The sequence below is a fragment of the Myotis nattereri genome (genome assembly GCF_964212035.1).
Source record: "Myotis nattereri genome assembly, chromosome: 10".
NCBI lineage: Eukaryota > Metazoa > Chordata > Mammalia > Chiroptera > Vespertilionidae > Myotis > Myotis nattereri.
This window is the reverse complement of record NC_138085.1, coordinates 39,705,438-39,772,496: the sequence shown is the minus strand read 5'-3', so window position 1 is coordinate 39,772,496 and position 67,059 is coordinate 39,705,438. Positions and strand designations below refer to the sequence as shown.

At 42.1% G+C, this 67,059-nt stretch overlaps 2 protein-coding genes across 3 annotated transcripts; both read left to right on the top strand.

The window, feature by feature from the left end:
• Positions 1–6,333: 6,333 nt before the first annotated feature.
• Positions 6,334–18,791, top strand: LOC308526432 (uncharacterized protein C2orf78-like; the record flags this gene model as incomplete). Its single annotated transcript, XM_081101542.1, has 5 exons — positions 6,334–6,424; positions 11,842–11,970; positions 15,039–15,800; positions 16,645–18,159; positions 18,397–18,791. The coding sequence occupies 5 exons, from the start codon at positions 6,334–6,336 to the stop codon at positions 18,789–18,791; spliced, it is 2,892 nt and encodes a 963-aa protein (XP_080957668.1).
• Positions 18,792–25,381: 6,590 nt separating this feature from the next.
• Positions 25,382–54,913, top strand: STAMBP (STAM binding protein). 2 transcript variants are annotated; one of them, XM_081101619.1, is made up of 10 exons: positions 25,382–25,437; positions 27,283–27,500; positions 37,471–37,546; positions 37,816–37,911; positions 39,553–39,916; positions 42,342–42,466; positions 43,366–43,503; positions 50,088–50,200; positions 51,008–51,107; positions 53,302–54,913. In XM_081101619.1, exons 2-10 carry the CDS (start codon positions 27,295–27,297, stop codon positions 53,356–53,358), a joined length of 1,275 nt encoding a protein of 424 aa, XP_080957745.1. In that variant the 5' UTR covers positions 25,382–25,437; positions 27,283–27,294; the 3' UTR covers positions 53,359–54,913. The 2 variants fall into 2 exon arrangements, with proteins under 2 accessions (XP_080957745.1, XP_080957744.1); XM_081101618.1 differs by having other exon boundaries at positions 25,382–25,914.
• The last annotated feature ends 12,146 nt before the right edge of the window (positions 54,914–67,059 follow it).

Below are 67,059 nucleotides of genomic sequence, written 5' to 3'. Positions count from 1 at the left end.
AACAGGTGCGCCTGTGCACTGGTTTGCCACTGGAACAGCCGTAGGATGCAGGAGTCAGTTCAAAGGGTTCGCAGCCGGAGGAACTGAGGGTTTGGGAGGGCGGGGGCCAGGAAAGAGAATGAAGAAGGGCAAGGAGACGGTAATCATTACCATGGGTAATTTGTTAATTTGCATTAAAAATTAATTTTGAGATATAATTTACATACTTTATATAAAATTCAGTTTTAAACTGTAAATTCAGTGACTTTTAGTACATTCACAAGCTTGTGCAACCATCACTATTATCGAACCCAAAACACATTCATCAGCCCAAAAAGAAACCCTCCTATCCATTAGCAGTCACTCCTTGTTTCCTCCTCCCTCCAGGCCCTGGCAACCACTAATCTGCTTTCTACCTGGAGAGATGTCTTTTCTTGAGATTTCTTGTATGTCAAGTAACACAATATATGACCTTTGTGTCTGGCTTCTTTCATTTAGCACGTTGTCGAAGTCCATCTTGTAGCATGAGTCAGCACTTCATTCCTTTTCATGACTATATAACATTCTATGGAATGGCTCTACCACATTTGTTTATCCATTCAACACTTGATGGACATCTGAGTTGTTTCCACTAGCATCTTACATTTATTGAGAGTTTATTCAGTGCCAGGCAGCACCAGGCTAACTTATTCACCCCATTTCACAAAAAAAAAGATAGGTTTGAAGAGTATCAAGTATTTGCCCAAGATAAAGAGCTAGCAATTGGGAGAGCTGTGGTTGGACTCAAGCATTCACACTTCAGAGGTAGATTCATATCGTTATTACTTTAGAAAGGTATAAAGGGTACTCAGAAAATCCACCCTTTTCCTGAAGTTCCCCATTCACTAATTTCCCTCCCCCCTTAAAGACATTACTTTGCCATGCTGTGAATCCTTCTAGAGGAATTATTTACACTCCAACATATATGAATAATTTATTGATGAGTCTGTCCCACTAATCTGAAATGTCACTTTTATGGTATAATAAATCTTCATATGTCTTTGTATTACTCTTCAGTACTGTCCTGCTTTACTGAGGCTTATTTTTATATTAGTCGTTTCTCTAGTTCCTTTTATCTTCTTTTTGATTTTTATTTTTTATTTTTTTAATATATTTTATTGATTTTTTACAGAGAGGAAGGGAGAGAGATAGAGTTAGAAATATTGATGAGAGAGAAACATCGATCAGCTGCCTCCTGCACACTCCCTACTGGGTATGTGCCCGCAACCGAGGTACATGCCCTTGACCAGAATCGAACCTGGGACCCTTCAGTCCGCAGGCTGATGCTCTATCCACTAAGCCAAACCGGTTTCGGCTTCTTTTTGATTTTTAAAAATGTTACTCTTTTCTCATGTTTCCTTTAAGGCATTATCCATTTTGATCATACACTCTTATTTTTATTTCTGAAAAAATTTTTTTTAAAAAAATATATATTTTATTGATTTTTTTACAGAGAGGAAGGGAGAGGGATAGAGAGATAGAAACATCGATGAGAGAGAAACATCGATCAGCTGCCTCCTGCACACTCCCCACTGGGGGTGTGCCTGCAACCAAGGTACATGCCCTTGACCGGAATCGAACCTGGGACCCTTGAGCAAACTACGGCCCGCGGGCCGGATCTGGCCCATTTGAAATGAATAAAACTAAAAAAAAAAAAAAGACCGTACCCTTTTATGTAATGATGTTTACTTTGAATTTATATTAGTTCACACAAACACTCTATCCATGCTTTTGTTCCGGCCCTCCGGTCCAGTTTAAGAACCCATTGTGGCCCTCGAGTCAAAAAGTTTGCCCACCGCTGGTCTATCCACTGAGCCAAACCGGTCAGGGCCTGAAAATTTTTTATTGTTGATTCTGTTGAGTTCTATCATTTTACCTAGTGCTGATTTATGTAGTTCTTTCATCTTTCCTTACAACAGTAAAATATGTATAACACACAATTTACCATTTTAACCATACAATTCAGTCACAGTAAGTACATTCATTATATTGTGCAACCATCACTACCATCTAAAATTAATATAATGATGTCAAATGTCGGAGCAGGACTTCATAAAGATGGAGGGAGCAGGCCAGTTTTTGAATCTCCCCAAAGTATTTACTGACGTTGGGACTGGAAAAAGCCCCTTCCAGTCTCAGCTGCTGTTCTCAGCTTGGCCCGCAGTGCTCTCAGGTGACGACTGCTGGCACTGTGAAGGCCTCCTGTGCTCACGCCCATCAGATGCTTCCTCCTGTCGGACACTCCCTCTGGTGCGATGCTGGGACCAGGCAGGTCTGTGCCCGGTGGTGGTTGTCTGCTCCACCTTCTTACTTTGGGGCTTCTACTTTCCTGGTAAATGCTACCCATGGGCGTTTAGTTTGGATTTATCTAATGCCATGAGAGGGTTTGGGGAAATTAAAAAGCAATGCCACTGCCTCTATCTTCCTTAAAATCTGCTCATCCTTTGACATGATTATTTTAAATCTGACAGCCCTGAAATTATCAGTCCCCCAAAGCAGAGCTGCAGAGCCCATCTGCCCTACCCTCGTAGGACTCTGGGTCAGACAAGGCTTTCTGAGTCTCTTCTGTCTAAGGTGGCACCTCATGCTTGTGTTTGCTCGGATCATGGTTTGAATAAGAAGGCAAAACACAGCTACCTGAAAAGCTCATGGGTAGAGGGACATTTGGCCACCATGAGAGGGGAATGAACCTGTGGGCAGGGGGAGAGTCTGTAGGCAGCCACTGGTCAGGAATGTGTACCTTTTCATTCCCTCTCTCCTTCTTTTATCTTCTTTTTTAGACATGTACAAAACTGCATCTCCCATCTGCCCTCCTCCCCAGCCAAACATATACACAAACAAAACAAACAACTGATCCATGCAGTTTTCTTCATCTCAATTCATGGTAATGCCATTTCCCAAGTTGCTCAGTCCGGAAATCTTTGAAATCATATGACTCCTCTCTTACACTCTCCATCATTCATCCAGATCATCAGCAAATTCCATCTGCCTTACCTTCACATTGTATCAAGGGCTTGTCCACTTCTGACCATTTTCCTCCACTTCCACTCTAGTCCAAGTCTCCATCATTTCCTGCCTGGATTACTGGGACAACTTCCGAACTTGGAGTTTCCCAATCATTGTAGATTCACAGAGCCCATGGTGTCTCACCTCTATGCAAAAATAAAAACAAAATAAAATAGTCCCATTTGTTAAGTGCCAACATTTAATGAGTATTTATGCCTGTAGTAGGCTGGGACATGGCCAGCCAAAGACAGCAGGTGCTCATCCCTGACACCTGTAAGTATTACTGTTTTACTTAGAAAAAGTGTCTCTGTGAATGAAGGGTCTTCAGGTGGGTGAGCTGGGCCATAAATGCAATCTATGCGCCCACATCAAATGGAGGCAAAAGGAGATCTGATGCAGACACAAGAGGGGAAGGTGATGTGACCATGGAGGCAAGAGGGCTCCAGGAAAGATTCCACACAAAAATAGAATCAAATGTGTGCATCCTAGCCACATTAACAGAAATGTTCAATGGTGTTAGAGATGTGGAGGAAGAATTGGTGATTAAGTCCATAGGGAAAGAGACAGACAAATGAGACCAGAATGAGGGGGACAAAAGTAGTATAAGAAAGGAAACATAATCATGTACGCTATGGCTCAGAGCTATGTATTTATCTCATACATAACTTGAACTTAGAATTTCTGATTTAACGAAAAGCTGGGGAACAACTATACTAAAAGGATGAGGTAACAGAAGTATGTGTGTCGTGGGTGTGAAAAAGCTAAATCCTCATCTTCCACTGTAAGAAGTCAATAGCATTAATGTATACAATATACACTACTTAATTATAAATTCTATTATTTTTTCCTTGTACAATAGAGCATTACAATGATTTTTTTTCTTTAAAACTAAGTATGGAAGTAGGTTGTACTTACCTATGAATTTCATTTCAGGGCAGTAAAAGGCAAAATACAAAGTATGTGATATAAAAAGAGAAAATGGAGTGAGATGGGATAGAGAATCACTGTTCTACATGGTGAATTCAAATTTCTAAAAGAATACTGAATTAACTTTTGCTTACCTTTTTTAAAGGAAGTTTGAAAGCAATGTTGGAGTCCCAGGCATCCTCTGTCCAACAGGGAGATAGTCTTGCCACCTGTTAATACATTTGTGTTAGCCAAATTCTCTCAGCCTTTCTCCCAGCACACACTGAGGACTCCTCAGTCCCCTCTTCTCTTTGCTCTGCTGCTCCACTCAGTCACCCCCACCGAGTTACCGGTACTTCCCCTTTGCTGTTTCCCCGTCTTGAAAACACGTACAAGGCAACAAACAGTGCAAAGGTCTCAACAAAGGAGGAATGCCTAACACCAGAGATGGCCAGGACTTCTATATCCCCGATCAAACCTAGCCTGGTCCTGAATACTAAGGTGGCAGAAATACATAGATGTTAACTGAAATAGTTGAAACTCAATTCTTTCACTTCACAGTTCATTTTTAGTCCTCACACAACTGATGCCATCATTATTGGATCGGCTGGGAACGTCCAGTTCATATGGTAAAAGATAACCCCATAGAACGGTGACACTGAGCTGTGCTTAATGAGGCTAGGAGTCACAGTGAGAAGTAATATTTGAGCTGACTTCTGTCGGATGAGTTAGAATGAACTAAGGTTGATTTGGTCTGTCTGAAGCATTGGAAGTGAGGGCAGAAGTTGTACAAGTTGAGGCTGGAGAATCAGGTTGGGTTCTAGATAGTACAGCGTACAGAGTCTTAAAGGCCGAGGTAAAGAGTTTTTTACTCTTTAAAATATATATATATATATATATATATATATATATATATATATTTAAATATATTTTATTGATTTTTTACAGAGAGGAAGGGAGAGAGATAGTCAGAAACATCGATGAGAGAGAAACATCGATCAGCTGCCTCCTGCACATCCCCCACTGGAGATGTGCCCGAAACCCAGGTACATGCCCTTGACTGGAATCGAACCTGGGACCTTTCAGTCCGCAGGCTGATGCTCTCTCCACTGAGCTAAACCGGTTTGGGCAAAATATATATTTTTTTTATTGATTTTAGAGAGGGAGGGAAAAACATCAATGATTAGAGAGAATCACCAATCGGTTGCTCCCATATCCCACACCTGGGATAGAGCCCACACCCCGGCACATGGCCTGACCTCCAGGTTCATAGGCAGACACTCAACCATGAGCCACGCCAGCTGAGAGGCTCAGTGATTGATGTTTTGAGGGATATTTATGAGCTATGGTCCAATTTGCCCACTAAAAAGATCTGTTATGGGAAGAATGGACTGGAAGGAAACAAGAGATGGATATACATGCACTAGGAAGGACCTAACTGCAATCTGTCTGGCAAGTTCTGTGTAAGATGCTGGAAGAGAAGCTGGAAGTCAAAAAGCTTCCGGGAGACAAAACCAAGAGGCCGTAAAGAGGCAGGAGGTGGAGGAAGGAAGGTCTGGAGGAATAAAGAAGGGTTCACTGGCCCTCAGCCTATGAACCAGGTCACGGTTGGGGGCGAGCAGGAAGCAGCAGATCAGTGATTCTCATCATTCATGTTTCTATTCCTCTCTTCCTTTCCCTTCCTCTCTGAAATCAATAAAAATATTTTTTAAAAGGAAATAAGCAATAAGCAAAGGATCCACATTAATAATTTGAACTTAGAGAAAAAGATCACTCAAATGAGCCGTTAGGAAGCAACAGTGTGGCCTTTTTCGGTTAAAACAATACAAACCAACTTTTTCCATGAAAAGTTCAGCGGTACTGGTGGGTTTCTTCCCCAATTTTCGTAGTTATTACATTTTAAAATGCCACAACTTCCGGAGTTAAGGGGGACTCTATTTTGGTAATTAATGGGTGTCCCCAAAACTGACAGTCCCATCTTTAAAAGCAGTCCCTCTGCATTTTACCCGAAGGGCAATGGCCAGGCCTCGCTTTTATATATTTTTGCCTTTTTAATTTATTTTTATTGAGCGTATTACAGATGACCTCACCACCACCCCTCTCTCGGCAGGACCTGGCTTTCTCAAGGATGGAAAAGTCAGAAATGCAGACGGTCCCCTGCAGCTCCTGTGGGTGGGGCAGCGACAGGATCAGGGCCTCCGGCAAAGGGCGGACCGTCCGAGCGCGCGGCCAGGCTGATGGCAGAGACCGGAGACACGAAGCCCAGGCCAGGGGCTGGGGGCTGGAAGGGCCACGCCCAGGGGCCAAGCCACCTTACCTTTCGGGGATGTGGCTCCCGCCCTTCTTCTTGGCCGACGAACGTCCAGAGGAGGCGCGTCCCCGGCCCCAGCGGCTGTGGGCACGATGCCATTGGCTCATGTGGACCCCGAGAGACCGCCCGCCCGAAGCCAAGAGCGCCCAAGTCGCCAGCCCAACTTCGTGGAGCCAAAACAAGGTCCTCCACCGGAAGCTCCTACACAGACACTGCGCACGCACCGCCCACCAGGCTCCTGGCTAACGCGCACGCGCCCCCCACCAGGCTCCTGGCTAACGCGCACGCGCCGCCGCCCGTGGCGATGACGTCACGCGCAGACTGAATGAGAGGCGGGATCAGTAAACAGGACTCTAGTAGGGGCTGTGGCGCCCTCCTTAGCCGGCGGCCGGTAGCACAGGTCCATGAGTTCATGTACAGACCCTGCCCAGTTCAATGCTGCAGCCCATGCAGTGAAAAGTTAAGTCGCCCCCGCCCAGTTAGTTCCCAGCGCGGCCCTTCCACACGTTTTCCAAGCGCTTACATTCACACTTATTGTCTAGTCTAGTGTATATAAATATTTATTAGTTCAAATATAGATACCCTCTATTTTAGATAAACACAGCATACTACATCTATTCTACAATCTAACTATCAAATTTTTATAATTTCCCCAAAAATATATGTGTACATCTATTTTTTTTAAGGTTGCATAGTATTCTACTGATTGTAAGTTTGTACCATTATTTATATAACTGATGAACTTTTAGTTGTTTGCAGCTTTTTTAATCCTCCATTACAGGCAGGCTGCAATGTAAACATCCTTAAACATATATACAACTATGTCTAAATTCCTAGAAGTAGAATTTCTGGAATGAAGGATATGCAAACTTAAAGATTTGATAGATACTTCTTAATTACCCTTCAAAGATACTGTGTTAACCTACACTCCCACTCACCATGAAACTCTTAAGGAGTATCAATCCTGTGCCAGGAAGTATGTATTTACATTTTTAAAACTGACCCCCAGAAAAGAATAACTGAGAGAGCCCTAGCTGGTTTGGCTCAGTGGACAGAGCATTGTTCTGCCAACTGAAGGGTGTCGGGTTCGATTCCAGTCAAGGGCATGTACCTAGGTTGCAGGCTCAATTCCCCGCCCTGGTTGAGGCGCGTGCAGGAGACAACCAATCCATGTGTCTCTCTCACATTGATGGTTCTCCCTCTGTCTCTCCCCCTCCCTTTCATTCTCTCTAAAATTTTATGGAAAAATATCCTCTGGTGAGGATTAACCAAAATACAAGCATAGAGAATTGTATCTGTTTCAAAACCTCTCAGTTCTTCTAGAAGTGAAACAACAAGTAACAGCATGTCCTAGAGTAGGTCTGGAGGCAGAATAAAATGCCAATGTTCAGATTAAACTATAGATAATTATAATAGCAAATGTTTTGGGTGTTTTAATTTTTAGTTTCTAAAAGTACCTTATATACACTGTTACTAATCTTTACAACCATTTGAGATCTGGGTAAACTGAGGATCAGAGAGGTCAGTTATTGAGTAAAGGAATGAATGAATGAATGTGTAAAAAGATCATTAGTTTTAGCATTTCTGGGACAATCGTATTCTAACAAAGTTTACATGCACTAGCATTTATAATTCTGAAAATTTCCACATAATTAAAAATAGCTTAATATTAGTAAATTGCTATTTGAAAAAATATGTAAATTAGCACAGCTCAGTTTGCACAATTTGCACAATTAGTCACATTCAAATTAAGTGTCAAAACCAAAATATTATTTTGGAATTTATGAAAAATATATTTAATAAGCATGTAGTGGCCAAAAAGTATTGGTGGTACAAATAGCTACAGACTTGAAAATATACAAAATGTGACATGAATCTATCAGAAACTGGAAAAACAATATTGATCATATATTTACAATTTGCTACAAGACACAAGCTTGAGATAGGAATATGGCACAGATTTGGTTATAGTTGACACAAGAAACTCCAGACCAAGGCACCATAGGGTTTCCAGAAAGTATGAGACCTAGCAAAGAGTAGGCCTTTGGATGGGAGTGGATCCAACATGAGGTGAAAGAATGCATTAATAGGTATGTCCTACACTGGAATGGGAAATATAGGAGCAAAGGATATTTGGAGTGCTAAACAGCTAAGTGGTTGACACTATAAAATCTAGCATGTAGAGGTTTGAGGGATTCCAGTCTTTAATTAAATTAAAAGTGTGAGTAACAAAGCATCCAGGGGTAGATGGGCTGGGTATATTTCAACAAAGCAAGTCTTAGTTATCCCAATGGGTACAAAATGCAGGAATTGGGTATATGGGAGAAGACAATACCTTAACTGCAAAAAAGAAGACTTTAGGTCAGGGTAGAGGTTGATGCTAAGTTTCAGAGTGTTGAACTAAACTTCTATAAGTTCCTTCTCCTACATTTAAGATTTCTTTTTAGAGTTAAATGATGCTGAGCCCCTAAGGCAAAGTTAAATGGCAGGAACTATGGAGAGAAAATAGTTATAGAGGCTGGGAACCAGGAAAGGCCTAATTAAGGTTTGTCTAGGTAGAATTGAAAGGTGGAACTGAGTATTTTAACATGTAAACATTTGACTGCTACCAGAATTTATCTTACTGCACTTCCTCCAATCTTACACCCATCCTAATCTGCAGTGGATACGGATTCTTTTGCTTACCAGGAGAAAACAGAAATTTTTTTTTTTAAAAAAAGACTGGTCTGCCCTAGCCGGTTTGACTCATAGATAGAGCGTTGGCCTGCAAACCAAAGGGTCTCAGTTCAATTCTGGTCAAGGGCATGTATCTCGGTTGCAGGCTCGATCCCGGGCCCTGGTTGGGGCTCATGTGGAAGGCAACCAATTGATGTGTCTCTCTCACATCGATGTTCCTTTCTGTCTCTACCTCTCCCTTCCACTCTCTCTCTAAAAATCAATGGAAAAATACCCTCTGGTGAGGATTAATAAAAAACAAACAAACAAACAAAAAGACTGGTCTGGCTTGCAGATAGATATTTAGCATATACTGTTAGCCTCACATTACATATTCGTATCATGGAAGTTGGCAATCTGAGGTCTGAAACTTAGGGGAAAAAATGTTGAAAAAAATTTATAAGGCTCTGGCCAGCATAGCTCAGTGGTTAGAGCATTGACTCACAAACCACAGGGTTGCAGGTTTGATTCCTTGTCTGGGCCATGTACCTCAGTTGCAGGTTCAATCCCCTGGTCAGTGCAATTATACAAAGCAACCAATTGATGTGTCTCTTTCACATGGACTCTCTCTCCCTTGCCTCCTCCCTCTCTCTAAAAACAATCAATGGAAACACTATCCTTGGGTGAGGAATAACAACATTTTTAAAATAAGTTTAAATCATATGTCTACACCGCAACACCCTTCACTGAATTTCTTCTCAGATAAGTATCATCCTATCATCCCCCATCTTTGAAAACACTCATCTCATAAAAGAAAAAGTACTCCTATAAATGAAATATGTCTCTTTGTAGATTCCATCTATGAGCTATATCGTCTCTTGGCTCTTGCCATCACACACTTCCTACTCATTGGCATAAAAAAGCCCCCAGGTAGGTTGATCTAGGCACCCCTAAAAGCTTACCATCAAGAAAAATTACTAGATTCTAGATTTCCTTCCCCAAACCAGCTTACGCCATAGAGAGTGAGGCAAAAGTAGGTTTACACTTGTGACTACACGAAATAGAGATTACTCTTGTATTATTCACTAATTCTTGTATTATTTCATACGAACAACGGTACACTTACTTTTGCCCCGCCCTGTATAAGTCATTAGCAATTAGCCCTAACTCAGAGTCACAGGAGTGGTTAGTGGGAAAAGCACTAACTACGGGCAGAGAACAAGGAAAACCCAGGCCAACTCGGGCGAAGCGCACACCTCTGTTCCTTACGCTCAGGGCCGCGGTATAACTCGCCGCAATGCCCTCTGCACACACTCCTTGTGGACAAAACCAGAGCGTGACACAGAGCGTAACAACAATCCCTATTTTACAAATATAACCAATGAATGATAGAAGTGACAAAAACAAAAATATATTTAGGATTATTCTCTCTAGTGCACAGAACTCTTGCTCTGTATACTTTCACATTGACTGTTCCCTATTCCTCATGCAGGTCCTGTCTTTATTCTCCTCTTCATTTCTGCCTGGCCTTGCACCCAAGCATGGCAGACAGAGAATCCTAGAGGCCCAAAATTCTACAGCGGCTGTTTGCAAGGGGGAGGAGACTACAGTAACTGCCACACTGGATACACTTTATGTGAGAAGGAAAGGGGAAATATCGTGAATGCCTCTCATGTATACAAATGCAGGATGGCAGGAAGCCTACGTAGCCCAAGGAACCAGAGGGAGCAGATTATGGGCAGAAGAACTGCAACCAAAGGCTAGAAGAGGAAAGGTTTGCAGTCAGCTGACTCCTAGCTCTTTGGTATCTGCCTCTAATGGGCAGAGTCCATTTTGGGATGCATCACACACTGAAAAGACCACCCCTGCTGCTGCTGGAAGTTGACAGAAATTAACATCCGTAAGTGTAAGAGTGCAAGAACAAAGCTTGTCTAGAAACACTGCCTACAATGAAGAAGAAGAAAGGGAGAGAAGAGAGAAGCAAGTCCATCTGGCCTGTCCCAGCCCCGCCCAAGGAAGGTAGGATTCAAGAAGAAACTAAAAGAGAAGAGCCTTGGACCACATCATTCTCCACAACATGCACTCAACAAACTTCATTTTACTCTTTAACCAGGTCGCAAAAGAGCTTCCTCCCCCGCCACCCCCCTACCCCCCCAGTCCCAAATCCTCACCTGAGGATATTCTTTTCCATTGATTCTGAGAGAGTGAAAGGGAAGGGAGGGGGATGGAGATAGAGAAATACCGATTTCAGAGAGACACACTAACTGATTGCCTCCTTCATCTGCCCCCACTGAGGGGCAAGGAGCGAATCTGCAACTGAGGTATGTGCCCTTGACTGGCAATACAAGCCATGACCCTTCGGTCTGAGGGCTGATGCTCTAACCACTGAGACAAACCAGCCAGGGGGCAAAAGAGCTCTTTAACTCCTCCCTTTGCTCCCCAAAGTTGCAGTAAATTCACTAGTTACTAGTAGATGGACAGATACAATTTCTGCACAATTGCAATGGTGCAACCTAGATAACCCTTTCTGTTCCCTCTTAGGATAGTAAATATATATATAGTGATAAATACATGTCATACACCATAATATAGAGAATAAAAGTACTAGTTAATTATATTAATGGATGTCTTTAAGAAATACTGAGATTATTTCCCTAACACACGAACCTGGGGAAAGTGAGACTATCCCATCTGTCTTGTCAATGAGCACATCTACCCCGGAGCCCAGCCATTTAGGGGTTGGTTTAGCTCCCCTACTGCTCCTTCCATCTAATCTCATCTTCTTGTTGTGGATCTGACCTCCCTATTGGCCCTCGCATCCCTTTAAACTGCCTGCTTTGTGACATCATTCTCCCACCAAACCTACCACCACCTGGCAGAATCTTGGGGTTTCCATGGAGTTGTCAGTAAATACATTTGGATCATCGCAACTGACCAATGACCAGTATCCAGTGACAGTGTGACCAGTAACCTTCGTACTGGAAACAAGCGCTCGTTCGCTTCACCCACTCAGACATCCTCATCCCTTGCATCTACAATTAATAAAATTTCCTCTTCTTCTCTGACCATGTCAGGTAAGGAAAGAAAGTTTTAAAAAGTTTCTCATTAGATATTTTTGCCCCTAAAGTTAGCAGTAGACTCAAAATAGCATAAAGAAGGGAAGTATTGATCTAGAAATCCAGAGACCTAATTTCACTTTTGATTTTGATACTGACTAGCTATGTGACTTGGGACAAGTCATTGACTCACAAAATCTGTTCATCCCTAATCTGTTACATTAGGATTTCAGATCGGTTGTTCTCTCTATTCCCTTTCTTTTCTAATGTTGAGTTTTAAAGACACCCATATAGAAAATAAAGACTTCTGGAATGCGTTTCAATAGAAACACAGAGAATATATATATATATATATATAATGTCTCTAGTATAAGGATCTCTCACCACTAATGTTTCAACTTTAGTATTTTCAGTTTAGTGCAGTTCAAAAAGTAATATTCACCTATTTTTGGAGTTTTCTATCCAAGCTAGGTGAAAGGGGAAAATAGGGAGAGAAGATGAAGAGTACTAGGCTATAGTGAGGCAAGTATTCAAATGTAAGAAAGTTTAGGATTGTTTTCATCAGGAAAGGCCCACAGGAACCAAGCGGGGGGGGGGGGGGCACATAAGCATGAAGGAGGGGAAACTATAAGAATGAAGCAGGAGGGCATGGAAGAGCTCTCAAGAGCAAAAAGGGGTAGTTTTGCAATGGAATGCCGAAGGCAACCAAGGATTTTAAATTAAAGCAGAGCGCGTAGGGTGAAATCTGCTCAGAGGAGGGCAAAATAAAGTTCATTTTAGTCAGTGCTTACATTAATAGACTAGGAAGGAAAGTAAGGCTGGAATAGGGTATCAGTAGGCAAAGCAGCAGCTTATCAGCAAAGTCACATTCCGTTGTCTGTGTTTTTCTATTGCCTCTCTGAACACACAGATGACAGTTTTGAGTATCAACGTTTAAAAACATGTGTTTTAGAAATTATGGTTCCTGTAAGCAAGAAATTAATAAAGGTGGTTATCTAGGGGGCTGGAGGAAAACATAATTTTCACTGTTTCACTTCATTCTGATATTTAAACTATGTAGATGTTTTTTGTCACTTAAAAAAAAAATTAAGATTAAAAATTGATATGTCCTAACCTGAACCAGAAAGACTAATTCCTTTGTGTGATAAGTATGTTCCCCACGGAGAAACAGCCACCATCTCCCTGAGACCTTAGCTACCTAAGAAGAAAAAGAAAAGGTCAAACCCCACATCTCTAACTTCACATTTATCTACAACCAATCTTGTGGGGGTCTCTTGACAATTCCTACAGTAAATTTTTATTTAATTAAAGTCTAGTGATGATGGCTTTTAAGACTTTCCTGGACGTTGAAGATGATTAAATTCTAGGTTTTAAGATAAACATATAAATTTAAGGATACTCTTTTCAGTGTATTTTGCTGTTTGTCATGTGGTTGTATTAATTGAAATATAGATTTCTACTGGACTTACTATCTGTTACTTGCTGGGTAATATTCAGAAAAAAACATGAATAATCACATTAATGGAATTCTTTTTGCTCTGATTTATAACAATTTTTACAGAAATATCGTCTACATATATTGGGGCTACTTATACATCCACATTTATGGCTTGTTATGCAGTTTTTACTGATATATCTTCTCCACATGGCTAGAAATTTTTTCAAAATCATCTTGTATTGTGGGCTGTTCTTTGGTTAATAGTATTCACTAAAACAGCATAGGCAATATTCACTTTTATAACGTGCGTATAAAATAGAACATCATTTATTAGCAAATATTTATGGTTTGATTTTTGCTACGTGCCCCAATTTTCATGAATGTTTATATATATTTAGTTCTGTGATATATATTGTTCATGATTTTTCTCTTTGTCTTTCCGTAACTTAAATTTTCTTCCATATAAATCATATCCTATATAAGGCTAATATGCAAATCAACAGAACAGCGAAAGGACCCTTGGTATGACGCACACTGACCACCAGGGGGCAGACGCTCAACACAGGAGCTGCTCCCTGGTGGTCAGTGCACTCCCACAGGGGAAATGCTGCTCAGCCAGGAGTCCTGAGCCAAGTGCAGTGGTGGGAGCCTCTCCCGCCTTCACGGCAGCACTAAGTTTGGCCGGCTGATGGCTTAAGCCATCAGTTGGACATCCCCCAAGGGCTCCTGGACTACAAGAGGGCACAGGCCAGGCTGAGGGGCCTCCCGACTGCACAAATTTTGTGTACTGGGCCTCTAGTGTAATATAACACTCATGTATAAATTATTATTGTTACTCTTACTATAATGACTTTATGGATGAGTAACTCAAAACCTGGACAGTTTCAATAATGTTTTTCTTTCAAAAAGCACTTCTTGAGAAACTCACTCCCCCATGGCCATTTTGAGGTAGGATCAGAAACCAGGCTTGAAGAGGGTAAGAATGACACTTCAAATTTACCAACTGCACTGAGCTACATGTGAGTTCCAGGGAATAGCATGTGAACTTGCAGGCAACATGAGGCACGGAAGATTACAGCGGCAATAGCTGTACTGTTTTCCATGGGGAAAACCCCTCATTTATACTAGAAGCCCCATTGCTCCCAGTTTGTGGCAGTGTAATGCTCAGAGCAGAGCTCTGGCAATGGAGTCAGGATACCTAGGTTATGTAACACAGTAATAATACTAGCACAATGAGAGAACTTGAACAAGTCTACCTGGCCTCTCTGAGCTTCAGTTTCCACACTCATAAAATGAGAATGTTAGAACTCAGGGTCTCTGAAGAATCCTGGTTCTAAAATGCTTCGATTCTAGGAAAGAGCACACAAATCAATACTAGTAGAGGCTCCAGGGAAAGATGGGGCGGAGAGTGGTTGCCTCTACCATGGAGAATGTATGAACCACTTGGTTCTCTTGCACATTTTTGCCCACACTGGAAGCACAGGCAGTTAATACAGAAGAGTAGCAAACTGTTCCAGGACTCACAACCAGCATAAGCTGTTTGATTTTGGACACCTCAGTGAGTACTGGTATTAATCTTAAGATGATGCTATTCTTCAAACATAGTGAATTCCTTTGATTTTTTCACCACCCTCTTTGTTCCCAACAGAGAATTTCCAAAATCCACCTTTACTTGGAACTTCAAAGTCTCTGCAGCTCTCTTTTCCTGTGGGGAGCACTGCAGCCTCCCTCACAGGACGAGTCTGCAGTCTTCCCAGAGCCTCTGCTCCAGCCGTCACATCAGCATGGCTCCTACCATCAGTCTCTGGCACCTCTTTCCAACCTCTCATGGGTAGTGCCTACCTTTACCAACATTCTAGCACAACCATGTTGTCTGGAGTTCCTGGCCAGAGCCAGATCGCCACTCCAGCTGCTTCCAATCCTGGTATTTTTGAGTGGGCGCTCACAGGAGGCACTGAACAGAAGTCCTCATCCATCGGAGACTTCACGGTGACTGTCATTGACCAGGACACGGCTGTTTCTTCCATGTCGATGGCATCCCAGTACAATAAAACCTCAGAGGCCACTAACATGGTCCCTCTGTATCCATCACTTTCTGCCAGTCTTGTTCACGGGGCATCATCTCAGATTCCAAATCAGGGACAGAGCTTGTCACTTCCCTACCAGGAAGGAAGTCAGCTCTATTACTACAATCAAGGCACACTGGGGCCTCTGCTCTCTGCAGATCGTGGCCCCTACCTGCAATCCTATGGCTCTGTGTCTTACACAGAGAGCAGGGCCTCTGCCCCTCAACCAGAAATGGTCATGGTACTAAAGGAGGTCCAGCCCACACATATGATACCACCGGCCTCCACCTCTGCAATCTACTACTCGGTGCCTGCTCAGCCCATCACAGAGACACGTTTTCAAGGTGAGTTCAGACTGCAAGAAGGAAGAGCAACGGGATCCCCATTAATAACTCGGGTCAATCTGCACCTGGGAAGTGGTGCGTCCACAGACAGGTAGACTTTAAGTCCTGTGACTTTGTAACTGCCACCCTCAGTCAGTGCTCCCCATTTTCAGACTCTGTGGGAACACCTCATAGAGATGGGAAGGTGGACACTGGATTGGCCATGTATGAGAACTGAAGAGCATACAAAGGGGTCCCACACTATTCCCTCCCTTACCTACTAGTCCCCCTCTACTACAACAGTTTCATGGACTCTCTTGATTTATTGCTTCAGTGTCTTTAGAAAGGATTTCAGAACTCTTACTGCGATAGTGGTAGTTTAACTTTCCCTCACTTCTTAATTCATGCCAGGTTTTAAGACCTTGTGTTCCATGATCTTGTCCAAAGCAAGCAGGCTAGAAATCTGCCCTTGCTTATTTATTTCATCAGGAAGAGCTCCATTCCCTCCCCTACTCCATTGTGTGAAGTCTTATTTCCTCAGGAAAGGGGAGAGAACTAAAAGGATTCCATATGTACAATGCTAGCTTTGTAAAACATTTTAAATCACTTACTTTTTATTTGATTTATCACAACCCTGTCAAATACATAGAATACCATGAAACAATAACATCAATGATCCCCAGTGAGAACTAGAACAGTTGTCTCCTTTCTCATAGCACAGGGAGCTGTCCATGATCCTTAGGAAGAGCTGGTAGGAATGCCTTTCCCATTGTTGGAAGGAGCATGGTTGCTGCATTGGTGGTGACAGGGGAGCACCCATGGGTGGTGCCCAGGGACTGACTGGCTTCTCTTGATTCGTTTGTAGTGATGGAGACTCCCCTGGGGATGAAGACTTCCCTCGGATTGCAACCTCTAAGCCAAACATTGTGTCTACCACAAACCCCAGAAATCCCCAAGTCTTCTGGTGGCAGCAATATCCAGATGCTTGACAGCAACCCACCACCTGAGCTTGGGGACATTTCAATGGCAGCTCCAGTCCAGAGTCCTAGTATTTACCTGGCACTGCCTCCAGCTCCAAGCCAGGAACAGAAAGAGAATAGGAATTTGGAGGATATGAAAAGCATCCTTTCAAAGCCTCTGGATGCTTACCAGATCCCAACAGAAAACCAAGATCCTCCACTGCTCCCTTTAGAAATCTCCGCCATTCCCCAGCTCCTGGCCTGCTCTGATCCCTTTGGCCAGGAGGAGCAGCCTGGTTGTGAAAACGCTGGTCTGGGAAAGAACAGCCTGAGCCTTAAGGACCAAGGGACACTTGAAAATGGGACTGAATCCAATGATGGCTTTGCAGACATCGCTACACTGGTGGAGGATATTCACCTTCCAGTGGTCCTAAATTCCTTGGATGAACTTGATCAATCCCAAGGTCCCAAGGTGATCCAAACCAAAGATACCAGAGCCATCAATTTGAACAAGGTGCAGAAAACAAGTATCATTAATGCTCCCTCTGATCAAGCCAGGAAGAATAAACATAAAGCCTCTGAGCTGATCAATTGTGGTCCCATAGTCAAAATCCATCCTGAGAGCCCAGATGGCATGTTCGTGGGAGAATTGGCTGCTTCAAATGCTGCAGCCAGTGACAGGGCTCCTGAAAACAGGGCCAAGAATTCTAACAAACCTCAGAAAGCTGCCCCCAGCAGGACCAGCAAAACCAAGAGCCATGGGCAAGAAAGGGCCAAAAGAACCAGAGAAAACAACCCCAAGAAAACTGAAGAGCGTAAGCAGTCAGGGAACAAAGTCAAGGCAGAGCAGAAGCCAAATATTCCGAAGATGAAACGGAAGAAATACCTCCCTGAGCTGCCCCAAGAGACCTTCAAAAAGCCCCGAAGCTCCCTGGGTATGCATATGCTGGAGTCTGTGCAGGTTTTTCATGCCCTGGGGAAGAAGAGTGATAAGAAAACTGAACTCTCTTCCTCCCGGGCCCTGGGACACTCAAGCAACCCCAAAGGCCCCCAGCCATCCCTAGCTATCAGACAATGGCTGGATAAGCCTCGTGAGGGCAAACGTCCTGAGAAAGCTCCAGTCAAACGTCAGAAACCAGATGGCAGTGCTGACAAGGAGTGTTCATCTCCATCTGAATACGAGCTGCCACCTCCTGGGAAGGTCAAGTTGGTACCTTTGATTTTTCCAACTTTGGACAAGCCCCAAGCTCGACCTGTTCCTCGCAGGCCACTGTCCCTGGCATCACGCCGGCCTGCTGGGGCTAACCGTGCCCAGCCTGGTTCTAAGTCAGCTCAACCTACTGCGGTCAATTCATCCCAGCCAACGTCTGCATCTATGATGGGTCCTGCCACACCAGCTCTGCCAATTTCAACCAATCCTGATCAGCCTGGCTCTAACTCAGCTCAACATGCTGCAGTCAATTCATCCCAGCCAACCCCAGCATCTATGAGAGGTCCTGCCAGACCAGCTCAGCCAGTTTTGATGAACCCAGTCCAACCAGATTTGACCAACCCTGTTGAGCCTGGTCCTAATTCAGCTCAACTTACTGCAGTGAATTCATCCCATCCAACTCCTGCATCTTTGCCAGGTCCTGCTAAACCTATTTCAACCAATTCAGTCCGACCAGGTTGGACCAACCCTACCCAGCCTAGTGTCCCTCAGTGTGATGCTGCTAGACCTGTGCCCTGCAAAACATCAACTTGCACTTCTTTCCAGAGGGAGCCGGTTCGCACTATGGTGAACAAGCCCTGGACCCCACCCAAACCTCAAAACCAATGGCTTCTCCACGATTTTGCCTATCAGCGAATTCCATGGAGGAAACCTGATACTTCTGGGCCAGTAATGTCAACGCCCATCACAAAGGAGCAGAGGCCAGAGAGGGAGGCTATGAAGAGGAAAGCTCAACTTGAGCGGGAGAATGCTGCCAAATTCACCTCGCTGGGCAAAGTGCAGTATTTTATTGAGAGAGAGAAAGAAATGGAAATTTCTCGATACTATGGCTATGCAAAATAAGAGGTGCTAGGAGTGATGGTGCCTCGCTGGATACCTACTGTTTTCCCATAGATAGATAGATGTAAATTTCTCTATTCCGGTATATTTTAAATCTTAACAAAATTGAATAAATAAATGTAGTGGAATTGATAGATAAGTAATAAAGAAGCCTTTTGAGTTTTGAGATGCTGTTAACTGTGGTTTCCTTTGGTGGGGGTGTGGAGCAAAAGCTGCACGAGAACAAAAGACTTGGTAGTTGGATGGGCAAATGAGGGACAAGGCGTAAGAACTGAGGAAAGAGAAAGAACTGTGTCTATGGCCATAAAGGCTGAAAGGGGAGAGACGGATTTATGAAAAGGAGCAGGAGGTGGGGGGATGGTAGAAGTGAGATGCAGGGTCTGGGGTTAGGGTTAAAAAGATAAAATCTGAACAGAGTTGAAAATGGTGGATGAGTCTAGATTGATCAGGAGAAATAGAAAGTCTCTCGTGGAGGCCGGTCTTAGGTCTCATGCCCACCAGATAAGTATTTTAGAAAACACATAGTTGGTACATTTTCCAAAGGTCTGGGTTGCCTTACCATGTCTGATTGTAGTTGGGGAAGGTGAGGACAAATCAAGGGAATCTACCAGATGAGTGGCAAGGGGGCAGCTGATAACAGGGGCCCAGGCTAGTGAACTGCTGTAGAAGAGGGCTCACCCTACTGGGTAAATCGCGGTTTACTCAATACTAATGCACCAGGCCCACTAATGCACTATTTATTATATTTAATTTAGTCTTCATTTCTAAATTTTTTCTTTTATTTTTAATTCTGTCCTGAGTTCTATCATCTCACCTAGTTCTGATTTATGGTATTCTTTCACCTGTTTTTATTATAGTAAAACATACATAACACATAATTTATCATTTTAACGGTTTTTAAGTATACGATTCAGTCACATTAAGCACATTCATGATATTGTGCAACCATCACTACCATCTAAAATTACAATAATTATGTCCAAAGATGGAGCAGGACTTCAGAGAGGTGGAAGGAGCAGGACAGTTTTTGAATCTCCCCAAACCCTTTCATGGAAATAGATAAACCCAAACCAAACACCCATGGGTAGCTTTTACCAGCATTTACTATTTCTAGAACTTTCCATCATTCCAAACAGAAATGCTGTCCCCTTTAAATAATATCTTCACAGTCCCTCCCCCCCTCCCACCATGTTCTTTCATCTTTTACACTGTTTTTCCACGTCTTTTAGCTCATTTTGAAATAGCAGGTTATTGTTTTTTGTTTGTTTGTTTTTAAACATATTTTCATTTATTTCTGAGAGGGAGAGAGAGATAGAAACATCGATGATGAGAGAGAATCATTGATAGGCTGCCTCCTGCACGCCCCCTACTGGGGATTGAGCCTGCAACCTGGGCATGTGCCCTTGACCAGAGTTCAATCCAGGATCCTTCAGTCTGCAGGCTGACGCTCTATCCACTGAGCCAAACAGGCTGGGGATAGCAGGTTATAGTTTTGATATGTTTTGTGGGTCTGTCTTTTCTGACTTGTTTCATTGGTGAAGAAGATGCTATTCTGCTCCTTATTCTTCCTTTTCTCATATTATCTTTGTATGGGATTTGATCTCAATTATTTTGAGTTTTATTTTTAGGGGCAATCAGTTTTAACACCTTTACAAGAGGAGGTGAGGTTGAAGAAATCTTTTCTAACTTCCCAGAACTTTTGTGTATTTATTTTAATGTAGTATTGGATCATGGGACTTGCTTTCTGAGGTTTCCTGGCTCTGTTTCCCCTCCTCAACTTTCTCAAGGCACTTTCCCTTTGTGTCTGTGGTTCCTTCCAGCTGTGTCCCTTCTGTGTGGAAAGGAGCTCTAGTGCTCAGTGTCCAGGTATAGAGGCCTAGACTGCTCCAGTCCTTATACTTTGTCCATGGCCCCTTGTATTTACTGACGTTGGGACTGGAAAAACCCAGTCTCAGCTGCTGTTCTCAGCTTGGCCCGCAGTGCTCTCAGGTGACGACTGCTGGCACTGTGAAGGCCTCCTGTGCTCACGCCCACCAGATGCTTCCTCCTGTTGGACACTCCCTCTGGTCCGATGCTGGGACCAGGCAGGTCTGTGCCCGGTGGTGGTTGTCTGCTCCACCCTCTTACTTTGGGGCTTCTACTTTCCTGGTAAATGCTACCCATGGGCGTTTAGTTTGGATTTATCTAATGCCATCAGAGGGTTTGGGGAAATTAAAAAGCAATGCCACTGCCTCTATCTTCCTTAAAATCTGCTCATCCTTTGACATGATTATTTTAAATCTGACAGCCCTGATATTATCAGTCCCCCAAAGCAGAGCTGCAGAGCCCATCTGCCCTACCCTCGTAGGAGTGGGTCAGACAAGGCTTTCTGAGTCTCCTCTATCTAACATGGAGCTTCATGTCTGTATTTGCTCAGACTGTTTTGAATAAGAAGGCAAAACACAGCTACCTGAAAGGCTCATGGGTAGAGGGACATTTGGCCACCATGAGAGGTGGAATAAGCATGCATGCAACTCATTTTCCCAACTTGACTTTTTTTTTTTCTTTTTTGTGATGTGAGATACCAGTCTGCAAACAAACTATAGGTGGAGCTCCAAACCTCAGATTCATCTTCATGTTGTTGGTTTTACTGTAGCCTTTTTCTCAAGGAACAACTTCTTCATCAGGTAATTCCAACTCCAACAGAAAAGGAACATAATTTGCAGGCAGTAGTAAACCACAAGTGTAAAAGTTCCCAATACACTTGCTGTATTTTCCTGATTTTAAAAAGCTTATCCCACATCTTTTTCGTCCCAAGTATTTACTGTTCAAATTATATTTGTCATTTTATATCCCCAAAGGGTTTACAGCAAAAGTTTTAACAACACAAAGTTTTTAGTACACATTCCATTTGTGCTTTCAGAGCACCCCGATTCCCTAGTAATATTCAAGGTGGGCTGTATTAGTGTCTCAATGCATTGAGCTCACCTAGTATCCCCTGGAAAACCTTAAATGTCTTAAAAAAATTTTCCCCCCTCTGGTGGCTCTAAGTATTCATCGATAAGTGCCTTAAAAAAAACAAACAGGTATTGAGTTTTTCTTTTTCATTATTGTAGGCCCATCACTTGACATAGGTCCATGAACAAAATCAATAAATATTTGATTAATTAATGAAGGCATCTAGCCTTGGAGGCTTTCTGCCTCTAGAATTAACCACCTTGTGGAGAAGACTTGGTCCCAAGAGCATCAGGATCACTGTTTTTTATTGTTCGTCTCAGTTATCACCATAATTGGCTACCTATGCCTGTAATTCATTTTGGAGAAGTGAAATGACATTTAGTTCAACAACATTTGAACATCCAACCATCTTTATTGAGTGTCATCTGGGGTTGCAAGCTGTTCCAGGCACTGGAAATAGAGATGAGCAAGTCATAAAGAACTCCTGTCTTCCTGTAGATTATATTCTGGTAGGGAATGAGAAACAATAAATAATCCAGACCATAGCAGACAGTGGTAAGGGCTATAAAATGAATTAAAATAAGACCAAGTGATAGTGGGTGACTGCGTGGTCAGAAAAGTTCTCTTTGAGGAGATGACATGTACACTGAGACACGAATGACAAGATGGAGCCAGCCACGTGAAGATCAGGGTAAGAGCACCCAGGAAGAGAAAACAGCGGTGCAAAGGTCTTGACGGGAAGAGCAGATGTTTAGACAGTGTGGGGAGAGAGTAGTAAGCAAGGAGAAGAGTGGTAGATGGGGTCAGAGAGATAAAGGGAACTGAGTCACTTGTAAGAAGGGTAAGGAGTTTAGATTTTTAATTTGAAGTGCCATGGAAATAATTGGAGGGTTTTACACCCAGGAGCAATCGTATCCGATTTTTGTTTTAAAAATAACATTAACTGCTATTGTGAAAATACATTGCAGTAGGTAAGAATGGGTGTCATTACTGTACTAATGAGATGTCCCCTCTAAGTATGGCACTTATCACAGGAGTAGCAAGTAGGCAAATGACATCTGCCTGGAGTCTCCCTTGTTTTTGCTCCCCCAGAAAGCTCCTCTAGGCCTGTTTTCTATATTATGATGCTATATATAAAATTTTTGCCTTCCGGGAGTCCCTTCATGTTTCAGAGGAATGAGCAGGTAGGAATAAGCATGCAAGAGTGCAGGAGTCTGTGATATTAAAGTATGCAAGAGGTCCTATGAAGACGGTTCAGGGAATATGTTCATGGCCATAAAGGAAGCACCTCACTTCCTAGCCTGACCTTGGCCCACAAGGGGAGACACTGAAGCCATTTGTTGACAGAATACCTTCCATGCTTAGCCTTCAGTCTTTGGGGCAGGAGCAAGTAGAATAGTCTCATTTATGTCAAGAACCAACAGAATTTTTGTATCCTTAGTTTCCTGGTCACATGTACAAAACTGTCCAGTTTTCAACTTTCCCGGTTAATCAGGAAGTGAGGAATTTCAGATGTGTATCTTGCCTGGGGTGTTCTTGCTTGTTGTGTCTGGTCCCTATAAAACCAAGAGTGCTGACCACTTGCCCCAGATGCCAAAAACTCTGGTCCATATTTACAAATCCCTTCTCCGAAAGGGCCAGGTACTGCTTCCCATATTTCTATATCCTCTTACCCATTATTTTAAAAACTGCCATCACCTAGTCATATTTACTTTCTAATGTCAGGGACAGCATGTGTGTGGTGGTTGCTCTGTTTGTGATTATGCACATCCCTCCCTTATGTGCTTCCTAGTCATGGTTTCTTAAAGCCTTCTCATCATAGTTTGTAAAATCTATTAACTTGTTAAGTTAAACATCACAAAAAAAGAGCTATTTTTTGGAGAATGTGCTCAACGGGAGCAGATGGCCCTGCCCTACTCCCTATTAGCTCTGCTTCTGTCTGTACTACCACAATAGCAGTATGCACCTGCTGGATTTTTTCGCTGCTGTACCCCTAACACCTAGAACAGAAACTGGTACATAGTAGATGCTCAAGAAATATATACTGAGTGAGAGGGTGAACAGATTGGTTTCTGTCCTATGTTGTCTTCTGCCAGGATCCCGCCTGCATTGTATGCCCTCCCTCTGACCAGCACTCCGAAGGCATCAATTCCTTTAGGCTCAACCCACTATGTTTACATTCTGAGGGGAAAGAGGCAGTATACTAGTAGAAATAAGAGTTTTGAAGACACAGAAGAGTTCCCTTTACAACTGCCTCCCAAGAGTTATCTGCAGAAGATCCAGGAGAATCAACAGTGGATCCTAGCCCTGGCATGCATATTTATGCTTGTAAGGGGGAAAGACTCTGCTAAGTGCTTTCAGCCATTAGTCTGAAAAGCCAATGACCACACAGAATCACTTCAGAGAAATCCACGAGAAACATACACAAAAGGGAGTGAGAAAAAGGAGAGATCTGGACGCTGGCCTGGTGGAAGAGGGAACACCTGTGCAAGACCTTTCAGCGAGACTTTGAAAGACAGGTCTTGTAATCACTAGCATCACTAACAAACTGCAGGGAGGCTCCCCAGAGAGGAGGCAGGTACATTGGAGGGGAGTAAAGCATCCCGAGAGAGTTAAACCTTTAAACCAAAGCATGAAGCTTCAGAGGTGACATACAAAGTCGCCTGAGACAGACCGACTAGCTGGCTTGCAGGACCCCTTTGGGAAGAGACTGTGCATGTATGCACACACCGCACAGCGCACACAGAATATGCCACTGTGTGTATTTGGTGGAAGCAGCCATACTGCGCTGGGCACAGGGGCAGAAACGACCTCGCACAGACATTTATGTCCTCATTGCTTTCGACAGGGACCCTTAGAGGTTAAACACTCACGTTCAATAAACTTTATTGGTGCTCTCACGTTAAAAATGAGTCTCATGTTCTCTTCTAGGCAATAAAAGCAATTGCCTAATACCTCCAACCATCCATTTTGTGTAGAAAGTAACGCAAACAAGCTGAAAACTTCCGTTCATTTCCCCTGATTTAGAAACCCTGGTTAGTTTGGCCAGGTACTCTAGATCAGCAATGCTTCCTTGAATGCGGGAATTGTTTGTGATTTGTGTGAGTGTGACAGAAACCCCGACCAAAAATCAAAATCATCCTAAAAACAGAAGTTATCTTTTTTTTTTTTTTTTTGCAGGGCCCACATTTCACATTTCATTGCACTTTTTCCACAATCACTGAGTCCTGCTGGGCTGTGCCCAGGGCTCCAGAGCCAGGACCTGGAAGGTGAGGCTGCGCAGCAAGCCATTCCCGTGGAGGGGCTGCCCCAGGGACCCCGTGAGGGTGACCTTGTGGCCATGGGTGGGAGACCCGTCGAGGACTGAACCCCACACCCAGCGCCCACGTAGGTGGCCCTCAGGTCTTCCCACCGCCTCCCGGATGCTGAACCCAAACAGGGCAGAAGTTATCTTGGTCATCGGTTCCTTTAACTACTTAGTCCCCCTTCTTCACTGTGGATTTCCTTTACCAAGATGGCCGCCGTCGAGCGCTCTCCTCATTGGTCGGATTTTCTGCAGGTGGCCCCGCCCATCAGCTCGCCCCCTACCCCACCCCACCCCACCCCCCGGTCCTAAATTCCTGGGAATGAAATGAAACAAGCCAGCGAGAGTGGGCGGGGCGGGAGCCGGAAGTGACGTTTGCGGAAGTCCGAGTGCGGTCCCCAGGGACAGGTGGGGAAGGGTCCGGGTGCCCCGGCTCTGAGCTGGTCTGACTCAAGGGGAGCAGCCGCCGTGAGTGTGGGGCCTGGAGCCGTCGCCTCCCCCGGGCCCACTGCCCGGCCCGCGCGCGAGGCCCCGGCCGGCTCCCTCCCCCCAGCCAGGCCCGGCGTGGCGCGGCTGCTCGCACTCCAAAGACCCGAAGCCCTGGGATGATTTTGTCCCGGGTTGGCAACTTGGGCTTGAGTGGCTTCAAGGAGGAGGCCTGAGGCAGTTGTCAGGCGGTCCCTGTCCACCCCTCTCCGCTCACTCCTGCGGCTGCTTTTCTCCTCCTCCTGTCTTTCCTCCTCAGCCCTTTTCCACACCTTCCCCCATTTTCCCGCGGATGCTGAGCTCCGCTCCGGAGAGTGGCTCGGCCCTGCAGTTCCCGGCCCCACTCGCTGGCCTCCAGAGGAGGCTGCGTTCGCGACTCCGAACATCCTCTCGCGAGAGGTACTGAGGCGTGACAAGCATCCTCTGCGTCCGCTAGCTTGAGGGGTCCTGGGCTGAGGGTGCTCAGGAGGCAAGTTGGGGACCTTTCAGATCTGCTGGCGGCGTCTGAGCCCCTGAGAAGGCCTGTGGGAGATGGGACGCCTTGCATCCCTGGTCGTCCCCACAGCTCTCGTAGGATTAGCGAGGGTGGGTTAGAAAGGAGGCTGAATGGAGGGAATGTGACCTAGAGAGAGAACTGGCCAGGAGAGCACGAGCTCCGAGGAGCAGGGGTGGGAGTGGGAAAGGAAACTGGAATGTGAGGATTTCTGGGCAGATGAGGATCCCGACTGAAGCCAGTGGTCTCCTTTGGGAAGGGCTAAGTTTGAGATTGAAAAGACAAAATGGGGCCAGTTGGCACAGGGCCTTGAATTCCAAAAAGGCATTCTGCTATAGCTTGTAGTATATCCAGCAGCTGGCTAGGATGGGCTGTAATTCAGTGTGTATCAAGTACCCCGGGTCTTTTGGGAGATGATGTAGAGTGACCTCCGGTTGGAAGCTGGGATCTGATTCTCACAGCGGCGGCATCTAGAAAGATTGTAGAGTTAACCGCAGTTTGAGACCCAGGGCGGGAAAACGCCCAGGTGTTTTTGCGTCCAAGTTAACCTCGTGCCCTTTTGTTATTCAAAGAGTGCTTAGCCTTTGAAGACAGATTTGAATAAATTCTTTTCAAGACCGAAATTCCTTTCCCTGAATATGAGGAATGATGTAGATTGACTGGAATAGTGGTTTGGTGAGCAAAGTTAGGATTGTGAGCATTCATCCCCAGACCAGTTTCCCTAACGAACCTTGTGCTCAAATATGGAAAAGCACACCACAGGGACATGCCAGTTATTCTCAGGCCCAATAAAAACAATCAGACTTGAAGTGGGTTAGCATCATGGAAGTTCCCTAAGTGTACTCTGCCAGGTACCAGGGTAGATGGGAGTAGGGAGCTGGGAGGAGAAATGATGCCAAGAACATAAGATGCTGCCCCTCCCTTTAGGGTGCTGAGGACAGAGCCACTCAGTGACCGAGTCATTCGTGTGAAGGGTAGAGCTGAATCCCCTATGGCCCGTTACAGTTACGCTCCTTGTACCACCTAATGATGGCCCAGGGCCTGGGATGTTGAGTCTGCCCATCTTCTCATCATTGTGATAGAGGCTTCCTTGAGGGTCTCAACCTCCTTGTGGGAATGAGACCTTATTTGGTATGAGCCATAGCATATGGTGTTTTTCTCTGAATGTCTTCATAAGGTAGAGGTTTGTGGAATTGACACACTGTGTGCTGGGTTGTGCTGGGATGATATGGGCCATGCTGTTGATGCCACCCTTTTTCTCCTTCCTGTCTCAGAGCTTCTTGGTAATGATGTGTGACCATGGAGATAGGAGCCTCGCTCCCGAAGACCGGGTGAGGGCTCTCTCCCAGATGGGTAGCTCCGTGGAGATAAATGAAGACATCCCACCCCGTCGGTACTTCCGCTCTGGAGTCGAGATGATCCGAATGGCATCCATTTACTCCGAGGAAGGCAACATTGAACATGCCTACATTCTCTACAACAAGTATATGACGTAAGACACCTCCAGTTTCTTTTTCCGGTGACTGATGCCTCGCTCATCCTGTTTTTGTGCTCATTTATTTGTTCAGAATTGCTAAAACTAGAGAACTTTATATCATCATTAGCATTAATCATTTCTGCTGGTAGTTCGTACATATTGGCTGTCCTTGACATTCAGAGACATGAGTACTTAAAGTGTTATTATCATGACTCAGTAATTTCATGAGTAAGAGACTAATTCTTTGGCCTGTGCCCACATGGCCCAGCTGTTAGTCAAGACAGTTGGTGGTTAAACTGTACCTGTTTTGTATTGATGAATGTTTTTCCTCTCTCTATTAATCATAGGATTAATGTTGAGGTTTTGCAGAGTCAGAATTCCTCACCTCTATTTATTTTGTAGCAAATTGAGTGATTCAGGAAAAAGTTTTTTTCTTACCTTTTTTTTTTTTAACTTACATGATGCAAATCATCAAATAAGTATTGACTACCTACAGTTGTGTGGCTCCCTTTAGTTGCTTAGCATCTTAAGTAGGGTAGGTAGCATAAATAAAAGAAATTCTGTGCAACTAACAAGGAATAACTCCTAAATTCCCAGTCATAATGATGTGTCATTTAGGAAGGGAGTAAAGTTAAAGGGTCTCATATAATTCCTAGTCTTCTTTGATAATACCAGGGCCTTTGGTAATACCAGTGTATTTGTACGGCTCTTACTAGTTCACAGAGTATTTAACCTGCATTACTTCATTTGACCTTCACAGTTCTGTGTGCATTTAGTAATGTACATTCTCCTCCCCTTCTACAAGTGAGGAAACAAGCTCAGGGTTTAGGGATATGCTTTGTTCCACAGTTTGGAGAGACAAAACTCAGTGTAGGTTCTGTGCCTTTTGTTTTTCCTTTAGGCAATGTTGTTTTGGTTTTTGTTTGTTTTGCTAATCCTCACCTGAGGATGCTTTCTGAAGGGCCCTGTGAGTTCTGTTTCCTGACATAGGAAGTGCTTTGAGGGCAAGGACCATATTCATTCAACAAATCTATATTGTGTATACCTACTATATACTTGGCACTGTGCTGGTACCTGGATACTTAGTAGATAAGATGGCCCCTACCTCTATGGGTGTACCTTTTTAGTTATGGGAGAAGACAATAAAGAGGTAAGCAGCCCTGTCCGGTTTGGCTCAATGGATAGAGCATCGGCCTGTGGACTGAAGGGTCCCAGGTTTGATTCCAGTCAAGGGCATGTACCTTGGTTGCGGGCACATCCCCAGTAGGGGGTGTGCAGGAGGCAGCTGGTCGATGTTTCTCTCTCATCGATGTTTCTAACTCTCTATCACTCTCCCATCCTCTCTGTAAAAATTCAATAAAAATATATATTTTTTTAAAAAAGAGGTAAGCAAATAACTAGATAGTCACAAAATGAGGAAAATGCTATGAAAGCAACAGAGAGCGTGCTGTGACCGAGAATAAGCAATATCTAATTAAATAGGGTAGTCAGGGTAAAGTCTGTCTGAGAAGATGAGATTTAAACTGAGACTTGAAGGATACAATAGAGCTGGTCATGGTGTTTGGAGGGTAGCAAGAGAGGAAGAAAGATGGCTCCAGATGAGGTCAGAGAGGCAGGCAGGACCAGATCTTGTAGAACCTTATAGGTTTGTGTTTTATCTTGAGAGCAATAGAAAGCCATTGAAATGTTTTAAGTGAGGTTGTGACCTAATCTTATTTTTTTTTAATTTTTATTTTATTTTAAAAATATAAATTTTGGCTGCTGTGTGGTGAATGGTGGAGTATGAGAGAACACAGGGTGATTAGTCAGGAAACAGCCATTCAGAAGTGGGGCTAGTGGTTTGAAGGGGCATGGATTTGGTACACTGGAGGTAGAGTTCATGGGACTTACTTATAGTTTGAGAAAGACGATGATGTGAAGATTGACCTCGGCTTTCTTCCTTTTGTAATTTAGGATGTGGTGGTCTATTTACTGAAATGGGAAGAATGGTGTTGAAAAGAGTTCAGGACTGGGTTTTCTTTCTTTTCTTTTTTTTAAATATGTTTTTATTGATTTTAGAGAGAGAGGAAGGGAGAGGGATATGTAGAGAGAAACATATCGGCTGACCCCCACTGGGGATAGAGCCCGCAACCGGGCATGCACCCTGACTGGAAATCTATCCAGTGACCTCTTGGTTCCTGGGTCGGCACTCAACCACTGAGTCACAACCATCCAGGCCTGGGCTTTCTTTGACATGTTAAGATGTTAAATTTGAGATGCCTGTGAGATATCCAAGTAGAGATGTCCAGTAGGAAGTTGAATATACCAATCTGAACTCAGAGAAGTCTAAGTTGGGAATACAAATGCAAGAGTCCTCAGCACGCAATGGTTCTGAAGCCATGAGAACCACTGAGACCTTCTAGCACAGATGTTGTTAATCTGGGGCCAGGAACTCCACAGGGATTCATAGCTAGAACTTGGTGTCCATGAACTTGGTTGGGAAAAACTTTTCTTATTTTTACTAACCTCTAACTGAAATTTAGCATTTCCCTCAATTTTGAATATAGGCCTCAAATGACAGTAGTATTAATAATATAGGCATACCTCGAAGATATTGTGGGTTCAGTTCCAGACCACTACAATAAAGCAAATCGTGCAATAAAGTGAGTCACATCTATTTTTTTATTTTCCAGTGCATATAAAAGTTCTGTTTATACTATACTCTGGTCTATTAAGTGTGCAGTAGCCTTATGCCTAAAAAAACACAGTGTACATACCTTAATTTAAAAATACTTTATTGCTAAAATTGCTAGCCATCATCAGAGCCTTCGGCCAGTTATAATCTTTTTGCTGGTGGAGGGTCTTGCCTCTGTGAAGCACACTAAAATAAGATATGCCTGTATGTGTAATTTTGTCACCAATAGAAATCAAGATATTTTCATATCATATTATAATTTTTACTGATATCTCAAGGTAGCATTTACACTTATTACTACCTCATAATTATAGTACAGTTATTAAATCTGTGACAAGATCCTGTTTTTAATGCAGTAATAATACATTAATAAATGCATTAAAAAAGCACATTAGTAAAAAAGCACACATCAGAATTTTTCATATTTTGAAAATGATTTTTCAGTAGAATTGGCTTCTTTTGTAATTCTTTGTATTTATTTTTTTAATTAGTTATATTTTTAAAAAGGTTCTGAGGAGGAATCTGTAGGTTTCATCAGATGCCAGAAGGGTCCGTAGCACATAAAAGGATCAAGAATCCTTGATAATGAGACTATAGAATGAGAAAAGGAGCCCAGGACTGAGCCCTGAAGTTGGTTAGTGGAAGGAGGGCCAGCAAGGGGGACTTTGAAGGAAAGTTCGAGAGTCAGGAAGAAGTCCACGCAAGAGTGGGACCGTGAGTCAAAAGAGGTCAGTGTTTGCAGAGAGGAGCCAGCTGGATCAGATGGGTGAGGATTTGGATTTGGTAATATCATGGTGATTTTGATAAGCAATTTCATAGCAGGATTAAAGAAATACTTGATTAGAGTGGGTTGAATGGTGAATGGGCAGTAAGAAAGTGAGTATACTGTCATCAGGGTTTTTGTAAAGAACCACATAGTAAATATTTTTGGCTTTGCAGGCCATTTGATCTGTGCCACAACCTCTGTTTTGTAGTGTGAAAACAGCCATAGACAGTACATGAATGAAAGGGTATGGCTGTGTTTCAATGAAACTTTATGTATAAAAACAGATGGTAATCTGGACTTGACCCACTAACACAGTTTGCCTAGACCTGGCATAGACAACTCTTTGTAGAAGTTTGGATAAGAAGTAAAGTGGAAAAATGAGGAAGTAATTGAAGGGGGATAAGGATTGTATAAAAATGTGGTGTGTGTTTTAAGATGGGAGATTCTAGAGCAGTAGTTCTCAGCCTTGGCTGCACGTTAGAATCACCTGGGAATCTTTTTAAAATCCTGATTTCTGGGCCTCATTCCCTGGAAATTCTGTTTCTTTGTTATTAATGTTGTGGCCCCATCCCATAACAAAGGATAAGGCCCAGAAATCAGGATTTTAAAAAGATTCCCAGGTGATTCTAATGTGCAGTCAAGGTTGAGAACCACTGTTCTAGAGCATCTTTTTTGCTATGGAAAAGATCCTATGGAGAATGAGAGGCTGCTGTTACAGAAAAGAGAGCATTTAATTGTAGCAATAAACTACTAAATAGGCAAGTGGGTGGTAAGATTAAAAGGACAGAGATTCTTGCCCGGCCAGCATGGCCCCATGGTTGAGCGTCGACCTATGAACAAGAAGGTCACAATTCAATTCCCAGTCTGGGCACATGTCCTGGTTGTGGGCTTGATCCCCAGTGTGGGGCATGCAGGAGGCAGCCGATCAATGATTCTCTCTCATCATTGATGTTTCTATCTCTCTTTCACTCTCCCTTCCTCTCTGAAATCAATACAAAAATATACTAGTATATTTTAAAATGAGTAAAAGGGGTTCTTAAGAAATTGATATTTTCTGACTTGATGTTACTTTGAGTGGCATGAATACTAGTATTAGTGTTAACAGCGAGACTGATATGGGGAGTCTGTCCCTGTATATGGTTCCCCTTACTAGTATATGATGAATTGGGACCATTTAATATGATGAACTAGGCTTGGAGGAGAGTTGAATGAGAGAGAGGTGGCTTGTAGCAGCTCATGTACTTAAATTTGTTCGATTTGGGGTTTAATTTGGGATTTTGTTGGGTGGGCTTGACCTGGATCAATAAATGTAGCTTTATTTTTCTTACAGATATCATTAAGACCCTAATTCTGATTCTTGAAACATCAGGCCCTAAGAGTAGGAAAAATGTTCTAGCTCTATTCTCATTCTATTTTTCTACTGCGTTTTACTTGGTCTGTTTCTATCAGTAACAATGGCTCATTTTGGCAATTATTACAACTGAGGAGACAGGAGGGAGGGGGCAGACATTCACGTCACCACTCCTCTGCCACCCCCACTATTGAGAGTCATTGTTCTTGTTCTAGACCTTTTGTGGATCCTTTAATTCGGGAGTTTAAAAGGTATGTTTGTTCTTTTCCTTGGAGCAGTTCAGGCATCTGAGTGATCTCAAGCACATTCCCCGCCTCAGAGGTTTTCCCTGCTGTAGGAATGCTTTGCCTTTTGCAGACCCTGGGGTAGAAGAAAGATCTTCAGCATATTAAAGCAGCACATATTTTCATGATGAGCACAGACAGTAATCCAGGCAGTGGATTCTTTCACAGCTTTTTATGGTCATTGACTAGACTACATAGAAGGGAGTTGCAGAGCAATTCCTGCCTGCTCTCTGAGCCTCCTGAAACACAAACCCACTTTCTTTTTTTTTTTTTTTTTTAGATATATTTTATTGATTTTTTACAGAGAGGAAGGGAGAGAGATAGAGAGTTAGAAACATCGATGAGAGAGAAACATCGATCAGCTGCCTCCTGCACATCTCCCACTGGGGATGTGCCCGCAACCCAGGTACATGCCCTTGACCGGAATCGAACTGGGACCTTTCAGTCCGCAGGTCGACGCTCTATCCACTGAGCCAAACCGGTTTTGGCAAACCCACTTTCTGAAAATGGTCTGTCACCTGTTCTGAAAATGGTTACTACTGGAATTGGGGTTTATAAACCAAAGAGGTCTTCATCTCTGATTATGCTCACCTTGCTGATTAACTTTTTAAGATTGGAAGAAATGAAATGAGAGTCCTTAGTACATTCATGTTATATAATTTCTGCTTGACTTTTTGAATTAATTATTTTTATACAAAATTAATATTTGTTCATGGCTAAAACTATTTTTTTCAAAACATACAGCAAGGGAATATTAAAGTGAAAAGTCTCATCTACCAGAGGTAACTACTGTTATATACAAGAAAATGTTTATGCCCGTGCAAGCACATGGGCTCACATGTGTATCCTTGTTTCTTAAAGCATGAATGAAATCATACAGTGTATTTTGTTCTACATCTTGCTTTCTGAACGGTCCTATCTATCTTTCCATATCAGGACATTCTCATTCATCTCACTTTGCCTCAGGGCTATTTCTTCTGCCAGAGCTCTTCATGGCTCATTCTCTTCCAGTTTTTACCTAAATGCCACCTTGCCAGTGATGCCCTTAGCTGGCCAATCTAAACCTTAATCCCTATTCACCCCCCTCCCCCCATTACCCATTTCCCTTCTCTAGCAATGACTTTTCCTTGCACTGCTTATCCACTTTTTGTTTGTTTGTTCTCCCACTGTAATATATGCTCTTTGGGGAGGATTAGTGACTGTGTCGTTCACTGTCAAATCCCTAGCCTTTACAGTAATGCCTGACCCCACAGCCGATGCTCTGTAACTATTTGTTGGATCAATGGATGGGTGATTATGTTATTTATCACATTTGGGTACACCATAATTTATTAAATAATCCCATCGATGGACATTTAGGTTTCTAGTTTTCCCTGCTTTTATGAACAATGCTATATAAAATAGTCTTATACATATACCTTTGTACTGTTGTGTAGGATATATTCCTAGAAGTGGAATTGTGAGTTTAAAGGATAAACACATTTTGAATTTTTAATAGTTGTATCCCACACTCTCCCTTCCCTAAGAAAAAAATAGTATCAAATTATAGTCCTGCTAAGAGTGTATAAGGACACTCATTTTCCTGTACCCTTGCCTGCACTGGTTGTAATTAACCTTTAAGACTTTGCCAAGCTGAAAGATGAAAATGATATCTTAATTTCAATTTCTTTCATGATAAAGTTGAATACAATACCATATATTTATTCACCGTTTGTGTTTACTTTTCTCTTTATCTCTTTTCCCCGAATTGTTCTATTAGGTGGTTTTCCTTGTGTTTTTGCCAATGATTCTCTCTTTGTTTTGGTATATATCCTCTTTCTAGGCTGTAACCAGATCTAACCCCAGGGAACAGTATACATCTGGGCCACAGCTCTTCTATGCTTTGAACGTTTCTAGCCGTGGTGCTAATATCTTCATCTCTTCTTCTTGTTCATATCTTTTATTTGTTTATTTATTAGTAAAAACAGTCATATGAGCACATAGTAGATGTTAGCTATATGTTAGGCACTGTGCTCAGCTCTTTATTTTTGTTATTTCTTTAAGCATCACAGCAATCCTATCAGGTGGTACTGTTTTTCTCTACTTCTAATATATATATATATATGTACATATATATATATATATACACACACACACACACACACATATGTATATGTGTATATATATGTGTGTGTGTATATATACATATATGTATATGTATATATATGTATATATATACATATACATATATATTTAGAGAGAGAGAGAGAGAGAGAGAGAGAGAGAGAGAGAGAGAGACTGAGGGATGGTGAGATTAGGTAATTTGTCTGAGGTCACAGTAAATAGCCACACCAGGAATGAACCTGGGCAGGATAGCTCCAGAGCCTGTCCTCCGAACCACTAAACTCTCTTTCCTCTAGTATGGGAAAGGGGTTATGTTGCCCAGTTTTTTTAAAATATATTTTTTATTGATTTTTTACAGAGAGGAAGAGAGAGGGATAGAGAGTTAGAAACATCGATGAGAGAGAAACATCAATCAGCTGCCTCCTACACACCCCCTACTGGGGATGTGCCTGCAACCAAGGTACATGCCCTTGACCGGAATTGAACCTGGGACCCTTGAGTCCGCAGGCTGACGCTCTATCCACTGAGCCACACCAGTCAGGGTCCAGTTTTTGTTTTTAAGAGTCCCTTCTGCCCATATGTCCCCATTCAGAAAATGGACAACAGTTGAAACAAGAGAAAGGTTTTCATGTATAGGTCGGAAACTTTTATCCTTACTTATAAACTAGATTCTATTACTCCCACTCTTGTCTTGTCCACCCTATTTCCCCTGCCCCCTACTTTGATTTGTGTCTGTGTGTGTGTGTGTGTGTGTGTGTGTGTGTGTATATATATATATACACACACCATATATATGTTATGTATAAGTCATGTATATACTTCCTATATTTCTTTAGATTTTCATAAGTAAAATATATATAAGTATATATAAATAGGTATAGATATACATATATATAATTGTCCCCTTTCTTACAAGGAAGCATACTATATACACTTTTTATTTACCCTTTGATTTTTTTCATTCAGCTCATCCAGAAGTTTAAGTCCATTCTATTAATCAGATCTTTATTGAGTGCCTCTTTATACAAGGCACTGTATTGGTGTTGGAGTAATACACAAAGAGGCATGAGAAAGAAATCTCTTGGCCTCCGGGACTTTACAGTCTCTTCCTTCAGGTTGAGAGCATAAGCGAACAGAAAGTGAGGTGTTTATATGACACAGTACATCCTTGGCTGATTTAGCTTCAATACAAAGCACATTCAGCCTGCTGAGGTGGTGAACATGAACCTGGGCTTTAGGGTCTCGGTGAGAGAGTTACCGAATTGGAAGTCTCTTGAACTTAAGAACTGTGTCTTATTCATCTTACTATCCTTTGAGGACTTTATGATTGAATAAATCTACTTGTTTTAGATTTCAAGGCAGCTGTTTTATATCTTTTTCATGAACCCACAGGGAAGATTTTAAAAATCATTTTGATTTGAGAATTTATCGCAGCATGAAAGGTCTTGGATTGAGAGGAGGAGGGCTCTATAGAGGGTTTGTTTTAATGGTGAGGAGCGTAGGGGTTGTCGTCTTTTCCCCCTACTGAGGGTTCCTCCTCTGTTTTTCTCCTGTCCATGGGCAGAAAATGGAAGACTCAGTTAATCCCAACTATAGCAGAGCATAACTGTGAGCAAGCTACCCTCAACATATTTGTTTTGGGTCTTGCCTTGTATTTATTATGACTTAATTCTATTAAAAGATCCCGTTGGCCCTGGCTGGTGTTCTAAGTGGTTAGAGCATCGGCCTTTGCACTGAAGGGTTGTGGGTTCAATTTTTGGTCAAGGCCACGTACCTGGGTTGCAGGTTTGACTCCAGCCCTGGTTGGGCATGTGTAGGAGGCAGCCAATCCAAAATGTCTCTCTCACATAAATGTTTCTCTCTTTCTCTCCCTCTCTCTCTCTCTCTCAAAAAAAAAAAAAAAAATGGAAAAAATATTCTTGGGTAAGGAGTAACAAAAAAATGTTTAGAAACACCCCTTTGTTCAGAACCCCTCCAACAGGAACCATGTGGAGGCAGTGTGGTGTAGCAGTTAAAAGAGTAGATTCTAGAGCTGACACTGAAATTCTGAATTCGCCACTTTGGGCTCTGATAAGATACGAGATTTCCATTTTTTTTTCAGTGTCTCCAAGTAGACATCCTAAATGTTAGAGGTCTGTGAATTGAGTCCATTTATTTTTCCCACTGAGCTTCACAGCCAAGGACAAGAACTGAAAGAGAAAATGTAGCACTTACGTTTTTCTGAGCACTTTTCATCAGAGATCATAGTGTATGTCATACATATAACATGAACATGTTATATACAGGTATTGTCTAAGCTTCTCAGTGTTTATATGGTGCAAGGAATATTCCTTGAAGGAGCATGAATCCCAAAGGAAAACAAGCCAAAGTTAAAGGTCACATGGGGCTACGAGTAGAAATAGAACATGGGTTTTCCTTTAGCTTCCTGCCCTTGGCTGCTAAACTCTTCTCTGAAGAATTATTTGTGACTGAGATATTTTCATTTGGAAGCCTGAATGTTTTCCAAGAAGAAAAGAATGTCTTTGGCAATGTATTTTTGGGCAGAGGATAGGCTCCCCCCGCCCACATGTTTTTGTTGTGGGAGTCTGGTGCTTGCGGCTGGGGCCTGATTTGGGAGAAAAGAGAAACACTCTGTGCCCTTTATAGGCTGGCGGTGGTTGGGGAAACATGGCCTCCTGCATGGGTCTGTTCCCCTCGTCTGCACATCTGGACCCCGTCATGCAGTGGCTGCAGGAAAGAGAGGTGCATTGCTTCAGAGTCTTTTGGACATTTCTTTGTATCCTTACCGTTCTGATCTGTTTCCTTAGGCTCTTTATTGAGAAACTACCAAAACATCGAGATTACAAATCGGCCGTCATTCCTGAAAAGAAAGACACGTTAAAGGTGGGTCTTCATTTTCATTGTCACCCATCTAAAAGCTTTGCAGTGGCACACACTAACTTCAGGGTAAAGTAGTAGTGGCTGCATCTGAGCATCAAATCCTGCAATAGGAGATGAGGCCATTTCACCAGATCAATGTGAAATAGCAGATATGGTACCATAGGGAGTATTTCAAATTGTTTTTGGAAATATTGTTGCCACTGCCAATTTGACTTTTCTATTTAATTAGCTTGGACTTATTCTAATTTTCAGTATTTTTGTGTATCTGTCAGAAATTAAATGAGATTGCATTTCCCAGAGCAGAACAGCTGAAGGCAGAGCTGTTGAAACGATATACCAAAGAATACACAGAACATAATGAAGAAAAAGTGAGTATATAATAACAAAAAAGGAAATTAATTTTTCTTCTTAGGCTGTGCCCTGTGGTACTTTACTATTTTTGGCAAGTACCAGAACTCAGAAAAGTAGAATGCAAGTATTTAAGCTGAGTACTCTAACACAGATTTAGCCTGCCTGTCCACCTTTTTCCAAGCCATTTTCAAATCACTCCTGTTAGGAAGAGTCAGTTCACGCATGCGGAGGAACTCCCAGGGCGCCATCAGTGGTCTGTATCAGATGCGAGTGCACCCTGCAGGCACTTCCACATTATGTTGCAGCGCTCTGCTGAGCTCTGTTCTGGACTGATGGGGAAAACCAGCAGAGAGGCGAACAGTTATGAGGCATATATTTCTTTATTTTTTAATCCTCACTGGAGGATATTTTTTTCATTGACTGACTTTTTATTTTTATTTTTTATTTATTTATTTATTTATAAATATATTTCTTTATTGATTTCAGAGAGGAAGGGAGAAGGAGAGAGAGAGGGAAACATCAATGATGAGAGAGAATCATTGATTGGCTGCCTCCTGCACACCCCCTACTGGGGAACGAGCCCGCAACCCAGGCATGTGCCCTTGGCTGGAATTGAACCTGGGACCCTTCAGTCTGCAGGCTGACGCTCTATCCACTGAGCCAAGCCAGCTAGGGCATGACTGACTTTTTAAAAGAGACTAGAAGGGAGAAGGGAAGGAGGGAGAGTGAGAGAGAAACATCTATTAGTTGACTTCCAAATGAGCCCCAACCTGGGCTGGGAATCAAACCTGCAACCCAGGTACATGCCCTTGACTGGGAATCCAACCTGCGACCCTTTGGTACATGGGCCAACACTCTAACCACTGCTCAGTGATTTCACTGGCCAGGACTGTGAGGCATATATTTCTAAGGCACTGAGTGAGTGAAAACCTTAATGGAGGAGATTAGTACTTAATATTTCTTGTTCATTAAAAATGTCATTCTGGCCGAAACCGGTTTGGCTCAGTGGATAGAGCGTCGGCCTGCGGACTGAAGGGTCCCAGGTTCGATTCCGGTCAAGGGCATGTACCTTGGTTGCGGGCATATCCCCAGTGGGGGATGTGCAGGAGGCAGCTGATCGATGTTTCTCTCTCATCGATGTTTCTAACTCTCTATTCCTCTCCCTTCCTCTCTGTAAAAAATCAATAAAATATATTAAAAAAAAAAAAGTCATTCTGTGTTGAACTGATCACCAGAACATTTCAGAGGTTTCATTTTGGGTTAAAAATTCAATAGAAACCCCAACATAGCAGGTTTAAGTTTGGAATTGGTTCTATTTTATAGCCTTACTTGGGATCTAGAATGTATGCATGGCACAGTTAGAGAATAAAACTGTATATGATACCAGTTATGAAATGCAGACAATAAGTTGCATCAAGATTTCAGTAAAGAAAATACATTAGTTAGAGTCATTGGGAAGGGTACTGAGAGGAATGGGACATTAACTGTCCTTGAAGAATAGGTATATGGTGGCTAGATAGACGGGAGTGGGTGACTTCCATGTGTGTAGAGGTACTGAGGGAGCATGAATCCTGTGTTGGGAAATCAGGCCAGAGCAGAAGCACATTTTGGGAAGTCCCCCTGCTGAATAGCCTTATCCTCCTATTCTTTCTTTGTAGAAGAAGGAAGCAGAAGAGTCTGCCCGGAACCGGGCCATCCAGCAGGAGATGGAAAAGGAAAGACAGAGGGTAGCACAACAGAAGAAGCAACAGTTGGAGCAGGAACAGTTCCATGCCTTTGAGGAGATGATCCGGAACCAAGAACTAGAAAAAGAGCGGCTGAAAATTGTACAGGAGTTTGGGAAGGTGGACCCTGGCCTAGGCGGCCCACTGGTGCCTGACTTGGAGAAGCCCTCCCTAGATGTGTCCCCCATGGCACCGGTTGCAGCCACACAGCCTTCAGACTGTAATACAGCTGTGAAGCCTGCCAGGCCACCTGTGGTGGACAGGTCCTTGAAACCTGGAACATTGCACAGCTCAGAAAGTGAGTCCTTTTGCTCATGTCCTCTTTCATCTCTGCTGCAGCTAAACAGTGTGTCATTCTGGGGGATTCTGCCTAAAAGATGACCTTTATGATCCCACTCATTAGGCTGTGGTCACAGCTCCCATTTCATCAGTATTGCTAGACTGCATCCTGTCACACTGGCTGTATTATGAAAGTGGCCTTTTCTTAAGCCATATAATTTACCTGGATCTTGATCAGTTTTCTGAAGAAATAATAATATCCTTGAAAGTCCCACCCTCAGCTTTAAAGGGTGATACAGAGATTTGAAATGTTCAATGAACTAGAGACTACTATTGGCCCTTTGTAAAGGACACTTGAAATTTATTTTGCTTGTTTGTAGTGTGACAGCTGACTTTAAAGGGGGCCACTACTGAATTGTACTTCACCTGAAAACATTCCTGATCCTAAAGGAACTTAGTCAAGGTGATTATTGTATATAGTAGGTGATAATTCAGTCCAGCCATAAACACCATCGATAGTCTTTCTTCCTCTCACCAGTGATGGACTATCTGAGAAAGTAACAATAGCTTCACATTGATAAGTATACCTTAATTATTAGAATAGATCGTTTTGGTTAGGAATGTGCTTTCAAGTAGTCATTTAAGGAAGTCTGCTTTGCAGAAGATCCACTTAAAAGGACGATGTATGAGTGGGCCAGGGGTGCTAGACTCTGAAGCCTTGCCTTTAGGGTTTTCCCTCACATACTCGACAGACTTATCTCTCACACTGTTTCCTCATGCATATTCTATACTTTGGTCAAATTGGACTCTCATATTCCCATAACAGTCCCTGGACTATCTTATCCAAAGAGGTTTGTTAACATTTGCCCTGAACCTAAAATCTCTTTTCTTTCTCTCTGTCTTCCCTGATTTTCTTAACGTTTTCCCAGATCTTCTTCCCTTCAATAAAATTGATTCTGTTCTTAAAACTCCCAGAGCTCTTATTATCTGTAAAGGTCATTACCTGGTAGTATAGTCCTTAGTCAGTAACTAGGCTTTAACTTCTGGCCGGCTTAGGGCTTAAGTGTTACTCCTTTCTGTGTTCCCTGTGGGCTGAGCACAGAGTCTGTTTGGTAAGTGATTATTGAGTTGAAAAGACGGTGCCAAACCTTAATTCAGAATCTCAGATACCGGCATCAGACTGCCACGTGACTGCTTGGCTCCTGGTCTGACATTGTTACCTCTCCAGCGGTCCAGATCTTGCTTTTAAGTGTGCAGAAGCAGAACATCCTTTTTCACTTTTTTTTTTTTTTTTTTAATGAAAATGTGACTGTGAAAGATACCCCCTGATTTTAGCCTGCTGGCTCTCTCATGGGTTTCTCCCTGGTGTTCAGGGACTGGGTCCATGCTTGGCATTCTGAACAGGCTTATAAGCTGCTTTGTTTGCGCATGCCTTTTATGAGGACCAGAAGGATTTTTTTTGTTTTATCATTTTCACTTTCTTCTAAATTATTAAATTCAGAAGTAAGTAGTTGCCCATATTACTTTCTGTTATCTAGAATATATCCTGGTGTGTTTCTTTGAAAGGCATACCCTTTGATATTTTTATCTTAAATAAATGAGATAATTAAAATAAAAGTAAAAATTTAATTGAACAAGGAGATTATTTTTTATTCCTTTGTATTAGATGGTGACAGAATTCCGGAATAGCTCAGAAACTTTTTAAAAAATATATATTTTTATTGATTTCAGAGAAGAAGGGAGAGGGAGAAAGAGATAGAAACATCAATGATGAGAAAGAATCTCCAATCGGCTGCCTCCTGCACGCCCCCCACCAGGGATCAAACCTGCAACCCGACCAGAATCGAACCCGGGACCCCCCAGTCTGCAGGCTGACGCTCCATCCACTGAGCCAAACTGGCCAGAGCAGAAGAAACTTATTTTAAGTAGAAGTTTACCCTTGTCTTAACTTGAATGATTGAAGTCTCTCTCTTTTTCTTTTTTAAAAAATATCTTTTTATTGGTTTTTAGAGAGAGAGGAAGGGAGAGAGATAGCAAGATAGAAACATTGATGAGAGAGGAACATCATTGATCAGCTGCCTCCTGCACGCCCCCGACTGAGGATGGAGCCTTCAACCTGGGCATGTGCCCTGACTGGGAATCGAACCAGCGACCTCTTGGTTCCTGGGTTGATGCTCAACTGCTGAGCCACACCAGCTGGGCTGAAGCCTCTTTTCTTTTCTTGAAATCTTGTACTCCCAATAGCTATGGTCAGAGGTTGGAAAAGAGACTTTATAACCCTCTCTCTTCTGCCATTTAGGATGAGATTCCCTCTCACTGCCTGAAGTTGGGGGCAAAGGGGATGTGGCAGTGATAGGACATTGCTCTCCCAGGGTTGCCAACTCTGAGTGTGCTTGGGAAGTCTCTGCCCGTGGTCTCAGATATTTCCCTTTTCTCCGTTACAGCTCCTACAATTGATGGGCTGCGCCACATGGTGGTTCCCGGGAGGCTCTGCCCACAGTTCCTCCAACTAGCCAGTGCCAACACTGCACGGGGAGTAGAGACATGTGGAATTCTCTGTGGAAAACTGGTAAAAACAAATACTTTGCTGAGCTGAAACTGTTTCTTCCCCCCTTGGCCTCCTGTGGCTCTGAGAGAAGATAAACAGGGTCGGTTACTCTTTGTACCAATCCCTTTGCCCAAGGAACCATGGACAGCAGTGTAATGCAATGTCACTTTGAATTTGGTGACCATATCTGATTGATTTTCTGAGTCTCTTGAATTTAACTGATTATTTTAATGCCAGTAGTAAGAAATACCTATTTCTACACGTGGTAGGAAGATCCAGTCATTATCTGTATTCCATTTTTCAAGCACCTGCTTTATGGTAGGACCTGGGGGTATGAAATACATACGACACGTAACATGTGTCCACAGAAAGAACCCAAGCACTTTGGCAAGGTGGGAGATACATACCAAAGGTAAGTAGCATGCTGAATAGTGTGTACAATACAAGCACTAAGAACTTTGAGGAAGGAAAGAACATTGAATCCATTATTTACAGAATCCATTACTCGCTGCTGAATGAATAAGTATGAATAAATGAATGAAGTGGAATAGACTTGGACTGAGCTTTAAATGATGAGAAGGACTTAGAGAAACAGTGATAGGGAAACTCCTTAAGACATGAGCAAAGGAAGAGGAATGGTACTACATGCGGAGCTTCCTGAGAACCACCAGTAGACCCATTTCACTTCAGAGGAAATCCCCATGGGGCTGTGGGCATCTGTGACTTGGCAGAGTGCCCCCAAGAGAATGCACATGAGCAGCCAAGGTTGTGAACCACAAGATGGGGGACTCAGGGAGCAAGGTGTAGACTGGGGTGGGATGGGCCTTCGCTTATATAGGTGTTGAACTTTCCACTGCTGTGACAGAGTGAGGTTGCATAAATGCCTGGGAATCAGGATGGGCTGTTTTCTTCATTGACAGATGAGGAATGAATTTACCATCACCCACGTTCTCATCCCCAAGCAAAGTGCTGGGTCCGATTATTGCAACACGGAGAACGAAGAAGAGCTTTTCCTCATACAGGATCAGCAAGGCCTCATCACACTGGGCTGGATTCATGTAAGCAATGCCGCGCGCTCGGGTCAGTCCCTTCTCTCACGATGTTGTAAACATACTGCCAGTTTTTTTCTTAGAACAAAGTGAATCGCATTCAGATTTTTTAGATGATTGTGTCTCCTTCCCTTGGATGCACACTCGACTTCCCTAGCATACTTGACTGCTTGTGCTCCAGCATTGATTTCTGGGAACTACTTAGGGCTTTAAAATTTTTTAATTAGTTAATTATTATTATTTTTTTAATAAAAATGAACTTGTTTTCTTAATGTCCCAGATTTCTTGTGAGTGTGAATGGTGATGGCCTAGAATATAAGTGGATATGGGCTATGCCTATTTCGTACATAGTCTATATGTTCCTAGAAGTATAGAGCTCAGAATATTTTAAATGAGCCAAGGAAGTTCATTCAGATGTTTGCATTTGGTTTTTCTTAAAGCAGCCTATACCTTTTTGTAAACCAGAAGGGCCACCAATATAGGTGATTTTCAAGTGTCTGCATATCTTATGTAATCTTTTGGTAATATTCAGGTAAAATAAAATTCTAAAAATTATTTCTTAATTTTTCTTTCTTTTTTTTTTTTTTTAAATATATTTTATTGATTTTTTACAGAAAGGAAGGGAGAGAGATAGAGAGCCAGAAACATCGATGAGAGAGAAACACCGATCAGCTGCCTCCTGCACATCCCCCACTGGGGATATGCCCGCAACCCAGGTACATGCCCTTGACCGGAATCAAACCTGGGACCCTTCAGTCCACAGGCCGACGCTCCATCCACTGAGCCAAACCGGTTTTGGCCTTTCTTTTCCTTTTCAATTCCTCACTCTCAGACCAGGCTGCTTTTCATGCTGTGTGCCAGGGTTACATACGAACAAGTCAGCTCACTTCAGGATTTGGGAAGATGACTCATACTTGTATGTTAGAATTTGGGAAATACTCACCTGGGAGGCATTCCCATGTGCCTCTGTCCTGTATTCAGTTTAAGTACATAAATATTTGCCTTCCATTGTGTATCCCCATTGGATAAAAAACTTATTTCTTATCTGCCTGGGGTTATAGATTTAAGTAAGATATGATTCTGGTTTCATGAAGGAAATTAGACACATAGACAAGTTATAATTCTTCACATGAGGCAGAATGGGCCAAGTGCCTTGAGCAAAGAGAGCCCTGTGGAATTCAGAGGAGGGAGGGATCACTTGGTATGATTTCCTAGAATTTTGACAAGATGGGCCAAGGGAGAGTTCTGTATGGAAGGGGAGGCATTGGAATAGGCAGGCGGTGCCTGGAGCTTTGAGTGTCCAGTTTGCTGGAGTTTATGGTTCATGCCAGGAAATGGTGGTAGATAAGCTTTAACGTGATACATTGGGTAGACAAGCAGAATAGTTCTCCTTTTTAGTAAGAAGAGACTCCTAAAGGTGTTTTTTTTTCTGTATTTGTGATTCTTCTTTTATTAACATAGTTGACATATAATATATTCATTTCAGGTGTACAGTATGAATTTACATCTGAGTAGAGCAAACCATACTTTCGAAAAATTAAAATAAAAGCAGTTTTAAGATAAGTTGAGGCAGAGAGATTATTTAAGAGATTCGTGTGGTGATGAAATCTAATTATGAGAGCTAGGATGATAGCATTGTGCTTGGGTAGGAGGAGATGAATGTAGGATTTCAGAGGATGTGGGGAATGAGTAAGAGGATGATGAGTAAAGGTCAGTGATGACTTAGAGATTTGGGGCCTGACTCGTGGGAGTGGCAGTGATCATCTCATAAGCAGAAACCGGGCTCCAGGAGGAGAACTTACTTTGGAAGTGGAATAAATGGTGTTCAGTCTGAGCATGTTGAATGGAAGGTACTAGTGAGACATTAAATCGGTGGAGATAGTTATCAGGCTATTGGAAATGTGGCTGGGGCTTGGGAGCAAGGCCAAGGCAGAAATATCTGGGAACCTCTTCATAGAGCTGATCTTGGAAGTCTAGGAACTGGAGGAGAGTGGGGAACAAGAAAAGATTCGCTGGAAGCCTTGGAGACAGGCTACCTAGAGGGACATAGGAAATAGGCAGTAATGAAGCAAAGAGATGTCAGAGAAAGATGAGTGTAGTGCCAAGACACAGAAACCAAAGGAGGAGGAACATTTTAAGAAGAAACTTCAGGCCCAGCCTGCATGGCTCAGTGGTTGAGCATTGACCTATGAACCAGGAGGTCACAGTTAGATTCCTGGTCAGGGCACAGGCCCGGGTTTTGGGCTGGATCCCCAATGTGGGGCGTGCAGGAAGCAACCAGTCAATGATTCTCATCATTGATGTTTCTCTCTCCCTCTCCCTTCCTCTCTGAAATCAATAAAAATATATTAAAAAAACAACAACACAGAAAAAGAAGAAATTTCAGGATGTTAACTATGTCACATGCTGCAGAGAGCTCTAGAATGATGAAGACCTGGATGAGCCTGTTGGATTTGGGGAAGTCACTGGTGACCTCAATTTAATTGGTTTTAGGCAGCAGTGGGAGTAGATTATAAAGGCTGAAGGAGTAATGGGAATGGAGGTTATGCTGATAGTGAAATGCACACCACATTTTTGAAGAGCCTAGCCCTAAAGGAAAGGAAAGAGGGGGGATTCCTAGTGGCTTCAGGAGTGGCCAGGTCAAGAGAAGATTTGCTTGATTTATAGTTCAGTATGAAGGACTTGAATATGAGTTTTGGTTTGATTTTGTTTTTTTAAACCTTTACATTTGAAATATAATATATATAAGAAAGTACATAAACTAAATTATGAACCATTTAACAAACATCTATGTACACAAACTACAAGAAATAGAACATTGTTCAAGAAATAGAGCCTGGCCGGCGTAGCTCAGCAGTTAAGCATCGACCCATGAGCCAGAAGATCAGGGTTCGATTTCTGGTCAGGACACATGCCTGGGTTTTCGGGCTAGATCCCTAGAAGGGGCGTGCAAGAGGCAGCCAGTTGATGATTCTCATCATTGATGTTTCTCGCTCTCCCTCTCTCTGAAATCAATAATTTTTTTTTTTTAAAGAAATAGAACATTGCCAGAAGCATGCTCCCACCCCCACACCTTGTCTCCTGCCCAGTCACACTTCCTCCTCTCCTGACTTTTTTGGAAATCCTTGTCTTTCTTTATAGTTTTACCACCTAAATGTGTATTCATAATGAGATATTTAGTTTTGCCTGGTTTTGAACTTTATATAAATAGAATTATACTAGCATAATATGTATTCTTTTGTGTCTGGCTTCTTTTGCTCAACATTTTTAAGGTTTGTTTCCATTCTTGCCTGTTAGTTGTCTGATTGTGTTTTTCACACCAGTGAGCCAGTGGAGGAGATTTTAGAGGGCAGGAAAGGAGCAAATCAAAACTATAGAGGTAGGAAAGTACCAAATCAAAACTAAACAAAGGACATTCATCTTCATACAGGAGAGAAAACACTCATTCCTCTGAGACAGAATTGAAGGCAGAGAGAAAGAAACAGATTTTAAACAAATTCTCAGCCAAAGATATGTTTTTTTTAAATAAATTGATTTTTAGAAAGGGAAACATCGATGTGAGAGAGAAACATCAGTCAGTTGCCTGACCAGGGATTTAACCCGAAACCTAAGTATGTGCCCTGATTAGGAATCAATCCTGCAACCTTTTGGCATATTGGGCAGTGCTCCAACCAACTGAGCCACCTTGCCAGGGCAGAGAAAATTTTGAGGTTATATTTGCAGGGGTTAAGGAAAGTCAGTTTAGGTGATCTTGATTTCAACAAGGTTGGAGTCTAGAGTCACCCCAGTGAGAAGAGACAGGGGTTTAAGAAGTGGGGGAGATGGGAGAAAGTCTGGAATAATTACTGTTTAGGACTTCAGAAAGAACTTAACGGCAAATGAACAAAAGGATTTCTAATATCAGTGAGGCCCCAGGTAGGAACAAATTTAGATCCTAAATTGATAGCATTTCCTCCATGATATTTCTGTCCCATCCCTTCCTAACTTGGGATTAAAAATAAACAAAAGCAGACCATAAGTGTGCTCAGATCTTACAGTTAGCAAGAGGAAAATGCAAAAGATCCAACCTGCAACTCAGGTACGTACGTGCCCTTGACCAGGAATGGAATGCTCTAACCACTGAGCACACCAGCCAGGGCAACACAAGGTTTTTATTTAGTTTAACAAAAGAAAATGCCAGCAACAAACCAGTTCTCTGTATGGTCATGTATTGATCACCAGCTATTGTGGAACCCCAAGCCTAATATTCAAGCTCTCCTCCACCTGGTCTCAGACTGACTTTGCTAGCAGTGCTCTCCTGTGGCTGCTCTGCTCCCATCCAGGCGCCCAGGCTGCCTCAGTGTCCACTCTCCTTGCTCATTTCTGTTCCTTCGCTCTATTGAAACTCAATTGTGAAGGGAAGGAGAGAGAGAAGGCACAGTAGTTAGAGGGAAACAGTGGCTCAAGGCAAGGTTTTTTTGGTTTTGTTTTAATCTTCACTCAAGGATATTTTTTCCATTGCTTTCCATTGGAAGGGAGGGAGAGAGAGGGAGAAACATTATTGTGAGAAAGACACACATCAATTGGTTGTTTCCCACATGAGCCCCAACTGGGGGTGGGGATCCAACCTGCAACCCAGGTACATACCTGCCCTTAACCAGGAATGGAATGCTCTAACCCAGGGGTCCTCAAACTACAGCCCGCGGGCCACATGCAAATACAAATACTGTATTTGTTCCCATTTTGTTTTTTTACTTCAAAATAAGATATGTGCAGTGTGCATAGGAATTTGTTCATAGTTTTTTTTTTTAAACTATAGTCCAGCCCTCCAACAGTCTGAGGGACAGTGAACTGGCCCCCTGTTTAAAAAGTTTGAGGACCCCTGCTCTAACCACTGAGAACACCAGCCAGGGCAAGGCAAGGTTTTTTTATTTAGTTTAACAATTACTTATTGAGCCCCTGATATGTGTCTCTATATTGTCTCTCTGGTTAACCCAGCTTTAGAATGGAGGTCTGGATCGGCCTGTGTAGGCCTCATTCGTTCCCGTTAGAATTCCTGGCTCTGAGAAGATCTGACTTTGGGTGGTGGGCACGTGATGCAATGTACACATCTTTTAACATATAAACCCATACCTGAAACCTACGTGTTCATATTGACCAATGTTACCCCAATAAATTTAATTTTTAAAAAAAAGAATTTCTGGCTCTAACCATGGGATAAAATGTGTTGGTACAGGCCATTTGTCCTTAGCAGTCTATAGGATCATATTATTATCAGGTAGAAACTGTTTTTCCCTTGTCATCACCAAAATCCATACCCGCCCTGTGAAGATCTGTGTGTGGTTTCCTGTCAGCATCCAGCTAACACATTCCTGTCCTGCAGACCTCTTCCACAGTGTTCTGTGGAGTGGTGCTTCTCAGACAAGGTGGCACAGAGAATCATTTAATGAGCTGTTTTTATTTATTTTTTTATTATATATTTATTTTTAATCCTCACCTGAGAATATTTTTTCCATTGATTTTTTTTTTTTTGAGAGAGAGAGTGTGAGGGAGGAGGAGTGGGGGGAGAGAGAAATACCGATATGAGACACATCGATTGGTTGCCTCCCGCTCACACCCAACTAGGGCTAGGGATTGAACCAGCAATCCTTTGGTCCGTAGGCTAGCACTCTAACCACTGAGGACCCAGCCAGGGCTAATGAGCTTTTTAAAAAAACAGAAGTTTTTCTCAGGATGGATGTTTCTAGGGGTGGAGCACAGGGGCCTGTGCTTTCGACAAGCTCCTGAGGAGCTTCATTTTTTGCACAGCGGGTTTGAAAACACCGGTCAAATATACTTACTGATTTTCTGTGCTTTTCTGTTAGTGAAGGTTGGTGGACTTTTTGAGTCATACTGGGTCTTTCTTTTTCTTTCTTGTTATTTAAAATCACACCCCCTCAAAGGTGAACATATATCATTATATGGTTGTTCATTTATGTACAAAGAATATGCTTAATTAAACAAATAATTGAGAACAAATGAGATAAACTGAATGTACATTTAGATGGTGTTCTAACTTCACATTTCAATATTGTGGTCCTTTTCCGACACAAGACAGGTTCCTTTGTGTGACTTACCTGTCACCCCTGCCTCTATATCCTTGGAGGATATGCTTTATCACTGGACAGCCTTTGCCCCTTTTGCCTTTAGAGCCCCAGACTCATGTTTGACCTTTTAACACCTCTGTCAGGAAGGAGAATCACTCGTCTAACTGGTTAAGTCCTTGACTTCTACCATGTGGAAGTATTGTTGGGCAGCTGTTCCATCTATTCCAGGACGGATGACTCTCACTGTGCAGAGAGGGCCTGTGAGGAGTTAAATAAGTCTTGATGGTCAATTAGAAATTATGAGTCTCTTCACATACTCACGTTAAACAACAGTTGTTTACATTGCTGGAAAAGAAATTCATTACCATGAACTTCAGGTGTTCCCCTCATGGCTGCAATGGCTTTGAACTTGAGAAGGAGACTGTGGCCACTAGCTGCTGAGGACTATTTGACTCTACCTTCCTGCATGGGCCAGGGTTAGCCGTGAATTCTCATTGAGGGCGTCTCTGACTTTTTTTCTCTTCTCAGACTCATCCCACACAGACTGCCTTCCTCTCCAGTGTTGACCTGCACACTCACTGCTCCTATCAGTTGATGTTGCCGGAGTCAATAGCCATTGTTTGCTCCCCTAAGTTCCAGGAGTAAGTACATAGGACATGGTGGGGGGGGGGGGCATTACAAGGAGGCAGTGGAGGGAAGCCTCAGAGGAAAGGGTCTCTATCCCTAAGACCTTGTTCTCTATAAAACATATAGATTGTGGTATTAATTGGCTGTTCTAAGAGGCTTCCTCTTAGGCTCCATATCCTGATAAACCTGGTACACTTGTTTGAAAAGATATCCAAGCAACAGCTTAGGTGCTTTTCTTTTCTTTTTAATATATTTTTATTGATTTCAGAGAAGAAGGGGGAAATATCAATGATGAGAGAGAATCATTGATCAGCTGCCTCCTGCATGCCCCCTAGTAAGGATTGAATCCGCAACCCAGGCATGTGCCCTTGACCAAAATCAAACCTGGGACCCTTCAGTCCACAGGCTGACGCTCTATCCACTGAGCCAAACCAGCTAGGGCTAGGTCAGCTAGGGCTAGGTCCTTTTCTAAGAAAAGGACATAAGAAATTTGAAGTGTTTGACTTGAAGCAATAGGAATTTTAAGAGATTTTATGTCAGATTAGAGAATTTCAAAATCAAACATTATCTCAATGTTAACTTCTTTTTCATTCTAAATCCTGTTATTTACTGTGAATTCCCCTAGCAAACGAGTGTGGTGGCAGTGATGACTCATTCTCTAACTCTGATTCATTCACCAGAGAAGAGACTTACCAGCCAGTATACTTCTGAGGTGGTCTCAAAATGAGCTCTGCCCTGCTGTGTGTGTGTGTGTGTGTGCGTGTGTTAGGGATTGGGGGGCCACATTTGCTTGATTCTGGGTCTGCTTTTTCTTTTTCCAGAACTGGATTCTTTAAACTAACTGATCATGGACTAGAGGAGATTTCTTCCTGCCGCCAGAAAGGATTTCATCCACACAGCAAGGATCCACCACTCTTCTGTGTATGTATCTACATAGAATGATTCGGGGCTGTGCCTCAAGCAGAGAAGACAGTCAGAGCTGATGAGGTGCATTGCCTTTCTGACCCACATAGAAGATTAGCCTTATCACCTATCTTCCCAAATCTTCCTAATACATGGGAGGCAGTGTGGGATGGAAACAGATTGGAGTCTTAGCTCTGCTTCTTAAGAACCATGTGTCTTTGATCAGGCCACGTAACCTTCTTGCGCCTCACCTTTCTACCTCTAAATGGGGATGATAATAATAATCCCTGCTTTATAGAGTTATTGAGAGGGTTAAATGAGATAATATGCAGAAAATACCTAGTGCAGTAAGCTGGCTTATTAACTGTTAGTTTTTTTTCTTTATCAATATCAGTTGCTAGGCCTATCTATATATATAAAAGCCTAAGCAACCGTCAACCATTCGACCATCTGACTAGTAGCTATGATGCACAATGACCACCAGGGGGCAGACGCTCTGACTGGTAGCTACGACGCATACTGACCACTAGGGGGCAGGTGCTCAATGCACCCGGAACCAGAGAGGAGGAAGCCCGATTCCGGGGTGTGTCACCCAAGAACCACCCTCTCGCAATCTGGGACCCCTCGGGGGATGTCGTAGAGCAGATTTTGGCCTGATCCCTGCAGGCCAGGCCAAGGGACCTCACCTGTGCACGAATCTGTGCACCATGCTTCTAGTACTTCAATAAGAGATTTGAAATCATAGGAAAAAAGCCACAATAAGTAAAGTATATTTGATTCTGGAATTTTACTTAGATAATAGGGACTTTATGACCTTCTTTTTTTTTACAGAGAGGAAGGGAGAGAGATAGAGAGTTAGAAACATCGATGAGAGAGAAACATCGATCAGCTGCCTCCTGCACATCTCCTACTGGGGATGTGCCCGCAACCCAGGTACATGCCCTTGACCGGAATCGAACCTGGGACCCTTCAGTCCGCAGGCCAACGCTCTATCCACTGAGCCAAACCAGTTTCGGCCTTTATGACCTTCTTAGGAAGTTTTTCCCCTAAGTTGAATTCTGTGAATAAAAAGTTTCAGTTGCTGATAAGTTCAATGTGTTGCAGTATGCCCCTCTACTGTGATAGTGTCACTCCGCTCCATGCTGGGCATGGAGTGTTATTTCTTTAGGGTTCATTGACAGTGACCAATCTGGAAAAGAGACTCAGAACATTGTCATATAAAGAGAACTGGGGGTGTTTAGAAGAGAAACTCCAGGGAGAATCTGAGAACTGTCTTTACTGTTAGAAGAACTGTTGTATAAAAAGATATTGGGTGTATTTCTTATGACTCAGAACTAAAACTTAGACCTCATGGAATGACAGTTTTCAGCTGAGAATGAGAACAACTTTCTGACAGATCTATAAGAAAAAAATAGCTTAGTCTGTGGAATTGTGTACCTGAAACCTGTATGATTTTGTTAACCAGTATCACCCCAATAAATTCAGTTAAAAGGAAAAAAATATTAGGTTAAAAATCCTTAAAGTATAGGTTAGAAAAACAGGTTAGTCCACCTTGGAAAGTAATAAATGTCTAGGGTCCAGGATGTTAAAACAGAGGCTGTGCAATCCCCCAAAATGTCCAGGTTTTCAGTTATGAAGACCCCTTTTGCATGCCAAAAGGGAGCATTCCCCATTTTAAAGGAGGAGTGCTTTATTTTCTGATTGACATAGTGACCCAAAAAACGGCAATGAAGTCAGCAATTCTTTTAGGTAAACATATACCTTTTGAATGACTCTAGAGCAGCCGTGGGCAAACTACGGCCCGCGGGCCGGATCCGGCCCATTTGAAATGAATAAAACTAAAAAAAAAAAGACCATACCCTTTTATGTAATGATGTGTACTTTGAATTTATATTAGTTCACACAAACACTCCATCCATGCTTTTGTTCCGGCCCTCCGGTCCAGTTTAAGAACCCATTGTGGCCCTCGAGTCAAAAAGTTTGCCCACCCCTGCTCTAGAGTATAGATACATTTGAAAAATAAACAAGGATAGATAGGCCCATGTTGGAAGTAATGATTCCTAGACCCTTTACTGTAACTGCCAGTTAAGTAGCAATCTGGCTTCCAAACTGGGAACCACTAGCCAGAATGAGCATTGTTAAGTAAGAAACTTTAAAAAATGACTTCAGAATGTTCCAGGACTTCCCCTTTCTTTCTTTTTTTCTGTTACAGAGCTGCAGCCATGTGACTGTTGTGGACAGAGCAGTGACCATCACAGACCTGCGATGAGATTTGACCCAAACACCTGTCAAGAACTATAAAACCGCATCAGTGTACTGTAGCCCATTAATTTAAACTTTCCATAAAGTTCTGGAGGCTTTTTTAGGCAGAATAGAAAGTGAGTATCACCTGGGAGAGAACTCTTTCTATTTCTGATTTGAAAAGAAATATTTGAATATATATTTTTAGGCAAGTCTGGAAAATAGCACAATCATGCTAAAGCAACTTTTCAGTCTGCCTGTAACTAAGAAATTAACTTGAAAGAAGGGTATAGTGAACACTAATATACTCTTTGTTCTAGATTCCCCAATTGTTAACATTTTTTTCTTTCAGCTCTCCTAATTTCTCTGCCAACTTGTTTATTGTTTACCTTTGGACTAATTAAGGGCATCTTTGCAGAAATTTGGAAGCCATTCAGAAAATCTCTGGGTTTTTGTGTGGTTTATGGCAATGTTAATAAAGTTTATTATGAGAGCTAGGGACAGCTCCCTGTGTCTGACCAGATGGTGAACTTGACAACCCTGAAGGATGATTTTGTTGGGAATTACTAATATGTTATTTAACAAATATTTCAGGATATTTTTTCCTCTACAATAAAAAGCAATTAACTTATTTGTTCATGTGTGCTCTAGAGCAATCTGTTTGATCAAGCTTCGTCTGAACAGGCTGACTAAAAGGTCTAGTTTTAGGGAATATGAAATTTGAGATGTGCTGCTGTGCAGGTGTGTCCCAGTTCACCTTTAATTGTTCTGTGTTTCTTGTCTACCTGTTGCCATCACCCAGGGCTGTGAAGTCATCTGTGCATTTTGGTGCTGTCTCAACTTCCTCCCTAGGTCCTAAAAGCTTTCAGATGACGATAATAGAGCCTTTATTTGGAGTTCCAGGTTACACTCCACGTAAATGATTGCATTCCCGTGCCCGCCCCCCCCCCCCTACCAATTTTTTGTGTTGATTATTCTTTTCTGAGTTGGGCAACATTTAGGAAGGTGTTTAAAGCTGCAATTGATCCTGTGCTTTTCTTTCTATGAGCTTGTGTTCTAAGGTGGCCTGGAAGTGATGGTATTGTTTGTGACCCTCAGGTGGGGGCAGAAGAGTAAATAGTTTGGATAGGAGAGGAGTGGTTTTTTTTAAATATCAAAATTCTGTAGTGGAAAGTCTGCAAATGTATGAAGTTTTGCTTCATTTGAAAATTTTATGTCCTGAATATGTTCAGTGTTTATCATTTAGTTTAGTGGTTGCGGAACTTTTCTCCTAAAAGCCAACTCTCTCTATTCTTGTTCTTCTATTGGGTTCTTAACCTGCGGGATATTGGAAATGATTTCTCCTGCAGTTCTAGCGTGGGTAGGAATGTGGGGCCAAGTGAGGAAGCGAGAGTGCCTCGCCTGTTACTATCCCCCTTTCCCTGTGTGGCCCTGAGGCAGCCTGGACTGCTCTGCCTTGCCCTAACAGTCCTGCTGTTGCCTGGTCCTGTACAGTGAATATGCATACATTTTGAATAATGATCTTAAAGTTTATACAATTTAAAAATTAATAAGTTAATCATAGAAGGTTACCCTTTAGAAGGTAAAAGAAGGAAAGCATGAGAAAATAAATACATATATAATCATTTGTCTTTATTTAGAAATGAATGATAATGCGATATCACAAATTAAAACTTCTGGAATTTCTACATATTGTAGAGAAGGGAATTTAGATGCTTTAATTATTTAATAAGAAAGAATCAAAAGAAATGAATGAAGCATTTGCTTCAAATTACAAAAAAGAATATTGAAATATATGAGGAAAGCCAAGAAGAGAGAAATATTAAAGCCTATATTACTGAATTTAAAAATAGGAGAATTGGCCCTAACCGGTTTGGCTCAGTGGATAGAGCATCGGCCTGTGGACTGAAGGGTCCCAAGTTCGATTCTGGTCAAGGGCATATACCTTGGTTGTGGGCACATCCCCAGTGGGAGGTGTGCAGTAGGCAGCTGGTCAATGTTTCTCTCTCATCGATGTTTCTAACTCTCTATCCCTCTCCCTTCCTCTCTGTAAAAAGTCAGTAAAATATATTTTTTTTAAAAAAAGGAGAATTGGTAGATAAGTTCATAATGTCATTCTTTTAAAAAAAAAACAAAACAAAAAAAACCAATAAAATTGCCAAAGACAGAAAAAAAACTAGAAATGAACAAGGAGATACAACAAATGCATGTTACAAGAAAGTTCTACATATAATTAGGCTATTTAATTTGCTACACAATGAAATAGATGGCTTTCTAGTAAAAAAATAATTATGCATGTGAATGAAACCACAATTATCTTAAATAAAAGACTAAAAAATCAATATTAATGAAGTGGAAAAAAGTGTGCAGGTATTATCTCCTGAGGCTTTTATGAGTGAATTCTTTCCAACTTTCAAGAAACAGATCATCCTTATGCCATTTTTTATTGTAAAAAGAAATCACATAATTTAAAATTTGCCATATTAATCTTTTTAAGTGTAATGTTCAGTAGTGTTAAGTTTACTCACATTATTGTGAAACCAATCTCCAACACTTTTCATCTCACAATACTGAAACTCTGTACCCATTGAACAACATCTCCCTTTTCCTCCTTTCCTAGCCTCTGGCAACTATTCTTCTCTTTTCTGTCTCATAGAATTTGACTTCTTTAGATATTTCATATAAGTGGAATCACACAGTATTTATCTATTTGTGACTTGCTTATTTTATTTAGATAATGTCCCAGGATTCATCTGTGTTGTAGCATGTAAAAATTTCCTTCTTAAGGCTGAATAATCCATTGTATCTATACAACACATTTTGTTTATCCATTCATCCCACAGTTGACAACTGGGTTGTGTCCACTTCTGGTTATTGTGAATAGTGCTGCTGTGGACATGAATGTATAAATATCTCTTGCTGTTTTAACTACTGTAGATAATAGGAAACAAGAAAAGCAACCTAATTCATTTTTGTGAGCATACCTAATAAATCATGCACACACACATACACACGCTTCACACCATTTTCAATAACATAGATGCAAAACTCCTAAATGAAGCACTAACAAATTTATTAATAGTGTGAAAGAATAATGTATCAAAACTGCCAGCATTTATTGTGCATCTGCATTTAGAACTTGCCCCTAACCCCCAGCTAGTAAGTGGCAGACTGGGAAGGCAGCCCAGATCTGCCTGACACCAGAGCCCCGGATGCACATGGTTTGTTGAGAAGGTATTGATGGCCCCATAAAATGCTTCCACTGATACAGTACATCACAGAACTAGGTCAAAGGAAAATAACAGACCTGAGAGTCTCTCGTAGATAGTAAAGTATTTGAAGATGAAAATTGACATTTATTCTTTTTTTTCAAGAGAGAAAGGGAGAGAGAGACAGAGACAGAGACAGAGACAGAGAAAGAGAAACATCAGTGATGAGAGAGAATCATTGACTGGCTGCCTCCTGCACACCGCCCCCCACTGGGGATCGAGCCCACAACCCAGGCATGTGGCCCTGACCAGGATCGAACCTAGGACCCTTCAGTCCGCAGGTGGGCACTCTATCCACTAAGCCAAACCAGCTAGGGCTTATTCTTTACTTTTAAAACTCCTCTAATAAGTTAGGAAAGAAAGAAGCTTCATTAACATTATAAAATATATTTTCTGAAACAACACCCAGCATAATTTTTTTTCTTGCACAGGGGCCACACTAATCTTCTCTATATCATTCCAATTTTAGTATATGTCCTGCCGAAGCCAGCACCCCAGCATCATTTTTTTTTAAATATATTTTATTGATTTTTTACAGAGAGGAATGGAGAGAGATAGAGAGTTAGAAACATCGATGAGAGAGAAACATCGATCAGCTGCTTCCTGCACATCTCCCACCGGGGATGTGCCCGCAACCAAGGTACATGCCCTTGACCGGAATTGAACCTGGGACCTTTCAGTCTGCAGGCCGAGGCTCTATCCACTGAGCCAAACCGGTTTCGGCCCCAGCATCATTTTTAATAAAGAAGTAATATTGTCAGGAACAGACCCATCCTAACTACTGTTAATTCAGCAGAGCCCTGAAAGGATCATCTACTAGGCACTATGAGGAAGCAGGATAAAGAATTTACTACTGGAAAGGAGACATAGCTTTTGGAGGCAAACTAAGCATCTACCTAGAAATCTGAAGGAAATCATGAAAAACAGACCTTACTTCCCTGGCTGGTGTGCCTCAGTGGTTTAGTGTCAACCCATGAACCAGGAGGTCATGGTTTGATTCCTGGTTAGGGCTCATGCCGAGGTTGCTGGCTTGATCCCCAGTGGGGGGCAGCTGATGAATGATTCTCTCTCATCATTGATGTTTCTATTCCTCTCTCTTTCTGAAATCAATAAAAATATATTTTAAAAAATAAGCATTTCCCTGAATACCAGTGAAGTTAGAAATATTTTTTTAAAAATTGGGGGAAATTTTATTACCAGATAGCTCTTATTATAAACCTATAAGTTAAAATACTATCATACTGGTGGAGGGCTAGACTGAGTATGTGCAAACTTCATTGCTGAAGGAGATAAAACTTAAAGAGATTAAGTGGTGGAAGCCCACAGAACTATAAATGAGTTGTCTCAGACCTCCAAACCACATTCTTAACCACAATGCAATACTGCCCTCCTAAAACATACAGAGATACATGCATTAGTAAAACCTGTGAGAAATGAGTACACCAAAATGTTAATATTAGTTATCTGTAGGTGATGGAATTATGGCATGATCTTTTTTTCCCCTGTATACTTTGAATTTTCCAAATATTCTACAGAGAACACTTTTATAATTGGACAGAAAGGACAATTCTCCTATTTTCAGAAACCAAAGCCCCACTGCCTCTTCAGTGTGGGAGTCCAGCCAAGACCTTGCTCTTGGACAGCATCAGTGAAAGGGCCTTGGGAATGCTCCTGGGCTCAGCAGCGAGGCCTGTCATATATGGAAACCTTCCATGGGGATGACCTCACCACTGGAATTTATGCAACATAAACCCTGCCTGTGAGAGCCAGTAGAGATCGCGCACAAAAACCTGGAGGGTGAAGCGCCGAGAAAGAACTGACCTAATGAGAGAGCTGTGGCCTTACGACCTGAAGAAGTCCAGTGTACCCACCAGGCATAGCCAGTCTCTGTGACCAGTTCCTGGGGAAGGATTACTTTTCCCTACCTCAACCTCCTCCAGATAAAGAGCTCCCACCATGGCCCAGGGTTATTTCTTTATCCTGGGCCTGAGTGAGAACATAAGATGTTACTGTTGTTGGACACACGGTAATGGGTTATTGGTGATGAAAGAAGTAGAAATATCTCCTGGACTGAAAAAAGAAGAGACCATTCTTAGCTATTCCCTTCATTCTTTTTAATTAGCTTCCCCACCGTGGTAACCTTGTTTTTTTGTGTGTTTTTTTTTTCATTAACCTCACCCACCCGAGGATATTTTTGCATTGATGTTGAGAGAGAGAGAGAGAGAGAGAGATATTGGTTGCCTCCCACATGTGCCCCACCAGGGCCGGCATCAAACCTGTAACTGAGGTACATGCACTTCCTTGGAACTGAACCCAGGACCCTTCAGTCTGTGAGCCGATGCTCTATCCAATGAGCCAAACCAGGTAGGGCCTCACTCCATCTTTTAAAAAGCCAACAGGATTGCCCTAGCCAGTTTGGCTCAGTGGATAGTGTGCCAGCCTGCGAACTGAAAGGTCCCAGGTTCGATTCCTGTCAAGGGCACATGCCCGGGTTGTGGGCTCGATCCCCAGTAGGGCGCATGCAGGAGGCAGCGGATCCATGATTCTCTCTCATCATGGATGTTTCTATCTCTCCCTCTTCCTTCCTCTCTGAAATTAATAAAAATATATTAAAAAAAGCCAACAGTTCCATCAAAATATGATCCAGCCATCTACAGCGCTGGCCCCTTTACCACATGGAACAGCTCTTAACACGCCGGCCCATCTTACTTAAGCATCTGCGTCTAGAATTTCTCTCACTCAGTATTGACAGCATTAGAGACAAAAAGTCCCCATGAGTGCTTTATTTAGCTCAAGTTTGAAGAATTGTCTGGGCATTGAAGGACCGTAAGTGGTCTCTCAACTGGCCTCACATGTATAAAAATTGGGGTTGTCAGTTGTGTCAGGAGCTGGAGGAAGCGAACTTCCCAGGTGTTATTGAGCTGTTGGCCGCACACAAACTCACTTTCCAGGGGAGCTGCTTCCACACCCCCTCCGGAGTCCGCCCTGGTCGCTGGACTCCATTCTCAGCACGAGGTGTTAGCAAAGTAACATATTCTTAAGACAGTGAAAAATGGTGTCTGCACTTGAACTTTCATGAGGTCCCGAGTGGCCTCTTCCTATTTCTGGTTTCTCACATCGTCTTCACTGGGCTTGTTCAAGGTTATTTTGGCTACCCAAGAATTCTTACGCCAAATGTAGGAAAAGCAGGACCTGCATTTGTGGCAACGTTTTGAAATTCAGACTCATTTTAAATTATTTGCATTATGTTGTTATGAGAGAACCTTCCCTTCAGAACGCAAGTGATGCTTCCAATAGTCCTCAGCTCAAGGCACACTGCAAGTGTATTTCCCCCCCTCAGCACTCGGAGAGGGTGTGATGCTGAGGCTGTAACAAAGGCTCTGGAGCTGGAATGACCTGGGAAGGGATCCTGGCTTCTTCACTCACTGGCTGTGTCACTAATAAGTGTTTCAGCCTCCCCGGCAAAAGCCCTCAGCTCTAAAAAACGTGAATAAGAAGAAAATGCATACATAGGGCTTAGTACAACGTGTAGCATGTAGACCCCACTCAATACATGGCAGCTGTCGATAATGATAATAGTAATAATAATGAGGCCTGAACACACACAAAAAGAATAAAAAAAGAATAAATAACAACAACAACAAAAAGAAATAGAGGCCTGAAGCCAGTAGTCTGCTGCAAATCACCCTTTGGGACCCATTTTTGCCTAGAGAGATGGGCAGAGGATCCTAACAAGCCAGGCTCAGCTGAATCCCGCTATGCTGAGGCCTTTCCCAGAGAAACCACAGTCCCTAATCTCTTAAAAGCCACCCTGCTGGGTGTGCAGGCCCAAGTGTCAAGTAGAGCTTGACTTTTAAAAGACCAGCCAGCAAGGCGACTCCAACCCTACATTTTAAAGCCCTCCAGTCCCTCTTCCCTCATCACTCTGCTCCCCTAAGCCACTCCTGTCTGCAGGGATGAGGACAGGGGCCTGGGGCATCACCACTCAAGGGCTTGCCAGGAAGGAGGAGTGTGGGCGTTTGAGGATAGAAGTGCCTCATAATAAGTAAGGGAGGAAGCTGGGATCCCAGGGCACCTCCCAAGCCAGCCCCAGGCTTGAGACACTTGGAAAGTGAAGAGGAGCTGATCTGTTTCCAGCTCCCCCAGAGCTGGGGTCATCCCAGAGGGCAGGTGGGAAAAGGCAGGTGTCTTTTTACTTACTGGCTGGTAGATTTAAAGTTTTCCCCGTAGGCTATCACTTCATTCAGCGTTGACTGCTGAATGCTGGCTCTCTTGTAGTGCAAACCATGCTCCCAAGCCCCAAGTGCACACTTTCTTCATGTGAGAAAGCTGGTGTAGTTCAAACACTTTCACTCTCCCTATCCCCACCCTCTCCAGGGGGTACCACAGCCCCTCTTGTGGGCGGCGTATTGGCCCATTGGACTGGGAGGCAGCCCCATCCCCACTGCCTGCCCGGTCTCTCATCACCTTCCCCCAGTCCTCTTAGGTGGGCTCAGGGGAGATCAGTTCCGCCGCTGAAGGAGACGCAGAACCATGGTGGGCACCTGGATCTTTCAAATTGTCCTCTGGGAATCTCCCTTACCTGGCGGGAGGTGCGGCCCTCCCCACAGAGAAAGGAAAGAATCCCCTCTGCCCACCACACTGCTCTCCCCACAGGCTGAGGACGATGAAGGGAAGACAGTATCTTTTCTCCAGCTTCTCGCATAGACACCTCGGGGCCTATCAGTAACCCGGGGGGAGGTGTTGGGCTCCATTTGTGGCCATCTCCTGGAGCCTGGTGTTTGCAGCTGGGGCCATAGAGACAATTTCAGGGGAACAGGTAAAAGTTAACCCAGATTTTCTGTACACAGGTAAAAGTTAACCCAGATTTTCAAACCCTCTATTTCCTTCCTGATTTTTTGTGTCTCCTTGTTCTATTGGTTACTGAGAAAATTGTGTTAAATCTCCCAGCATGGCCCTGCTTGGTGACTCAGTGGTTAGAGTGTCTGCCTACTCACCGAAGGGTCTCGGGTTTGATTCCCGGTCAAGGGCACATACTTGGGTTGCCGGTTTGATCCTGGCCCTAGTCTGTTCCTCTGTTTTGTTTAGAAAAATTTATTCCCTCTCTCTCCTCTTTATAGTATGAAATGTCTCTATCTTTAGGACTGCTCCTTGCCTTAAAAGCTATTCGGATGTTTCTATAACTTCCTTTTGATTAGTGCTTCACTTTCAATCTTGCATTTTAAGTGCATCTCTTTGTCGATTCAATATCATCAAATAGCCAGTGTAACAGCCTTTATTTTTAAATAGAAATATTTAGTCAATTTAAACTTATTGTAATTGCTGATATGTTTGGGCATAAGTTTACCACTTCGCAAATTGCTTTCTGTTGTTCCCACCTGTTTTATCTTTCTGTTTCTCTCCTTTCTTGATTTCTTTTGTTATTATTCTAATTGGTTTTTCCTCTATTCACTTATTAGTTATATATTCTTTTTCTTTAAAAGATGACTGGATATTATAGCATTCATCCTTGACTTATTAACATTTCATGTAAAATAGTAACTTTTCTCCTTACAAGACAATGCAAGGATCTTAGAATACTTTAACTCCATTTATCCCCACTCCTGACTTTAGTGTTACTGTTTATTGTGCATTATAATTCTACATATATTTTCACCTCCAAAAGACATTACTTCTTTTGTTTTGTATAGTTAATATTCATGCAGATTTATGCACATATTAATCCTTTCCATTGTTCTTACTCCTTCTGAATTTCTGTGCTTCCTACTGGGATAATTTTTCTTCTTCCTGATGAATTCTCCTTAAGGCAAGTCAACTGGTGATAAATTATTAGTGTTAGGTTCTCTGGAAATGTCTTTATTTAATTTTTCAGGATATTTTCACAGGGTTTATAATTATAAATTGCTTCTGTTTTCATTCAGCATTTTAAAGACATTATTCCATTGTAAAACCATTGGCTATAAGTCGTATTGCTGTTCTTTTGAAGGTAACATATTTTCCCCTATTGCTTTAATTTTTTTTTTTTTTTTTTTTAGTTCTTCCCCCCACCTCTCACCATGGTCCAGGATTATATGTCTAGGAATGGTTTTCTTTGTATTTATCCTAATTGGGATACAAAATACTTCTAAATTTGTAGCTTAATGTGTTTTACCAGTTTGGGAAATTTCTTGGCCATTATTTTTCAAATATTCTTTCTGCCCCATTCTTTCTCTCTTCTCCTTCTGGGATTGCAATTACACATAATTTAGACCTTTTAACCATATTCCAAATTTATCTTTTTTGTGTTTTTTTCAAAATATAGAAATCTGTTTCTATTGTTTCCTTTTTTTTCTCTTTCCTTCCTATTTCCTGGTATTCCTGATAATTTTTAAATTGAATGCCAGATAATGTGGCCAAAATTGTGTAAAGGCTCTTACTAGTATTATCTTCCTCGAGAGAGAATTTACTCTGGATTTTGGCAGGTAGTGATCGATCACCTTATTCCAATCTGGAACTGAACTTGTTCAAAGCTGGGTTCAGTCTTTCCAGGCCTGCTCTATTTCTGCTTGCCCTTACAGGTTCGATGAGACCCACCTCCGTTATAGAGAATAATCTGTGTTACTCAGTCTACTGATTTAAATGTTAATCTCGTCTAAACATACCTTCCCAGGAACATTACTATTTGACCAAGTATTTGGATACTGTGGCCCAGCTAAATGGACAATAAAATTAACCACCCGGGTCCTGGTGGGAAGCCCGGAACGCTCACCAGTGCTCCTCCTGCAAAGTGGGCCCTGAACGCCAGTCTTTTCCTCCCCGGCCCCATACGTCTGTCAAAAGTGCTGGTGACCTTCTCAGTCGCTTAGTCACTGCTTCTTGCTCAACTTCTTGGCCTCTGCCCTGTGCTGCTTTAACACCGAAAGATGTTTCAAGAGGAACATGGCTTAGAATGTCAGGTTCACCCCAATGACTTTTCTCTCCCTAGAAACCTGTCTTCTCACATCCTGTCTGCACTGGCAGTTCCCTGGTGCTTTCAAACAGGTGTTTATTCATATTTTATCCTAGAGGGGAGGTCATTGAGATGCTGAAAAGATATTTTATTAAGTTTAATTCCCAATTAAGAATTCTTAATAAACCTAAAATAAGATAATACTTTATTAATGTAAAGGCAGTGCACATCATATTGAATAATGTTTAATGGGGACACAGAAGAGTAGGGTCCTGAGTGGTGTAGTGGGAGAGAACATGCGTCAGTATTATCCATGTAACTGACAGAGCAGCGTTGCCTGGGTCCCATCTCAGATTTAATGAATTAGAACCTGCAGGGGCTGTAGGGGATGGGTTAAGAAGAACGAACTAGAAACATTCTCATTAAAGAAAGGATGCCAGCTGTAAGGGCAAAACATCAAACATTGTTCTAAAAGTTCTAAATAGTGACATAAAGCCCTAACCAGTTTGGCTCAGTGGATAGAGTGTTGGCCTGCGGACTGAAGGGTCCCGGGTTTGATTCTGCCTCTTCTTCCTCTCTGAAATCAATAAAAACATATTTTAAAAAAATAGTGACATAAAAATAAGAAAATAAATGAAAGGTAGAATTATTGGTTAAAATAAATATTTTTTTCAGATGATAGGTTACCTACCTGAAAAAGAAAACTGTCAAACGAATAAGTTTAGCAATATGACTAGATATGTGTGTATAATAATGTGTTATATGTGTATATAATATATATATTTCCCACAGGTCAGTAATCAGTTAGAAAATATAACAAAAATGTTAACATAATAGCAACAAAAAATATAAAAACCTAGTTAAAAACAGAACTGTGCAGGATCTATATGATGAAAATAGATGTTATTGAGGGACATAAAGTTTTGAATAAAAGGAAAGACACAAATGGAAAGTCAAACAATGTAAAGATACGAACATTTTCTAGATTAGTATATAAGTTCAGTGTAAATCCAATTAGGATCTCAACCTTTTCAGGGGATGTGGTAACAGAATTTCACAGAATGATTTTAAAGTTTTCCTGGGAGGATAAATGAGCAATAATAACCAAGAAATGCTTGAAAGAGTGATGATGCAATATTTAGTTCAGCAGATATTGACACCTAGAGTTATATTTAAAATGGTGAGATACTGGTGCAGAAATAAACAGACAAAAGAAGAGAGCAGAGAGTATAGAAAGAGGGAACATTTCAAATCAAGGACATGGTGTTGACTAATTTAGAAATAATGCCGTCTAATTAATAAATGGTGTTGGGAAGTAGCCCTTGAAGGAAGAGAGAAGGCAGGAGAGTTTGATCCCTATCTCATTGTTTAGGATGCATTTAAAATACATTTCCACTGGATTAGAGATGTCAAATATAATAAATAACCAACATGCCAGAATAGAATGTACGTGAATATTTACATAATTATTAGTTGAGGAATGCTTTCCCAAAGATAGATATCAGTATCTATCTTTAGAAAATATAAGACAGGTATATCTTTCCCAAGATAAGACAGATATTATTATGATAAAATTTAAAACTTTGTCAGAGTAGTGTTTACCTTGGGAGAATTATTAACTGAGAGAGGTTACATTATACACTTAAAATTTGTGTACTTTTCTGTATATACATTATTCTTCAATTAAAAAATAACTAAAACTTCTGTTTGGAAAAAGATAACATGACAATAATTAAAAAAATAAACTAGGTGGGGGAAGGGGAGAGAGGGGCTGGGGCTGGGTGGAGGTGGGCAAAGGGGGGTAAAATGAGGGACATTGTAATAATGTCAACAGTAAAAATAAATTAATTAGTTAAAAAAACACCAAAGGCCAAAATAAAATTTAAAAAGACAAACTAGAAATAAATATTTATAGAATTTATGACATACAAAATGTTAATTAGTATCTTAATATATAAAGAACTATTGTAAATCAGTAAAAAAATTTTAAGCACTCTAATAAAAATGCAAAAAGTATAAACAGGCAGTTCACCACTCTCTCTAAAAATCAATAGGAAAAATAGCCTTCAGTGAGTATTTTTTTTAATTGTTTTATTGCTTAAAGTGTTACAAAGAGTATTACATATGTCTCCTTTTTTTTTCCCCCCCGCCCTTGACAATCCCCTGGCCTCCCCTACCCCCCAGTGTCTTATGTCCATTTTCAGTGAGTATTAACAACATCAGAAGGTCTGAGGTTCTCTAGCTGTGTTGTAAGGAACTGAACACTCTCATACCTGAGAGGGAGAAGAAGTTGCAATTACTTTCTGGACATTTGACTTAACAAAATAATTTGTAATTAAAATGTGAATTCTACTTGACTAAGAAATTTCTCTTTTTTGAAATGATCTAAGAAGATAATTTCAGGTACACAGACCTAAGTCAAAATACGAATTACCGTATTGTTTAGAATAGTGACAAACGGGGAACTACTTACACAGCCAAGCAGTAAAGAACTCGTTCTATAAATACATTGAAATATATGCAGCCAATAAAATAAATGATGTTGAAAACCTATATTAGTGGACACAGAAAAAAGAAATTCTAAGACATTTTAAGTGATAAAAGTGAAATTTATTTATTTAAAAATATTTTTACTGATCGACCTGTTGCTTCCCGCATGCACACAACCAGGGACCAAACCTGCAACCTGGGCATGTACCCTGACTGGGAATCAACCTGGTGATCTTTTGGTGCATGGGACAATGCTCAACCCACTGAGCCACACCAACCAGGGCAAAAGTGGAATTTCTTTCTTCATTTAGCAGATATTTATTTATTTATTTTTAAAAAAAAATGTATTTTATTGATTTTTTACAGAGAGGAAGGGAGAGGGATAGAGAGTCAGAAATATCGATGAAAGAGAAACATCGATCAGCTGCCTCCTGCACACTCCCCACTGGGGATGTGCCCGCAACCAAGGTACATGCCCTTGATCGGAATCGAACTCAGGACCCCTCAGTCCGCAGGCCGACGCTCCATCCACTAAGCCAAACCGGTTAGGGCTAGCAGATATTTATTGAGTGCCCATATGTGCCAGGCCCTCCTCTAGGCATGGGAGATACAACAGTGAGCAAAAAGAAAAGAAATCACTGCTTTTCTGGAGCTGACACTTCCAGTGACAAAGGAAAGATAATGAAAAGTGAAATAAATTATGTAGTATGTAAAGTAGTGTGCACACTAAGACACCATTTTCTAAATGGGTATATGTATTGAGAAATATCTGGACAGATTTTAGTTCATGGTGATTATCTGGATGATGGGGATATTTATTTTCTACTTCATACTCCCCCCCCCCAAAGTATTTTGAATAAGTATTCCTTTTAAATCAGAAGGAAATAAATGAATTTATATTTTGACAAAAATAAAATGACAAAAAAATCATTTTTAAAAGTTTCTGAATAATTGACATTTGCTATTTCCTTCCCTCAAAGAAATTAAAAGATCAACAACTGTCAAGTGGGAGAAATTTATTGATATTAAAAAGAAGTGCTCA

Excerpts from the sequence above, each read along its gene's own strand:
- STAMBP (XM_081101619.1), top strand. The coding sequence starts at position 27,295 with ATGATGTGTGACCATGGAGATAGGAGCCTCGCTCCCGAAGACCGGGTG. Across the intron at positions 42,467-43,365 it reads GAATTCTCTGTGGAAAACTG|ATGAGGAATGAATTTACCAT; the intron begins GTAAAAACAAAT and ends CTTCATTGACAG. Across the intron at positions 50,201-51,007 it reads TGCTCCCCTAAGTTCCAGGA|AACTGGATTCTTTAAACTAA; the intron begins GTAAGTACATAG and ends TTCTTTTTCCAG.